At 66.7% G+C, this 53713-nt stretch overlaps 2 protein-coding genes across 4 annotated transcripts; both read right to left on the bottom strand.

Annotated features, from left to right (window-relative positions):
* Positions 1 to 3293: 3293 nt before the first annotated feature.
* MAFA (MAF bZIP transcription factor A) lies at positions 3294 to 6278 on the bottom strand. Its single transcript, XM_036303885.1, has one exon. The coding sequence runs from the start codon at positions 5856 to 5858 to the stop codon at positions 4818 to 4820; it is 1041 nt and encodes a 346-aa protein (XP_036159778.1). The 5' UTR covers positions 5859 to 6278; the 3' UTR covers positions 3294 to 4817.
* A 3565-nt stretch (positions 6279 to 9843) lies between these two features.
* Positions 9844 to 52688, bottom strand: ZC3H3 (zinc finger CCCH-type containing 3). Of its 3 annotated transcripts, none has more exons than XR_004966781.1 (13): positions 51896 to 52688; positions 49129 to 50449; positions 47874 to 48070; positions 36847 to 37000; positions 25045 to 25232; positions 20678 to 20720; positions 20441 to 20602; positions 20278 to 20347; positions 18420 to 18551; positions 12437 to 12621; positions 11621 to 11970; positions 10999 to 11291; positions 9844 to 10271 (listed from the first exon to the last, which is right to left on the bottom strand). XR_004966781.1 is itself a non-coding variant. In XM_036303739.1 (12 exons), the coding sequence occupies exons 1-12, from the start codon at positions 51981 to 51983 to the stop codon at positions 10240 to 10242; spliced, it is 2922 nt and encodes a 973-aa protein (XP_036159632.1). In that variant the 5' UTR covers positions 51984 to 52688; the 3' UTR covers positions 9844 to 10239. The 3 variants fall into 3 exon arrangements, 1 of the variants encoding a protein (XP_036159632.1); XR_004966782.1 differs by having other exon boundaries at positions 10954 to 11291; XM_036303739.1 differs by lacking the exon at positions 10999 to 11291.
* Between the last annotated feature and the right edge of the window lie 1025 nt (positions 52689 to 53713).

Genomic DNA, 53713 nt, shown 5'->3' on the forward strand with positions numbered 1-53713 from the left:
GCCCAGGAGGGCCCCCCCCCCCCCGGGTGCTGGGCGGGCCGGTCCCAGGCCGTGGGCAGAGCGACTTGGGCGGAGAGGGCCCCGGCCTGGCCCCCACCCTCCATGGTGGGCACTGGAGTCAGAGGCAATTACTCAGTCCGCGCGTCCTAATTACTGCAGATCGCCCATTAGAGGGAAATTATCATCAATATGAGATTAGCCGCAGCGGGGATGGAGAAAGGAGAGTGCTTACCGCCCGTTGCCCGTTGTCCCCGTCGTGTCCTGGGGACGAAACGGGAGGCACCCGGCCGTTTACCGACCTAAGGCCCTCCCTCCGCCTGCGGCCCAGGAGCCTGGTCCCCAGGGAAAGCCTGGGAGGGGGTGTGAGACTGTGGGGGGCACAGGCGTCCCCCCTCAGTGCCTCCCCAGAAGCCACCGGGAGAGGACCCCGCGCTCAGTGGTCAGGGGCCTGTCCCGCCCGCAGAACCCGCTCAGCGCTGACCTGTGGGGGGGTCGCCTGCCGTCAGAGTCAGGGCCCCGCACCCACGGGCCTGGCTCAGGGCAGGGCGGGCGGCTCTGGCCCAGGGGTCGCCCCGCAGGCGGCTCTGGGGCAGAGGACTCCCGGTGGGGTGTCCGGCCCCAGGGCCCGGAGCTGGCTGACCGGGGAGAGGCTGCCCAGGGCGGGCCCAGGTCCCCACCCCTCCCCTCCCCCTGATGGGGTCCCCCTGAGCCGGGGGAGGCTCTGCTGGGGTGGCCCCGGGCGGTGGGGGTGGAGCGCGGCTTGAACCCAGCGGGGGGCCTGCGACCCCCAAGGAAACCGCGGGTGGCCTCTGCCCGGCCTGCGCCTCTGACCCGAGGGCCCTGGGAACCCGGATCTTAGCGGAGCTCAGGGAGCCCGGGCGGCGGCCCAGAGCTGCTCCTCCCAGGCGGACCCCACCTGGAGGAGGGGGGAGGAGGGGGAGGGGAGCGCCCCCCCCCCCCCCGTGCACCCGGCTGGCCCTGCCCCTCCCCCCACCTCACCGCCTGTCAGGTCGGATGCCACCGGGCGCCCCCCACTTCTCTGCGCCCCCAGCCCGGCCCCGGGGCGCAGGCGAATGGACTGTGACAGCGGAGCCCCCAGCAGCTGAGGGGGTCGCGGTGAATTAGGCGGCGCTGCAGCAGCCAATTACTGGTCGGGGCTCCGTGGGCACGTGGGGGGCGCAGGCACCTCAACCTGGGAGCCTGACAGGCTGTGCCTGGGGGAGTGGCGGCCCCCCCCCCCGCCCCCTCTCTCTGCCCTGTGCACCCCCAGCCTCACACTCTCCCACCTCCTGCCGCACCTCCACTCTCCCTGCCCCTCCTCCTGCCTCCACCTCATGCAGACCCTCGCCCCACCCCCGCTGAGGGGACCCCCTCCCCCCTTCTCCCGCATCCCAGGCCCAGCCTCCCGCAGGTCCCTCCTCCAGCGAGCCCCCGCCCCCGTCCCCTCTTCTATTTTTTAAAGAATATATTGTATTGATGTCAGAGAGGAAGAGAGAGAAACATCAGTGAAGAGAACCACTGATGGGCTGCCTCCTGCACGCCCCCCGCTGTAGCGGAGCCCGCGACCTGGGCCTGCGCCCTTGACTGGAACTGAACCGGGACCCTTCAGTCCGCAGGCCGACGCTCTATCCGCTGAGCCACGCTGGCCTGGCCACCTGCTCTCCTTCCACGGGTCGCGGGGTCAGGTCGGAGTGAGGGATCGTTGATGGTCCCCACGGAGGCGTGGCTGGGGGACGAGGGGACACTTCCCACCTGGAGGGCATCGCCTTGCTGGGCACTGAGGCCCCGGTCAGAGTCCCCCCAGCTGTGCTGCGTGCCTGGAGGGTAGGGGGACCCTGTGGAAGCAGGGATGAGGCCCACGGAGCCTTGGGCAGGAGCTGCTGGCCTTGGGCCCTGGGTGCTGGGCCTGGGTGCTGGGCCTGGGGGCTGGGCCTGGGGGCTGGGAGTGGACAGCTGGTGTGGGGTGGCCTGGTCCCCATCTTGGGAATCTAGGAACAGAGTACAGCTGGGGGGCGGGGGCGTGGGAGTGACCTCCATCCTGGCTGGCGGCTGTGGTGGGGCTGGGTGCTGGGGACACGTGCGTGGGAGCCTGTCGTGTGCACACCTGTCTGGTGTCAAGTGTGTGCATGTGGCCCTGTCACCTCCCAGGTCATGTGACCCCTCAGCCCGCTTGGCCCACCCAGCTGGGCTGCACGCTGCAGAGGAGCGGCTCCTGGGAACTTGAGGTCCTCAGCTGCCCTCAGGGCGCCCCAATCTACTCTAATGTCTCAGCCCTCCTCACGCCCGACCGCTGGCATCGCTGGCTCCCCGGGTGGGTTACTGCCTACCTCCCTCGGGCACACCTGGCCCCTGCTGGGTCCTCCCTCGCTGGTCAGGAAAAGAGAAGGGACCAGGGACAGAGAGGAATTCCCTCCAGAGGCGGGTGGGGCGAGGGCAGGGGTGGTGCTGGGAGGCCAAGGTGTGGATTCTGTCAGCACAGGTCCCTGGAGCCCCTCACAGGACGGATCTGGGGGTGCACAGGGCCCAGGTGCCAGGGCAGCCCTGCCAGGAGGGATGGGGCAGGGGTGGTGTCGCCACAGCCCCCGGGGCATGAGCATCCAGGCAGGGGCTGGGGCCTTAGTGCAGAGCAGGAGTCCTGCAGCCGCAGGCTGCCGTGCCCCAGGCCCCTCCCCCCACCCTGCCCCAGGCCCCCACCCATCGCTGCCCCAGGTCCCTCTCAGACCCATGGGCCCAGGGGGCTCCTAGCTGGGCATCTTGGTGCCACCTCTGTCCACACTCCTGAGACCCGTCTCCAGTCCCTGGGTCCCTGTCCCGTGGCCCACGAGCTCTCAGGCCTCCAGTTCTCGCGAAGCCCCAGCCCCAGCGGCTGCACTTCCTCCTCGGAGGGGAGGGGCCTGGGCTGCCCGGGAGGCGGCGGAGGAGCAGGACGGGCCTCGCTCCGCACTCGGCTGGGCCAGCGCTCCCCACCATCGGCTGTTCTCCCCCGAGTCCGCGGTTCCCCCAATGCGTTTGGAAAAGCGTCTCCAAACGCCCAGAGCAGGCCCCCTGCGCCCTGCCTCCCGCAGCGAGCGAGTCCACGCTCTGGGGACCCTCTGCCTCCCCAGGTGTCTCCTGGGGGGACTGGTGGGAGGGGAGGGGGGGGCGGCAGGACGTGAGGATGAAGGAGAAGAGGAGGGACGTGAAGTCACAGCCGGGCGCCCGGGAAGCTCCCTCCCCAAACCCACTGGCGCTTCTGCAGGGGGAAGGCTCCGACCCCTCTGGAAACCGGAGGGCCTCCTGCCAGCCGCGTCCGCCGTCCTGAGGTGCTGGGACCGGCTGGGCCCCTCCCGGGTCACCCGCAGCCAATTTCGTCCGTCGGCTCCGGGCACACAGTTCCCCGCTCGGCGGGCTCAGCGCAGACCCTGCGCGCTGGGGGCGCTGCCCCGGGACCTGGGTGCTGCTCAACCTTCGCTCTGAGTTTTATTCCCAAGCGCAGCCTCGCCTTTTGGAGACAATAAACCAAACGTTGGCGACGCTCAGCTCACGGGACCGCAGCCCTCTACCCGGAGCGGCCGGAGCCCTTCTCCCCGAAAGTGCCAGCCGCGGGGTCACCAGCTCCCTCCTCTGTGAAGGGAGGTGACAGTCAGGCTCCGGCCGCTGTCCAGGCCTTGGCCTTGCGGGGATGGAGGCCAGGCCGCTCTTCAGAGGGGAGACCCCAGGCTCAGCGCTGGCCACCAGGACACCAGGCACTGCACGTGGGGCCACCACCAAGGGCGCCCCAGCGGCCCCTCCCCGCCTGGCGGGGCGGGCGGAGGGCGGCGGCTCCCCGTGGCCCAGAGCGGAGGCAGGGCGCAGACCAGGGTCCCCTTCTGATCAGGGAGAAGCGCGACAGAAAGGAAACCAGCGCCCCAGCGACTCGTTTCGGCCTCAGCGGGTTTATTGGCGCTCCCCCTCTCTCCTCCCCTTTCCGCAGTTTCGCAGCAAATGAAAAAGGAGCCAACAGCCCAGCCAAACGGAGCGCCGGCCTCCCCACCCTCCCGCTCGCCCATGAAGGTCGGGCTTTTTTAAAAAAACCCACAAACAAAACGAAACAATTTAAATGAAAATAGAGACACTTTTTTTTCACCCACCCCCATGCCGGGAGGTTCAGGCCAAAACCTCCGCTTAAAATGGTTTTTCTGCTAGAAACGCGGTCACACTTTTTTCTTTCATTCCTCTTGAAGGTTAAATAAGATGCGTCTCCCCGAGTCATAGTACCCTCTGGTGCACAGAGAACGCGCGGCGCGGGTCCGAGCCCCCCTCCCCCCTCCACAGGCAGCAGGACTGGGTGCAGCCCCGGCTCCTGGGCCTGCATCTCCCAGGGACCAGGCGGGACCAGGCGGGGCGGGGCGGGGCGGGGCGGGGCGGGCGGCACATGCTGGGAACGCGGATGTCCAAGGGAGACCCCGGCGGGCAGGAGCGAGCCTCTTCCGGGGCCTTTTCTAATCGCCAAGCGAAATAAATTACAAACACGTCGAAAACAAGACCGCTTCAAACGGAGTCGTAAACAAGGGCGAGGACTGGAGGCGAAGGAGAAACGAGCGAGGGCGTGCACGTGGGGCTCCCGGGGAAGTCGGACCCGGAGCCACTTTCCTGGAAATCACTGCGCTCCCCGCGCGGAGGAGCCGCGGCCCGGCAGGTGCGCGGGGAGAGCCTCGGGTCTGGCGCCCGCGGACCGGGAGCGGGTGCCCAGGGCTGGCCCGCAGCGGCGGCGCTGACTCCGGGCGGCCTCGCGTCCTAGTCCCGGCCCGCGGGGTCTAAGCCTCTCCCGGAGGCGGCGGCGCGGGCTCGGGCCCGAGTCACAGGAAGAAGTCGGGCGCGCCCTTGGCCCCGCCGGGCCCGGCCTGCGGCGGCGAGGACTCCCGCGGGAAGCCGGGCCCGCCCGCGCCCCCGGAGCCGCCGCGGCCCGCCAGCTTCTCGTACTTCTCCTTGTACAGGTCCCGCTCCTTGGCCAGGCGCCCCACCTCCAGCTTCAGCTGCTCCACCTGGCCCTGCAGCTGGCACTTCTCGCTCTCCAGGATGTGCCGCTGCTGCACGCGCTTGAAGCGGCAGGACTGCGCGTAGCCGCGGTTCTTGAGCGTGCGCCGCTTCTGCTTCAGCCGGATCACCTCCTCCTTGCTGACGCCGCGCAGCTGCCGGTTCAGCTCGCGCACCGACATGGACACCAGCTGGTCGTCGGAGAAGCGCTCCTCCAGGCGCACGTGGTGGCCCGCGCCGCCGCCGTGGTGGTGGTGGTGGTGGTGGTGGTGAGCGGCGTGGTGGTGGTGGGCGCCGTGGTGCGCGCCGTGGGGGTGGCCGGCGCCCACGTCCCCCGCGCCGCCGCCCGCGAAGCCCTGGCCCCGGAAGGCCTCGTAGGCCGCCGCCGCTGCCGGGTGGTGCGCGCCGTGGTGCCCGGCGTGCTGGCCGCTGCCGATGAGCGCCTCCACCGCGTCCTCCGGCGTCAGGCTGAGCGCCTCGGGGTTCAGGTGGTGCTGGTAGCCGCTCATCCAGTACAGATCCTCCAGCGCCGGCTTCCCCGAGGCGCCCCCGACGGCGCCGGGACCCCCGCTCGCCGCGCCCGGGGTGCCCCCGGCCTGCGCTGCACCGCCGCCGCCCGCTGCGCCGCCGCCGGCCCCGGCGCCCGGGCTGGGCGCGCAGAAGCTGGGCGAGGAGGGCACGGAGGAGCAGGGCGTGCTGAGAGGCGTCGAGGACAACGAGCCGGGAGGCAGGCGGTGGCAGAAACGCTCGGCCTCGGGGGGTTCCTTCTTCACCTCGAACTTCATCAGGTCGAAGTCGTTGACGTACTCGATGGCCAGCGGGCTACTGGGCAGCTCGGCGCCCATCGCCAGCTCCGCGGCCATCGCCCGGGCCCGGCCCCGCCCGGTTGCGCCCCAAAGGAGGGCGTGGGGCGGGGGGGGGGGGGCCGCGGGCCGCTCCCCCGCTCAGATCCCCAGGGGCGCTGGGTCCCGGCGGGTGGCAGGGGCGGCCAGTTCCTGGCTGCAGCGCCAAGGCGCGTGTGTAAAAGTTTCGCGCGCAGTCAACTCAGTCTCGGCCGCTGGGGACACGGGGACACGCCCGCTGGGTCCTTGGGCGGCTCGGGCCGCGAGCGCGCCCAGGTCACCGCGGGCGCAGGCCAGCCGCGCTCCCCTGTCCCCACGCTGGCGCCCGGGCAAGTGGCCGGGCGGGTGGCGGGGCGGCCGCCGCCTCGGGCTGCTGGGACTCCCCCGTGCTCCCCCCCGCGCTGGGCCGGCCCCGCCTCCAAGGCCGAGCGCCGCAGCGAGCGCTCCCCTTTTATAGAGCCCGGCACCCGGGCCCGCCTCCCTGGGAGGGGCGCGCGCCCTCGGGCCAATAAGAGTCCCAGACCCGCGCCCTCATTTGCCTATCCCCATGGCAACCCGGATCCCAGCTGTCAATCTCCTGCGGGGAACAGCTGTGGGAAGGGGTGGTGACGGCCGCGGGCTGGAGGAGGAGTAGGGCCCTCTGGTGGCCACCGCGGGGGACTGCAGCGGCGGAGGGCGCGGGGGCGCGAGGCAGAGGGTCGCCGGGTGTGGGCACCGGCTCGCGGCCTCTGGGGCCTCGCGTCCGCGACGGGGCGGCCGTGGAGTCTTGGGAGCAGAGGGTGCCCCTTGGTGCCTCGGTCCCCCCACCGCCCCGCTGGCCGGGACCCAGCTGTCCCTTCCCGGCGCTGCCCGGCTGGCGGGAGGCCGCGTCCCGCCGCTGGCGTGGCCGTGCGGGGACCTCCCGGCCTCTCGACGCCGTGACACCCGGCCTGGCGGGCGCTACGCGGGGCGCGCGGTTATTTTTAGCGCGCGGTTCAGGCGGCTTCGGGAATTCAGTCAACAAAGTTTCACCCTGGCGGTGGGATCTAGGGGTGCGGACAGGTTGGGAGGGGACCGCGGAGGGGGTGCTCGGGGACGGGGTGCGGGGCGGGGCCTGGCGGGCACGGGGTGGGGTGGGGGTTTAGGTGCAGTCGGTGGCCCAGGGCTCGGACAGCGGAAAGGGCAGTGAAGCCAGGGGCGCCCTAGCGGGTGGGGTCCCTGCCCCTGCCCCCAGGGTCAGTGAGGGAGGGGCCTGAGCAGCGAGCCCCTCCCAATTCTCTCTCCTGCTGTTACATGACTTTTGTAAAAAGTCAGTGTTAACTGCGGTGTTTGTTCAGAAGAAGGAAAGTGTGGCAGGCCGCGGGCAGGAAGCCGCCAGGGGCCGACCAACCCCCCCCCCCCCGCCCCCCGTGTGCTGGGCACTAGCTACCAGGGCTGTGCCTTGTTCTGTTCGAACGTCTGTCATTCATCATAAAAATGTCCCACCACTGGGGCCGAAACCCACCTAATAGGCCACAGGCGGCCCAGCCCCGTGCTAGCGGGCGCCTCTCTGCCTTCCCTGCGGGCGGGGCGGGGCGGGGCGGGGGCAGGGACTCCTCGGACAGGGCCAGGCAGCGCCGGGCAGGATGGAGCCCCCGGGCCAGGCGTTTGGGCCCCAGGACACAGGTTGACAGAAGCATCACAGGGTTTGGGGCTGCCCCTAAAGCCCCGTGTCCAGGGGGAGGCTCTGGACTCAGGAGTGAAGCGTTTGCCTGTCGGCCGGGGAGAGCGCCGGCACTGGGCTGCCCTTCGGCGCCGGGCTGCTGGGCCAGGCAGGGGTGGGCCCAAGCCCAGGAGGGTGCTGGGGTGGAGAAGCCCAACCCCAGGGCCCACCTGGGCCTCCTCCCAGCTCCTGGTCTCCAGCTGAGGGCGCGGACCCATCACGCTGGGCTCTGTGGCACCCCCCCACCCCCCAGTCTGCCCAAGTGCCTCCCCTTGTCCTGAGAGGTCACGCTGGCGGATGTGGCCAGGGCGGCCTTGCAGACCAGCTGAGCCCCCATCAGAGTCCCCGAGGTCCTTGAGGCCTGTGCTCAGCGACCACCAGGCAGCAGCCCCCACGGTCCGCCCCCAAATGTGACGTGCTCCGCCAGACAGTGCTGCCCAGCGGCCAGGGCGGGTCGGCAGGGCATGTCTGTCCCTGGGAGGCAGCTCCTGAGCTGGGGCCACCTGCGTGGACATGGACAGGAAGCTGCGCGCCTCTCCTCTCGCACTTCCTCCCCAGGCTGTGCCTCCTGGGCAGTGTCTGCAGGCCCGCGCCTGCCCCACCTAGGAGGCTGCTGCCTGCCCGCTGCCATTCTGGGGGTGCCCCTCCCCAGTCCATGCCTCCTCCAGACCCACACCTGGAGTCATCTCTGTCCTCCGGGCCCAGCGCCGCTGCCCTGCCCATGGCCCCACCGGGCACCTTGCCTCTCCAAGACCAAAGGCCCAGATGCCCGAGGACCCACCAAGCAGCTTGGAGCTGAGACAGGCCGCTCCCAGTCTCCTCTGCAGCTGCAGGCCCCCAACCCCCTGGTCCACTCTGCTGGCCGCACAGCTTCAGGCCTCCTGGACGCGGGCCTGCCCTGCCTGGGGGGGCGGGGGCGCCTGCTCCTGGCTGTCCCCTCAGGTGAGGCTGCGCAGGGACAGCTGGAGAGGGGACAGCCCAGCGAGGATGGCAGGAGCCGGGGACGTGGCCCTTCCCGGGCGAAAGCCTGCTCCTGGCCAAGGCCCGCGGCGCCCCTTTAGTCTGGGTTGGGGTGACCTGCACCTTCATCCCCAAGGATCTTCGTCGCCCTGCCTCTTGGCGAGGGGAGCCCAGAGTGACTGGGGCACCCTCGTTGTCCCCCCTCGGCGTCCACGCGCGACTAGGATGTTGCTCAGCTGAGGCTGAGTAGGTCCCCTAATGGGTCACAGGGAGTCGGGGGGGGGGGAGTTGGGGCTCAAGGTGGCCATCGGCCTGGTATCTCCCACTGAGGCCCAGCCCTTCCAGAGCTTTCCATGGTGGCTGCGGGCAGTCTGACTGGTGCTCCGGGCGCTGGGCTACAGCGGGGGCAGTGGGTCCCGGCTTCCCCCCCTTTGCCCCAGGCCTCCCACTGGCAGCCCCAAAGCTTCGCCCTTCGAGGACAGCTCAAGGGCATCCAAGGGCATGTGGAGAAGGCGAGGGGACGCAGGCAGGTCCTGGGCCGTGACCAATGACCAGACGCTGCGCTGCTGGGTCAGCCGCCATCGGCTTGGCTCCCGTCACCTTCGGGGCTGGTGCGGAGACCCCACCTCGCAGGGGGCCTGGGGGAAGCAGGGCTCCAGGGTCCTCCTGAGTCCGCCCCCGCCCCCCGCCCCCCAGAGCATGGCCTGGGCCAAGGGGCCTGCGTCCCCAGCTCTGGACAGGGCTGCCCCTTCTACCTGGGCCGAGGGCAGGCAGAGCAACCCCAACTCCAGGCAGCGGGCGGAGCTGCTGGCTCCCAGACCAGGTGGAGCCCCTCCCTCCTCTGCAGGGAACGGGAAACACCCTAAGGCCCGTGCTCAGACCCTGTCCCAGGCCCCCAAGCTGAGCCCCACCCTCAGCCAGGCTCGGGGTCCCTGTGGAGACGCCTGCAGCGTGGGAGGTGCCAGCTGCCTCCGCCTCAGCCTGCCCAACCTGCCGGGCCCAGCCACTCTCGAGCTGCCCAGGGGCCTCCGGGGGGACTCAGTGTGGGGACCCCACCCCAGCCAGCTGCAGTCATGGCCCCTGGCTCCCCTGGGCCTTTCCCCACAAGTCACGGTGGCGTGGCCATGAGGGACAGGCAGGGGGGCACCTTTACCCTGCCTGGCCATGTTCGGGTCCAGAGCCTGGTGGGCAGGTGGGAGGGCAGAGCAGTGGTCACAGCTCTACCTCCGGGGCCTGCGGCCAGCCCCTCCCCTCCTCCAGGGCGACTCAATCGCAGGCCTCCAGGTCCCACCAGGGGCTCCCAGAGGACCCATGGGCAGCGGCCGTCCGTGAGCTGTGGCATGGCGACAGGCAGGCAGCCGAGCAGACATGGGACAACCTTTATTGCTGAACAGAAATGCCCGCCAGGGAGCCTGGCTGGTGGCCCCGTGCCCAGGCGGGAGTCCTGGGTGAGGCTGGGGGTGCAGTGACCACCACTGCCCCACCCACAGAGGGCGGGGAGCTGGGGGCCTGTGCTGGGTGGGAGACTGAGGACCCAAGGGTGGGAGGTGCGGGGTGCAGAGGGGCCGGCCAGGCAGGGCCCAGCCCGAGGGAGGGGGAGGCCTGGGCTCGCGCTGGTCAGGGAGGCTGGGAGCCAGGGGGCGGAGCGATGGCCCTGCGGCCCCCAGGGCGTTGTGGCAGGTGGCCCTCCTGGGGCGGTGGTGGCGGGGTGGCCTCCTTTCTGTCCAGCGCTGAGGGCTGAGGTAGGCGTGGGCTGGCCCCTCAAAGCCGGGGCTTGATGTGCAGAGTTTTCCCTGTTCCGAGAAGGGCAGAGGTCAGGTGCCAGGAGCCCCCTGGCAGGTGGAAGCCCCCCAAGCTCCCTGAGGGGCATGCACAGCAGGGGCACTGGAAGTGGGGACAGTGGCTTCGGACAGGCCACCGGGATCCAGCGTCCAGCGGGCGCAGGCCTGGCCCGTGGCCCAGGAGGTGGGAGCAGAGCCCTGGGCAGGGCAGGCCCTGGCGGTCGGCAGGAGGAGCTGGGAGCAGGTGCACAGCTGGCACCACGCTGCGCCTTCGCGGGAAAGCAGGTGTGTGCAAGCAGCCAGCTGGGGGGAGAGGGCACCGAGGTCCCCGTGCGGGGGGGGGGGGGGTAGCCTGTGGCCAGGAGCAAGGAGCCAGAGGGCGGAGAGTTGTGTCCAGGGGCCGCTCGGGTCCGTACTCCTGGGGGCCACCGCCTCTCCCTTCCCAGGAAGCCCCCTCACAGGCCGTGTCCACGCAGCTGCCCACAGGCGGCCTCTCCACATGCCCCGCAGGCTGAGCCCCCAGCCACCTGCTCCGCTGAGCGCAAGCCCAGGAGTCAGGCCCAGCAGCTGGGGCCCCAGGCCTCTGGCCCTCACAGCTGTGGGGCAGCCTGGGCGGTGAGGCTCGGCCTCCTGCCCGGGGCCCTCCCCGCCCACCTCCACGGAGCAGGGAGGGCAGGCGGATGGGGCGCCCCACCTGCCTCCTCTGACTCTGGGTTGGCTGCCGGGTTCGGGATCTTACAGAATAGAAGTGGCGGCAGAGCTCCCAGCGGCCCGTCTGCACCCCAGTGAGCCACACCCGATGGCGGGCCGGCCGCTCCTCGCCCGAGTGGGGGGTGAGAGGAGGCGGGCGGGCCGGGCCCCTCCGCGTCCGCGTTTGAGCGTGCTCAGCGGAGCTGCTAGAGGAGGCTGCGGCAAGCATCTTCCATTAACGTTACGACCGTGAAATATGACAATAAAATGATGGCCGTATGGTCGCAAATTTGCAGCCCGCCGAGCTGCGTGGGGTTTATCGTCACTCAAACGCGCGGAGAGCTGTAAAATGTTTACAGAAAGGGTCGTTTGCAGCCATAAAATCCTCTTTTCTCTCCTCAACAAGGCTGAGTGGAGCCATTTACCAAGCCCCAAATGCTCATCGGGGAGAGGGAGCATCTGTTCTCTCCAGGAGCCTGAGCCAAGCTTCCAGAACAAATTAACAGAAATGGGTGCTTTCTAATTAAATCAGCCCTTGGCCGCTGTGCGCTCACACCTCAGCCCCGCCCCTTGGCGGCAGGTGCTCAGCCATGGGCCACCTGGAGACTCTGATTGGTGGGTCAGAGCTGGGCACGGAAAGGCTCCTGGCCGTGCTGGGGCCGGCTGCCTACCTGAGTCCTTGGCGGGGGCGCTCCTGGTGGTCGGGGCCCTGGGCTGGATGCCTGGGCTGGGCGAGGACTGCAGGGAGATGAAGGAAGGCAGCTTGGAGAGGCCTCCGGAGCCCTTCCCCGCAGAGGCAGCCTCCTCCTGGAGCACCGGCTTCGGCTCCTCCTGGTCTGAGGAGGGGGAGTGGGAGGAGCGGGAGGAGGGGGAGGGGGAGGGGGAGAAGGGAGCCTTCGAGGGCAGGGCACAGGCTGCAGCTGACCCCTGTGCGGAGCAGAGAGGGGAGGCCAGGCCAGCAGCCTCCGAGGCGGGGGAGCTGGGCGTCTGCCTCACAGGGCGCGGGGCGGCCGAGGGCTTCCTGGGGGAGAGAAGGGAGAGCACCCATTGAAGGGCGGCCGCCCGCAAGGCAGGTCTGGAAGCCCCAGCCAACCACCTGGAGATCCCCTCCCAGCGGCCAGGCTCCCAGCGCCCCCTCCTGGCCCCCCAGCCACTAGGCATCACCATCCAGGTGCCAGGCCAGCCTGAGCCTGCCCTCCTCTTCCGCAAGGCTCCTTCCCACCCTCGGGCAGGTGGCCACAGGCCCCACCTCAGCAGGCCCTCCCCTGGGAGTGGGAGTCATGGCTGAGGACCCCCACCTCCTCCCTGGGGTAGGGGCAGGGCAGGGGCAGGGGCTGGCAGCACCACACTAGCTGGTTGGGGCCAGGGTTGCCCTTGGCTCTGTCCAGCTTGGAGGCCACTTAGGGCTGAGGTTTCTTTTAGGATCTGAAGCCAAAAGAGCTGGGTGGGCTGTGGGGCTGCCCAGGGCCCTGAATGTCCCCCCTCACCTGGGCCCATGGCCAGTGGAGGCCCTGCTCCTGGGAGGTGCGTGGCTGGGCTCCGGGGCGGGGGGTGCGGATGCCTGGCGGCCGGGGCGCTTCTGGTTGCGGTGCAGCAGCTGGCACTGGGCGCCCCGGGGGCAGGAGCCCCGGCGGGAGAAGTCGGGGCACAGCAGGGTGTGCTTCTTCTTGCACTGGGGAGAGGGCACAGCTGGTGAGGCCTCGTGGGCGGCAGCGTCCTGCTCGGCTGGAGCCCAGGCTCCCTGTGGGCTGGCCGGGCTCCAGCTGCCATCTCTCCAGCATGTGCCCTGAGCAACCCGTATGGCGAGGGCAGCGCCCTGCTGAACTGAGGGCCTGGGGGTCCTGCCAGGCTGGGTGGGGGTGTCCAGGGTGTGAACCCCTCCTCCTGACCACCGCCGCCTGTCCTAAGGAAGAGAGGGCAGGGTGAGGAATGGGGTGAGTGGGACTTGGGCCTTGAGGCCTGGGAGAACCTCACTGGGAGGGGTGCAGGCTTCAAGCCCAGGGGTGCGGCCGGTCATCCCAGGCCACTGCCACCGGATCCACCACACCTGTCAGGGAGGCTAATTATACCCTCGAGGGGCAGGCGCTTCGGGCACAGCTTCAGCCCCTGCCGTGGGCCCCCCTCCAGCCGAGGGGGTCCTTTCTCCCCCTCTCCCTGCAGCTGGCTCCATGGGCAGGGCAGGGGAGAGGGCAGATGCTGCGAGCCTGGGCACCCCAACTGCCCCTCACGTGGTGGCAGCAGGCAGCCGGGGACCCCCAGAGACGAACCTGGAGGAGAGCCACTGCCGAGACCACTGAGCCCACCCAGAACTGAGTTCAGACCCGCCAGCGCCGGAGCAGCCACGTGCTCGGGGGCAGCCACACACCGAGAATGCGTGGCCGTGGCCAGGGACACCGCCCTCCAGTGGAACCTCCCTCCTGCACTCGTCCAGAGCCCGGCCTCGGCCTGGGCCCAGCACCCACGCTCTGAGGAGATCTGTGCACTGGCCCACTCTTGTCCCCACCTGGCCCCATGGCCACAGGGACCAGAAGCCGCCATACTAGGGTGCGAGCCAGCAGGCCCTGCATGGACAAACCTCTAGCAAAACAGACAAAGAAGAGAAAAGTCATACGTTTCCAATAAGGAGTGGACATGGGTAGTTGTCCCTGCAGACACGGGGTAACTAGGGGACACTTCCACTCTCCTACACACGGCCCTGACAAGTTCGTGAAGTGGACCAACTGCGCGCACAGCCACCAGGCCTGACGCAAGAAGAAACAGGGCCGACTAGACCTGTGGGCGGCAAGGAGGCTGGGTCAGCATCAACCTCTGAGCAAGAAAGGCCCCACCAGATGGCTTCCCGGGGGAATCTCCTGAACATGGAAAGGTCAGACACCCACCCCCCAATTCTTCCAAAACTCTGGAGAGTCCGAGGAGTGCCTGCCAACCTGAATGGCCCAAGCAATCTGCGAAGCTCGACTTGTTACCTCGATACCAATACCAGACAAAGATGCTGCAGGAGAAGGAACTACGGCCCATACTCCTTGTGCACAGATGCGGAGCCTCCACGAACTGCCAGAGGACGGCGCAGCACACGTTAAAAGGGTTATGTGTCATGGCCACGTCGGAGTCATTCCCAGAATGCAAGGGTGGCTCAACACCCAGACAGCCATCCATGTGACCGACCGCCCTGACAAAGGGAAGGGGGAAGCACAAGGCTCGTCTCAACTAAGCAAAACAACGGACAGGATACAACGCCTTTTTATGATAAAAACACCACACAAACTAGCATCCAGAAAGGGAGCCCCCTGCACATGACACAGGCCTTCGAACAGCCCGCAGCTCGCCCAGCTCAGGGTGCAGGCTGGCCGCGGTCCCTCGAGGGCGCCCCCTTCTGCCCCTTTTATTCAACGTAGTACTGGAAGTTCTGGCAGAGCAATGAGGCAAAAATAGATTGAAAAACAGCAGGCATCCAAATAAAAAGGAAAGAAAACGATCTGTTAGCAGAGAAGCAGCCACAGAATAGCTGCTAGGTCAGTAAATACACTCAGCCACGTTCCAGGATATAAAACCAACAATCACATCATCACACCCTCGCGATGAACAATGTACAAAGGAAGTTTCAAAACTCTCTCACAACGCTTAGAAATAAGCCCAAGCAAGGCGGCAGAGGCTGGCACACTGAAAGCTCCGGAACACGGCCGAGAGGACTGAGAGACATCGCCTCGTGTGGACGGGCAGCCCGACCACTGCAGATGCTCCCAGAGGGAGCCTAGACTCAGGACAGTCCCGGCAAAATCCCAAAGGCCTAGGCCAGCGACGGCGAACCTACGACACGCGTGTCAGAGGTGACATGCGAACTCAGTTTTTTGGTTGATTTTTCTTTATTAAATGGCATTTAAATCTATAAAATAAATATCAAAAATATAAGTCTTTGTTTTACTGTGGTTGCAAATATCAAAAAATTTCTCTATGTGACACGGCACCAGAGCTAAGTTAGGGTTTTTCAAGATGCTGACTCGCCAGCTCAGAAGGTTCCCATAACTGTCGTAGGAAAACTCACCCAAACGGCCACAGGGAACCTGGAGGCCCCGAGGAGGCAACGCAATCCCGGGAACGACCAGTGTCTGGGGGGTTGCTGCTCCTGATTTCTAAACTTACGCTGAACCTGCTGTGAGAGGGACAGACCGACCAACGGGACAGACAGGCCAACGGGACAGACAGGCCAACGGGACAGACAGACCAACGGGACAGACAGGGACCAACGGGACAGACAGGCCAACGGGACAGACAGGCCAACGGGACAGACAGGGACCAACGGGACAGACAGGCCAACAGGACAGACAGGGACCAACGGGACAGACAGGCCAACGGGACAGACAGACCAACGGGACAGACAGACACCAACGGGACAGACAGACACCAACGGGACAGACAGACACCAACGGGACAGACAGGCCCGGAACAAGCCCCCCCACGGACGTCAACGGACCCGAGAAGGGCGCCACCGTCGGTGGAAAGAACCGTCTTTTCGCGAATGGTGCTGGGACAACGGGACCCCCACAGGCAGAGAAATGAGGTGGCCCCTCTACCACCACAGACAAAAATTAACTCGAAATGGGCCAAAGACCTACACTTGAGGCTGAAACTACAGCACCCCATACGGCAGGACGGGGGAGCCGCATGGCGCTGAATTTACAAAACGGCATCTCCGGACACGGGGGCGAGGGGGCGGGGAGGCAGGAGCCACAGGAGAGTGACAGGACAGCTCACTGAGCAGCTCACTCTCTGGTAAGGGCTTGGGTTCTAGAATATGTTCATTTCCATTCAAAAATGGCCAAGGACTTGAGTAGACGTTCTCCCACGAGGACACCCCAGTGACCAGTGAGCACCTGCAGGAATGTCAGCACCGCCGGTCGCCGGGGAAATGCAACCGCCCCCACGCGAGCCTCCTCAGATGTGACTGTAAAAGGGGGGCAGCAGCCGGGAGGGAGGGGGGGCCGCCGCACACGCTGCCGGACGTCGCAGCAGTCGCGCAGGAAAGCCGCGCGGGTCCTCAAGCGCTAAGAGCAGAATCACCCGCCGGCCCCTCGGTTTCACTGTGGGGCGTCTGCCCCGAGAACGGCACCCACGTCCACCCAGAGACTCGGCACCAGCGTGCACAGCAGGATGGTGAGACGGCCGGGCCAGGAGGCAAGGAGCACCGCTCAGCCGCAGAAGGAATGCAGTCCTGAGACCACAACACGATGACCCCCAAACACGCTAAACCAGAGAAGCCATGACCTGCCCCCAACAGACAATTCGGAGAGGAGGCGGGCGGGCTGCGCGATGCTGCACAGCCTTGCACGTGGACTAGACTAGACCTTGGGGCGTGCGCCTGCCCTGGGTGAGCAGGAAGGTACGCACACCGCCCTCTTTACACAGAGCAGCGGCTTTGTGACCCTGGGCGCCAGGATCGGAGGGAAGGATGGGCAGTTTGCACGCGGTGCGGGGAAGGGCCCATGTGTGAGAACACCTGGCCCCAGCGGGTGGGCCGCGAGCAGCGGACAACGGCCTTCCCTTCCCCCGGCGCCTGCACAGAGGCGGCCGCCCCCCATGTGGGGGGCTCTGCACATCCCCGTTTTACAGAAAAGAAAAGGGGCTGGAGTGGCAGGCGTGGGGCTGGCGGCAGAAGATGAGGGCGGGGCCTTGGGTGGGACAGATCCTAGGACAGACCCACAGGGTGAGAAACGGAAGAACGGTGCCCCAAACCAGGAAGAGTTCAACTGAAAGGCAAAGCTACCAGGCGGTGGTCAATGGGGGCGCTGCTGCGATCAGAAGGCAGGGAATGAGCGCCAGCCAGAGGGCACAGCGTCTGTGAGGCAGGAGAGGGACGCCTCACTGCTGGGAGCCCCCAGGCAGCATGAGCAATAGGAAGTCCAGGGAGGGCCGGAGTGCGGGTGTGGGGCGTGGTTACGGTGTTTTGTCCACGTTCAAGCCTCGGACTAATGAAGGGACAGGGTCCTCTCACTGCCACGTGCAAGTCCCAGCTGGAGGGCAGGGCCCCCCCAGCACAATCATAGCCAACGGCTGTGGTCGTGAGCTTGACCCTATGGTCCGAACACGTGGCCCCACGCGCCTCGTGCTAGAGTTCGGGTGCATGTAGTTGAGTGGGGTTGGAACTCATGAGAATGCTGTAAACAACGTGATCGCACCCCTGCTTTGCCCCGTGGCATCTGCTACAAAATAAAGACACGGCCTGTGGGCGCTGGCTCCTCATCAGGGAGCAGCGTCCCACCAAAACCCAGCCTTCATTCTCTTGTCTGTCTTTCCTTAATCCTTTCACCCCCCCACTCGGGGTCACCCTTGGCTGTGCTGGCGTGGCACATGCGGGCAGGCTGGCGGCAGTGGCAGTGGCAGTGTGACCTCGAGGTTCTGTGCAGAGGGGGCTGGAGGGTGCAGGGCTGCAGCGGGAGAGCCAGGTGAGCCTGCAGCACCTGCAGTGCCTCAAACGCAAGGCCAGGCCATATGCCCCTAAGTGGACAGGGACGGGAGGGATGTCACCTGCAGAGTCCACACTGATGCAAACCCGATTGAGCTCTCCCTGAGCCAGCGCCACCAGAACCCACGGACGGGACGATGGCTTCGCACGCAGAGGACAAACACGGCAGCTGTGGAACTAGCGGGTGGAGCAGCTTCCGGAGTCTCCCCCGCCACAAGCACACACACACACACACACACACACGCACGCACACGCACACACATGCACACACACACGCACACGCACACGCACGAAGCAGAAGGCCGACACCACACTGAGTGACGCGGGTCAGCAGGCCCCGTGGCCGGTGAGCCCCAGCCCAGGGGCCAGAGCAGCCCGAGTGACTCACACGAAAAGGGACGCCCCCCTTTAACAAGCCGTGGCTCCAGGAAGCAGGGTTAACAATTCCACTCGATCCAGTGGAATATCACCAACTCTCTGGGGCCATTCGGCTGGCACTCCAGGCGGGAGGTGCCCACTCAGCACTTCTCATATTATTTAGAGAATCGAGTTAACCCTCCCGGGCCCGGCTCGCGCCCGCGCGGCCTGCTCAGCGCTTTCCCATCTATAATTACGAGCCGCTATCCATCATGTGGGCCGCGCAGCGCCCGCCCCGAAAGGGGCGCAGTAAGCACTTCCTCCAGGAGCAACACTGAAACACAGCTCTGACCTTCCTTTTAAACCGGAGGATTTTACAATAACCATCCACCGCCCGACCCCGCACCGGGCGTCCCTCAGGTGACCCGTCCACCCCGTCAGGCCCATCTCGGCCTGGTGGCAGGAAGGGGTCAGCCCTGCCCGGTGCCCCCGCTTCCCTCAGAGCCCGGCCAGGCTGCAGGCCCCCGAGGCGGGCGCCATGCACCAGCGGTGGGGCAGGTGAGCAGCTGCCTGTTGGGGCGCCAGGGACTGAGGAGACCCGTCCAGCCCCCACCCTCAGGCCCACGTGGGGACAGGAAGGGGGAGGGGCTCACCTTGGCGCCCAGCGGGCAGTAGCCTTTGAGGAAGTCGGTGCAGACCTCCGCCTTCCGAGACACGTAGACGTGGCTGTAGGGGCAGTCGCTGTTGCTGCAGATCCCCTTCAGGAAGTAGGAGCACACAGGCATCTGTGGGGAGGGAGGGGCAGCAGTGAGGGCGAGGCCTACAGCTCCTGCACCGGTCAGGCGTCTGCACCCCACTTCCCAGATAAACACCCCGACTCTAGGGTCCTGCCACATGCTCCACAGCCAGGAATGCGCCGCACAGACTGTGGCTGGAGGCCTCACAAGGTCCTGCCCCAGGAGGAGGGGACACAGCACCGGCCACAGCAGGGCCAGCAGGAGCCAGGGCACCTCCTTGGACGGGAGCCGGGCAGCCCTACCAGGGGCTCAGGACTGAGATGGGGCCTCCGAGCCCGTCCCAGGCTGTGGGCCGCACGGGGGCAGGCTTTCCAGTGACCTGAGCAGTGGACGCCTCAGTGTCCTGGGCTGGAGACCTGGCCCCTCCTGGGCAAGGGTGGGCGGTGGGCGGTGGGCTCAGCGGGCAGGGAGCCGCCGGGAGCAGCCCCAGTCTGTGGAGGCCTGGCAGGGGCCCGGCCAGTACCCTGGCCTGTGGCAGGTGGCCCAGCTGGGACAGGAAGATGCACAGCCCCCCTCCTTCCCACTGGGAAACAGCCCCGAGAGCCAGCGGGAGTCTCTGACCCCCCCCCCTGACCTTTGCAGCTGCCACTTTTCCAGCGACTCCTCTCTGGGACCTCAGCCGCCCACTGTCCTGCAGGAGCCACGCAGGGCCCTGTGGGTCTCCCCCTCCCGCTACTCTGCGGGGGCGGGGCAGCACCCCCAGTCGGTCCCCCTGGCTCCCCACTGGCACTTTTCTGGGGGAGGGGGGAGGGGGCTGAGGAGGGAGAGCAGAGAAACAAAGGCGGTTTCCCTGCGTGCGAGTTTGTTTCTAATTGTCTTTTAACGGCAGCGCAGAGCGGAGAGGGGCCGGTGGAGGGGGGGCTGCAGACAACCCCCTTAATGTGGCTTTTGATCTAGAGCCCAAATTAGCTCTAATAAAAAGGATAATGAAGCCAGCTCCACGCCAGGCGGAGCTCCGCCTCGCTGTCAGCACGGCCGTTATCCAGAGGAGACGGCCTTCTCGTTTCAATTAACCTTGTTTGCACCCACAGCGTCCACACAAATAACAGCAACGTTAACGCAGAAGCCGCGGCCACGCAGACGGCCCGGGCGCGGCTTTGGAGCCAAGAGCTAATGAGCCCGAAACTCGACGTGAGTCTCCAAATCGCTAGCCAGAGCTTGGAGCTCCATTAGGGAAAAACGCTGATTCTCCCCAAGCTCCTCAAGGGGAAAAGCTGTTGCCACAGCAGCACTGCCCGCCGCCCGCCCCCCTCCCCCGTCGGCCCCTCCCTGGGCTCCCCGGCCAGCACTGGCCCAGCCTGAACTCCCGTACCCACTGGGACCACACGCCACCCTGGCTCTGCCCCTTGGGAGCCTGCAGATGGGGTCCACTCACCTCAACCCACGGGGTAGGGGCCTGGGACCAGAGGCCCTCTGCGCCCCCCGCCCGGTTCCCTGTGATTGGGAAGCCTCTGGCCTCTCAGCACCCTTTGCCCACGGCTGCCCCTTGCCCATCGCAGACCTGTCCTCACAGCGAGGGGCCCTGTGGGCACTGGCAGGAGGCATGGCACAGGACCCCGCCAGGAGGGCTGGGTGAGAGCCGGCTGAGCAGAGTGGGGGCCCCCCCGGGGGATGGAGAGCAGAGCCTTCGGGTCACAGCCCAGCTCCTGGCCGACGCCAGGGGACCTGTCAGGAACACACCAGGTGCCCCCGCTCCCGCCGGAGCTGCGCTCACCTTCTCCTTGGAGACCTGGTGGGAGAAGGGGCAGGTCCCGTCCGTCTTCTTGCACGTGCCCCGGAGAAACCTATGCGAACGGACGGGGAAGAGGGTTAAGGGCGGGTGAGACGGACGGCCCTCGCAGACCCACGCCAGCCAGCCACCTGGAGGCCGGGCTCACCTGGTGCACACGGCCACCTTCTCAGGGTCGTGGATGTAGGGGCAGCGCTCGCCGCGGTTGCACCTGCCGAAGCGGTTGTAGTACATGCAGTACTCCTGCTCTGCCCGGCGCCGCCTCTGCCTGGCCTGCCGCACGATGGCCAGGCTGCGCTGCACGGCCCGGCTGCGGACAGGGGGTGGGGTGAGGCCGACAGAGGTGCACAGACCGCCCCCCCCCCCCACCACCCCAGGAACATACCTGGCCAGGGAGCGGCTGCAGCTGCCAGGAGTGTCCAGCCGGCCTGTGGGGAGAGGCAGGTCAGGCCCACCCCCAGCCTGGGCTCTGCCCGCTCCCCAGCTTGGCACAGGCCCCTTGGTCTCCACCATGAGCTCAGACCCAGCAATCCCCTCCGGGGGACCACCCCCTTCCCGAGGCTGGGTTCCTGCCAGGCCCTGCCTCTCGCCCACACACATGGCCGCAGACGTGGCACAGGGACCGGCTCCCCAGGGCCATACTGCCCCCTCTGCCTGGGGCAGAGCCCAGGGCATGTGGCCGAGTGGCTCTGGAGACGGCCCTGGCTTCCCATGAGCCAGTGGTCTTGTGCATTTAAAGGGAGTGAAATCAGACAGACAGACAGAGGTACGTGGCCACGAGCCGGACACCCTCAGCCCGGCTCTGGGGCCCTGACAAGCAGGTCCAGCTCCCAGGCCTCAGCAGCCCAAAGGGCAGCTGCTCACCAAGTGGATGTGGGGGGGGGGGCTTGGGCTTGCCCTGCGGGGGGTCCTGTGGACACTGAACCCCGCCTGTGACACGTCCCCTCCCAGGCGCAGGGCAGGGCGGGAGCCTCCGCGGACACCAGGTCCCATTTCCTGGCAGCTGCTGAGATGGCTCGGCTGGGCGACCCCACGGGAAGCTGGGGGCCGGGCGATGACAAAGCACCGCGGCAAAGGCTGTCCCTGCACTTCCTGGCCCGGCGGGCACCCTCCTGGCGACCTTCCCAGGGCCACTGCCTCTGCAGCCTGTGCCGCCCAAGTCCCTGCCCAACCTGGGCACTCGGGAGCCCTCTACAGGCCCGGCCCTCACTGCCTGCTGGAGCGACACCCTGCCACTGCCCCCCCCCCGACCCCCATCCCCCCCACCCCCGCACCTCAGTCTCCTCCAGTTAAAAGGGGGCCTGCGCCCTGGCTGCTGGGGCTCAACCTGGAGGTTGCTGGTTTGAGTCCCGATCCCAGTGGGGGCGTGTGGGAGGCAGCAGTGGATCCTTGTCTCTCTCACACCCATGTCTCTCTCTCCCTCTCTGAAATCAATAAAAAAAGTTTACTAATAAAAAAAATAAAGGGGTGTCTCCAAGGCTGAACAGCAGGACCCCAACAGGAGGACGTGCTCTGCGTGGAAGCCAGGCTGGCGGCGGTGCAGGAGGCGGGGCCGGCGGGGGACAGAGGGGCTCTGGGGGGCGTAGGGCAGCCCAGACCCAGTGGAGCCGGTTCCCAGGCTGGGACACCCCCGGGGCTGTGGGTCCGGCCCCGTGGCACGTGGTGCGTGCACCTGCCCGCTGGCGGGGACGGTGCGATGGGATGGCCGGTGCTGGCGGTCCCGGCTGCCACCCAGGCCGCGCTGAGGCCGTGGCGCCGCCCGCTCCTGCCAGGGGTGCTGTCACCACGTGGCTCCTGAGGGGGCCGGCTCACTCCCCTCCCACTTTCTGCTCTTAGAGATGCCAGTGTGGGGCTCGGGCGCTTTGCCAGGCACAGGAGGCAGCTTTCAGACGCTCCGGGCGTTAAAAATGCACATCAAGTGGCGGTGAGGGGCCGAGGTGCTGAAACATTCAGCTGAAACCGCCCTGGAGCAGGAGGTGTGAGCCTTCGAGAGAACGCGCTTCCCAGGATCTTCCCAAAATAGGCAGTCCCCCCCCCCCACCGTGCCCTCCCTGCGGGTGCCCGGCCCTGACCGGCTCTGGTCAGAGGGCGCCCCTGGGCACAGTGCCCCCGCGGAGAGACGGACACCCTGGCCTGGCTCTGGTAACGGGAGCCTAGGAGGCGGCGTGTGGGAGGGAGGGAGGGGGGCAGGGGTGGGGTGCGGGCCACAGTCAGGCACTCTGTGACCTCGAAGCAGCCATCTTGGGGCCGACAGGTCACAGGCGAGAGGCATGCAGTCACACCTGCCCAGGAGGAGCCTGCCACAGCGGCCGTGCTCTGGGGCTAGGGCCAGCCTGCAGTCCCGGCCGAGACGGTGGCCCTGGCAGGGGACGAGGCGCGCAGGGACCCACAGCTCTGGGACCCACAGGCCCACGAAGTGCCCATCAGAGCCACACCCAGTGCACCAGGTCTCAGCAGGGCCTGTGGGAGGGTCCTGGGGCTGGGCCTGTGGAGGGCAGGCCTTGGACCCAGGAAGGAAGTGCCTGGCCCCAGGGTCAGGAGCGTGTCTGCCCCAGGAAGACAGGCTCTGAGCTCTGCGTCCCCCAGAAAGCAACGCCCCCCAGAAAGCCACGGAGGCAGGAGAGGCCGAGGGAGGGTCAGGAGGCTGCTCCTTCCTGCTGAGGCCACAGCTCCTCTCACATGAGGAGAAGCTATTCGGCCAAGTGGGCGCGGGTCAGGGCACAGCGCCAGCTGGAGCCATCGGCCCCTCCCAGTGAGGAGCCCCGAGGGCTCGCTCCCCTCTGTCCTGTCCTGTCCCCGCCTTCCCCGCCCTGAGCTGGGAGGGCTGAGCCCTAGGCCTGCCCCTCAGAGGCCACCGAGGCTGGTCAGCAGGTGGCAGCGCGGCCTGCAGGGCAGGTCTTTGGGGAGGGGCCTCCTGGATCGGTGGCCCCAGGCCCCTGAGGCTGGGGGTGGGGAGAAGGGTGGGGGCCGATTCTGGGGACCGTGCAATGTGGCCACCACCCTGTGCGAAGAGAGACAGCTCTACCCCAGCAGGTGGGCAGGTGGGGCCTGACTGGGGGGAAGGGTGCACCCCCATAGTGCCCCCAGCGCCGGCCCCTCCCACAGGCTCTGCCTGCCTCCCCAGGTGGCACCTGGGTTTCTCCCTAGGGTTGGACGCAGGGCCCAGCAGCAGCTCTGTGAGGAGGTGCAGACCGCCTCTTCCTCTCTGGCCGCCAGGCACTTCTGCCACAGAGACCAGGGGATACGGAAGGGGAGGGGCGGGGCCTGCCCGGCGTGGCTCCCGGGTTAGTGTCGGCCCACGCACCCAAGGGTCTCAAGTCTGATTCCCGGACAAGGCTGTGTATGTCAGGCCAGGGAGGAGTCCCTGAGGCCTGGTTTCAGTAAGTGGCACCAGACCCCTGGGGCTGACGGGGTGGGCATGTGGCCCCATGAGATGCCCACTGAAGGGCATTCTGTCTGCAGGCCAGTAAGCTCGTCCAGCCCGTGAGGTGAGGGCGCAAGAGCAGAGCCAGGTCCTGCCAGCCAGGCCAGCGTGGGGGTCAGGGGACAAGGGCCAGTGCCAAGGAGGCCCCAGGGGAGATGGGCCAGCGAGTTCAACCACAGGGGCCAACCAGACATCCCTCTGCAGCGCGGCCCTGGGCCCGCCCTCTGTGGCTCCGTCACCCAGGAGGAGCTGCCCTCTGTGGCTCTGTCACCCAGGAGGAGCTGCCCTCTGTGGCTCTGTCACCCAGGAGGAGCTGCCCTCTGTGGCTCTGTCACCCAGGAGGAGCCCGCCTCAGGGGAGAGGCAGGTGGGGAGGGCTCTGCTTCTGGGGAAGGCAGTGGATGAGACCCTGCCCTCCACCATGCCACTGCTGTGTGTGGAGCCTGAGGGCCATGACTACGGATGCCACCAGCCTTTCAGCTCTGACGTTAGAGGCAACCGACCTGCTAGTGGGAGGGGCTGTCCTGACCCAGCACTGCGCCCTTGGGGCTGAGCCTAGGAGGCCCCGTAGGGAAGCCTGGCCAGCGCCCTGCACCTGCTTTTCGCCAGCAAAGGGATGGTGACGCTGAGGCCCACGGGCAGAATGGAGCCAGGCCTCCCAGGCCCTGAGTGTCTCCGTGGGTAGCCCAGCGGACCTGCCTGGAAGAGGGCTGTGGGCGCCCTGAGCCCCACAGACAGAGGCCCTGGGAGCCTGGCCGGCAGGGGTGGGGCCGGGGCCCTGGTGCTGCAACCCCACCTGCCTGCAATCCTGCCCTTTTTTCTGACAGAACGGGAAGAGGGTAAAAGAGGACTGAAACCACAACATTCCCCGAGTTAATCTGTACCATAAGCGAACCCAAAGCATCCCCTCCTGCTCGGACTGTTTCCGGGGAGGCGGTGCCAATGTGATTCCAGGGCCACGGCCCCAGGTGCTCCCTCGCCAGCCCTGCTCACCATACCTGGCTCGTTGCCTTTGTTCAGGAGCAAACACGGGAAATCAGGGACCGCTCAGCCCAGTGAGAGCCCTCGCCTGCCTGAGGGGCCTTCCCTGGGAACAGAGGCTGCAGGGCCTCCCGTCAGTGCCCGGCCTGCTCCCCGCCTTGCCCAACATCAGGGCGAGTTGAAGTGATGAATGCTGCTGGGATTTGAGGAGCAGCCCCTCGGAAGGGGGAGCAGCCACTTGGAAGGGGGAGCAACCAATCAGAAGGGGGAGCACCCATTCGGAAGGGGGCCCAGGAGCATCTTGGGAGTGAAGCCGGGAGAGGCGGGCCGGGCCTCAGGGAGCCTCACCTGTACGCAGGAGGGGCCTGCAGGCCCCCTCAGCACTGGGCCGGCCGGGAGTCTTGGCGAGCTTGTTGGCTGTCACCCGGTAGAGCACCCCTCCGATACAGCGGTAGCCTCTGTCCCGCCAGCGGGGGGAGCCGAGCTGGACCCTCCCACCGCCGCGGGCAGGGCGCAGGCGATTCAGCACCAGGGACCTGCAGACACAGGAGATGCCAGTCAGCTGAGCTCCAAGACCCCAGGCGGGAGGCCTCTGCTGCCCTGCCCCCCACAGCACAGGAGGGGTGTCCCAACCCCACCAGCCAGGCTCTGTGAGCCCCTGAAGGGTCACGGGGAAGAGACAAGCCTCCCCTCCAACAGGCACACCCCGGAGCCAGGACGGCCTGGGCCCTGGAGGAGGCCTGACATCCTCACTTAGAGACGCCCTGCAGGCACCGGGGCCCCCACAGTGGGATCGGCCACAGGCTCCCGGGCTGGGCTCGGTGGCCCTGCAGCATCCTGGCTGACCTGCCCCCAGCTGTCCCCTGAGCTGCTGCCACCAGGAGGAGGGGTGGGGCGTCCAGGGTGGGACCAGCCAGCCTCCTGACTCCAGAGGGCGTGGGGCTCACCCCTCAGGACAAATCCCAACAGTAATTTATTTCTGCGAATGGAGCTTCATTCCATGCCAGCTATGACCACTGTGCAGCCTGCCTCCTGGCAAAGCAGCCTGCCCGTCTTTGTGGACACACTGCCTCTCCCCCGAGGCCCCCCTCGGGCACAGCAGGGAGCAGTGAGGTGGAGGCCACAACGCGCACACGGAACCCAACCCCACGTGGGCAGCAGGAGGGCGCCCCTAAACGAGGATGTGATGAGTGCGGTGGGGCAGCACCCAGGCACCCACATAGGCGCACCCAGAACTGAGGTGCTGGGTCAGTAGCCCTGCTCTTGGGCGTGGCCGCCCCCCCCCCCCACGCAGCCTGCACCCCTCTCCCCAGGACCTCGGGACGAATCTGCGGATAAGGACAAGCTCCGGGAGGCACAGGAGGCAGCCGCCTGGAGCACTTCACCCCATTTCCCTTCATTAAAGTCCAGTCCCGAGCACCGACCATGGGCCCCACCCAGGGACCCCAGAGATGGCCCAGGCCGCCCCTGCCCGTGCGCTCCAGCTGCCCCACAAAAGGCGAGTCTGGGCGGGAGGGTGGGGTGTGTGGGCACCCCCTGGGGGAGGCAGCCAGCCCTCCAGGCTCTCCTGAGACCTCGGGCCAGGGTGAGGAGAGAGGGCAGGGCTGGTAGGGGAGGGTCTTTTCCTGCGCCAGCCCCTCCCTGCAGGCCCGCCAACGCTGGGGCCCCGAGGGGCTCTGCACCCTCCGCAGGCGCTGTGGCCCCTGTTCTCAGGGCAGCTGTGCCTGAGCCCCCATCCCACAGCCCAGAGCGGAGCCCCGGCCAGCGGAGTCAGGGAAACCGCGTCCCTGCAGGGTCACGAGGCCGCCCCAAGGAGGGGCGCACCCACAGAACTGCGGGGAGCGGGCCAGGGCCCGGGGAAAGCCCACCTGCCCTGGAAGACAGGCCCAACCTGCAGTGCCCTGACCACCTGTGTCCTTCCTCACCCGCTGTCCCTGATTGAGGACTGGGACGGGGGAGGGGGCACCCGCCCGCACACAGGAGCCTCTCGCTGCCTGGGTGTCAGAGCCTCAGCCAATGGCTACCTAATGGCGAGGACAGCCTGTGGGAAGGAGCTGGGCTGAGGAGAGGGGGTGAGATTAATGAGGTAATAGCGGGGCCAAGGGCCTGGGGACGCTCCTGCCCTCGCCCAGGGCCTGGTAATTCCTTTTCTCCAGCAGCAGCCTCAGGTCTAAAGGCTTCTCCCTGCGTCCGGTGGGCCCACGCCGCCAGGAAATTTCATTAACGCTGGGAAATAGGAAAGGTATTAAGCGTGGATAATGAAGGCCAGGGAGGGAGCTGTGCCTTCAGACGGTCTTCTTTCTCGCCTCTGTAATAGGAGGCATGAACTTCCCCTTCAAATCCATTTCTAATCCATTTGAAATACTACAGCAAATTATCTTTCCTTCAGCCTGAAAGAGGCCAGCCAATTTACTCCGAATAGAAGTGACGATGCCCCAGGATTTATCACCATAACCTTGACTACACCCCCCCGGGGGGGGGGCACGAAGGACGGGGGATGGGGGGAGACAACACTTTAAGTGAAAATGGGCAGCAATGGGGGCGACACACCAGAGGCAGGTGAAAGAGGAGCTGCCCACGTGTCCTCCGCGTGGGGAGCAGCGGGCAGTTCCCGGCCGCCCGCCCGCCGTGAGCACATGGGTGGGGCCAGGCCATGCGGGAGCGGAGGGGGAGGTACCAGGGCAGAGACCCAGAGGAAGGCACCAGGGTCTGGGCAAGACAGGAGGCTGCGCCGAGAAGCCAGGGACCAGGGAAGGGTGTGCAGGGCTCACCTCGGGCAGACCCGAGAGGGCCACTCTGCCAGGCCCCCCTGGACACCAGGCTCTGCTCCTTCAACCCTGAGGTCCCTCGTGGCTCAGCACACCAGCTCCACCAGCAGCCTGGCACCCTCCTCAGGGACTAGAGAGGGCGGGGCCTCCCCTGGGACAGGGTCACCCGGGGCCAGAGACCCCGCATGAGAGTGTGGTGGCGGGCGGGCCGTGGGCCGAGGCCGGGGCCACATGCAGGGAGACCCGGCCGCAGGGCGGTGGCTGGCAGGGGCTCAGCCTGGCTCCCAGGTGGAGTCTGACCGCCGACCCCCCTTGGCTGGGGCAGGGGCAGTGAGTGGCCAGGCCGCCCAGGCGGTGCTGACCCGCCAGGGGCGGGGGGCTGGCTGGGGAGCAGAGAAAGCAAGTGGGGAAGCAGTTTCAGGAAATGGAGCGCGGTTCTGCGAGGCTGCGAGGTGCAGGGAGTGCGCCGTCAGCAGAAGCGGAGGCGGCTCCGCACAGCAAATCCCAAGTAGGTCAGGCAGCACCACCGTGACGGCTGCAGGCTTAGCACGCTCTCCACAGAACGCTGACGCCCCCCGCCTCCCACTGCTCCCAGGCCCCGGCGCAGGGCTGCAGGCTTAGCACGCTCTCCACAGCACGCTGACGCCCCCCGCCTCCCCCTGCTCCCAGGCCCCGGCGCAGGGCCAGTGCAGTGTGTGCCACCTGCCTGGCAGAGACGTGGCTCGAGCTCAGAGAGAGCCCACACCCTTCCTACGCACCCCTCAAGGCCGGCGCAGCTCAGGCCTCCCCTCACGAGGCCCCCCACATGCCGGGTGGTCTGCAGGGCGGTGCTGACAGAAGGTTCTGGGGGAGACAGAGTCCCCCAGTGAGCAGGGGTGCAGCATGGGAGGTGAGGGGGCAGCCCCCCTGCAGCCGCTCCCCTGCAGCCACCTGGCTCTCGGGGCCGCCCCCTCCCTTTCTCGCCACCTTGGGACAGAGGCAGGACCACTGCTGGGCACTGAGGCCTGGGTACACGGGGCTGTGTGGCCTTGGGGGGCTGGCCCGCAGGTCGCCTGGAGGCTCCCCCAGGTGCCGCTCCTTCCTGAGGGAGACCCCCACCTCTCCCAGGTAACCAGCAGCAGTGACTCCGGGCGCCCTCCAGCCACGCGCTGTGGCCACACTAACTGCGCTGCGTCCATCACACCGCGGCCCCGTCACAGGGCTGGGCTACGTGATGTGCTCACATCTGTTCAATTGGTATTTCGATCGATGGATGCATTACAAGCTTTCCCTATAAGAGCCTAATAAACAACAAGATGGAAAGTAAAATTCTCCATAAAATGACACTTTAAACATCCATTCCAGCCAAAGCTATTGGTGTTTTGTACGTTAGCTGCAAAAAAACAGGTATTATTGGGCCTTAATGGCCCCACAAGGGGGTGCAGAGTTCAGCTTGAGGGGCAGAGGGGCTGGGGCCCAGGGCTGGGGCGGGTCCTCGACCGAGTGTCCGAGTGTCCCCTCAGCCTTTGGCCCCTCCTCTGCTCCCCCACCCCCAACTCTCTCCATCACCCCTCCTCTCCCTCTCTACCCTCTGTCTCTCTGTCCCCACCCCACCTGGCCCCGCAGTGGCCATCCCCTGCCCTGATGTGAGCTCCTGAGGCAGCCCGCCACCTGGGCCCGAGCCCGCAGGACCCCTGGCAGGGCTCCGCGTGGGGACAAGCCATGGATGGAAGGCACAGGCAGAGCCTGGCTGGGTTCCCTGGGAGACAGTCCCCATGGGGGTCCGTGCCAGAGGCCCACCCGACCCGGCACCTGCCCTCCCACAGCAGCGCAGCCTGAGGCCCGCAAGGCCTCGCCCCAGTGCCTCCCTCCACGCCCCAGCCCGGAACCTGGAGACACCTGCCACCCGCGGCCTGCACCCCGTCCACCATCAGCCCCTGCACCCTCCACCCCGATGCCTCCTGCGGGCCCTGAGCCGCACCACCAGGATGCGGAGACGGCCCATAGACCGGAGCCCTGGCGGCCAAGGCCCCTGAGAAGCCGGCACCGTGGTGTCTGCAGCGGGCGCCTCGAGCTGCTCCAATAGGCTCCTCTCGCCTGCTGGGGCAGTCGCTGGGCCTCGCCCTCACCTCTGGTCAGCTGAGGTGCCACCCGGCCTGACCCACCGGGATAAGCCCCACCCTTGATGGGTTCCAGGTAAAGGGCCCCGCTGCCTGCACCCCATTTCTCCAGCTCCCTCTGGGTCGTGCCCCTCACCCTCTGCCCCCTGGCTGGGTTCCAGCCCCCACCATGGCCACCATCTGCTCTGCCCCTACCCCCCGCCTCCCTGGTGACCCCTAGGACAGTCACCCCGTGAGGTCACGACGCAGCCCAGCTGAGGGACACGAGGGCAGTCCGGGCCAGGGGTGCGCGAGCTTCCATCTTACACACGTCCCCAAATACATGCCCAGTAGATCAACGTTTTAAACGTAAAACTTGGAAGAAAATGTCACTGGACTCACATAATCTTGAGGAGGGGCCTCTGTCCTAAGCAGACCAATATACTGCCTTAAGAGGATGACAGACTGAAGTCCACAGAAAAGTAAAAATCCTGTTAAAAATTCCCAAACAAAACTGAAAGGCAAAACTGAAGTTGAAGAAAAAGAAGAGTCTGATGAAAGGGTGACACGCAGGCCACCCGACGAGCCTGGCAGACGCGCCAGGAACACGTGGAGGCAAACGAACAGGACGCACCTGACACGGCCTGGAGGGAACAGACGGGCCTGGCGAGCGCGGCCGAGCTGCCCAGAGGCTCTTGGCTGGTGGCCACACTGAGGGGCCAGAGAGATGCAAATGGCCAGCAGGAGGCACTGCCCGGCTAGGCTCCCGGCAGCAGAGCAGCGGCCTGTCCTGGAGGGGCGGTCTCCCCAGAGGAAACCCCAAAAGTGATGACGAGCGACTTCAACAGCCTGATCAGGACCTGCATGGTGGTCCAGTTGTGTCTGCCTAACAGGCGGCCAGCGCTCCTCCAACAAGTCTCCCGGCTGAGACAAGAGGGCCCAGGCCACCTGGGGGCAGGCTGAGGGGGTGCACGCTAGCGGAGCAAGGTGCTGAATTCTTCAGGGAGCCCTCCAGGGCCAAGCAGGCCTGCGCGGCCCCACCCGCCCACACCCCCCCCTCCGGCGGGGCAGGTTAGGGACGGGGTGGGCGGGGCCTCTGGCCGGAGGGTAGGAGGGGCTGGAAGCGCGCCCCCAAAGGAGCAGCGGGCAGAGGGGACGAGGCCGGCCATCCTTTAGGCCCCGGCCGGTGCTTTATGGCCTTTTTAATTCGGCTCCGGCTACTATTAATGCGGGTAACGCTGAGATTATATCTATTTTCTGGCGTCTGGCTGTGATTTACTCGCGCCGTCTTTCCGGTGGAGGCCCCCGCGCTGCTAAATCAAGCGCCTGCCAATTAAGTGCTGACTGGGGAGTGGACGCGGCCCACAGACATCGCCGCAAATTACTCCGCTCGGCGGGTGGGCGCGCGGGCGCGGGCCTTGCTGACTTCAGGAAAGTCAGGAGCATAAACCCTGCCCCTGCCGCCGGCTCTGCTGCCCCGCCAGGAGCAGCAGGAGCTGGGCCGGACCGAGGGCTGCCCGCCGGCTGAGGGTGGCCGGAGGAAGGGCAGGCAGGGGTCACCTGGCCTGGCCCACAGGGGCTATCTGCAGCTGCAGTGGCCCCCACCCTCAGACACCCCTGGATTCCTGAACCACCCCCACCACCTGCACATGAAGCGGCTGCACAGCCCCTCAGCCCTGATCCTGGGGGACCCACATGGAGAGGGAGGGCCCCGAAGGACACAGCCACACGGCAGGGTAAGGGGGCAGGTACAGAAGGAAGGGGGATGGGGCGGGAGGGGGAGGGGAGGCACCAGAGCCATGCAGGGGACGGACACCGCCCAGGCCCAGTGCCTCCTAGGGCCTCCCAGCCAGAGAACCTTGAGTGACACTGGGACATGGGCCTTGGGATGAGGCGGTGGCCAAGCCGCCTGAGGCTGCCTGGGTCGGAGAGAGCCTTTGCTGTTGGAGCCCCTTGGCCGTGGTCCCCAGGCCCCTGGGCAACGCCCCCCCGCACTCCCTCCCCCGGCCACCTGCAGAGGCCCTGGCCATCCTGAGCAAGGGCGGGGGAGGAGTTTGGGGCAGATGAGGCTGGAGCTGACATGGACGCCCAGCAGGACACAGACGCAGGGACGCTGCTCTACCGCCTCAGGACCCGGAGAGGAGCATTAGGACGGTGCTGGGCTGCGTGAGGCGACTGGACAGCTGGGTGGCGAGGACATTGTATCTCTGCCTGTCGGGCAGTATTCTCAGTGTCATCTGCTCGTCGTTTCCAGGGGCACCAGGGGCACCTCGGGGCCACACGAGGCCCTTAGTGCTGGCACGGGGCGGCCAGGGGCCGGGTGCAGCCGAGGGCAACCCTCGCGTGTCCCGTGGGGAAAACCACAGGGACCACCTTCTTGTCCGTCAGGAAACACCCGCCGGCCCACCTGCCGGCCCCAGCTGGTTCCCCTCCCTCCCCTCGCAGACCGCGGGTGGGGGGGGGGTGCAGGGTCGAGGCCCCCATCCCCCCATCACCCTCATCCCCCTGCGAGGAGCATGGGCAGGTGACAGCAGAGAGGCTGCCGCCTCCGACAGAGAAATAAGTAAACACCCGGCGCTTTGAACTGGCTTCCAAATGAAGAGTTGCACCGGGCTGTCAGGCCCGCAGGCAGCCCGCACCTCCCGTGCAGGATGGCGGCGTGGCCGTCCATTAGGATGATGGAGGCAGAGGCTGCCGCGCGCCTTCCCTAATGAGCAGCGAAGGGATCGGTAAGCATAATCTCACAGGCAGTCATATTTTATATAATCGCCAAGCAGTTTAAATTGAAAACCCCCAACTGAATCAATATTTACTGCATTGAAACGAAATGAATAGTAATAAGTCACTAAGTTCCCTGTCCTGTTTCATAAAGTAAAAAATTATAAAAACGAGGAGCACGGCACACGCGGCCATCACATTAGCTTTTACGGCACCTGGGGAGCCGTACCCGCCGGCCCCATAAAACAGGGTCTCCAAACCCCGCCCGGACCTGCCTCAGCACCACGGGGGTCACCCCACCCCCACCCCCTGCCTCCCACCCTGTCTCCTCAGGGCGACTCCTGCTCCAAGTTCCCCTCCTATTTCCTCACATTCTGTCCGGCAAGGGGACAGGCGGGGACCCGGACAGGTGCTCTTGGCGGACGCCCCGTGGATGGAGGAAAGCTATGCTCTGACCAGGGTGGGCGCGGGGCTGATGAGGGACAAATGTGCCCTGGGCTGGGGCAGGCTCCCCTCTGGGCTCCAGGTCCCCAGGACACGGCCTGCAGCGGGCAGAGACCAGGCAAGTGAGAGCCTGGGGGAGGGTCCCTGATGGTGCTCTGAGCCCGGGCGCACCCACCCTCAGACTCCTGGCCAGGAAACAAGGCCTCGTCCAAGCAGCGGAGGCCGACGCGGCACAGATGGGAAGGGCACTGGCCTCACCACGTTCAGCTCGCTCCTGCCAAAAACAAAACCAACTGCCAATCTGAAGCTGGGCAGAGGCCTGAGGTTGTCCCAGGAGAAGAGGAGTGGCGCCGTGCCACAGCACGGTCATCGGGGGACGCAAATGAAACCACGGCGAGCCCCACGGCATGTGGAGGAGGCGACACTGAAGAGCCAGCAGCACCCGGCTGTCACGGGACAGAAGGCACCGAGGCCGTGGGAGGCGGCAGCTCCACGTGAAGTCGCTCTCGCGGCCGCAGGCCTGCACTCGTCCCAGGCAACCGCAGAGAAGCCGTGTGCCCACAGCTGCGGCCCGTCCATCCTCACTCAACGCGGAAACAGCTCCAGTCCACGGGGGGGACTGACGCGTCTTGGGACAGACCCTGGAGCGCCCGGCTGGGGACCACGCTCTGTGGAGGTGGCTGGTGGCGGGGAGGGCAGGGGCTGGGGCCCACGCACCGCCCACAGCACCCGGCAGAGGCCCTGCGGCCAGGGGGCCACGCGGTCAGCCTCACACGGCTCCCACAGCCCAGAGACGCTGCACCGAGCACTGGGCCTCTGCTCCCCACAGCGGCAGGTCACGGAAGACAGAGCTGAGGCTGAAGAGGCGTGATCGTGACCGTGACCCCGACCTGTGGGCAGCACTCCCTGACTGGCCACACTCGGTGCCTGGTCAAGGGGCACCACGTCTCCACTCTCCCCGGAAATCGTGCCTGAACAGAGGGGTGTGAGGAGCAGCGGGGACCAGGTGGACCCGGGTCAGTGACCCCGGCGAAGTGCAAACAGGGATCCAAAGTCACCCCAAAAAGTTAAATGTACAATCAGGAGAGGGACAGGGCCTGAGCTGGAGTCCCAGGGCGACCGTCCTCCTTCCTCCCCGCCCCCTGGCCAGCGGCCCTGACTCCTCGTTTCCTCCCGCAGGGCAGCCCTCGCTGTCTGGGAAGCTCTTCCTGGGCCAAGGGGGGACCCGCGGCAGCAGGCACTGCCCCACAATGCACTACACAGCGGGAGGGGCAGCCTTGGGTCCCCTCAGGCCACAAGCCACCGAGCAGGTCTACCTCGGGCAGGGCCCTGGGCAGCCGGGTGCCCCAGAGCAGGCACTGGGCCAGGGTCACCCGTGAGGTGGCCGGCACTGCCACGTGTGGCTCCCAGCAGGCTCCAGGGCTGGGCCGGCCCCTGCACTTGACCCTGCTCTGCCTCCTGCCCCGCTCCTGGTCTCCCCCAGCCACCTGCTTCCTCCACTGGGGGCGCCCTCTGTGCCTGGTCCTCCCAGGGACCCGGCGAGCCTGCTGGCCTCCGGCGCACCGCCAGGGCAGGCAGCGGGCGGTGGGAGCCCAGCTTGGAGGTGACGAGGGTTGGATGAGGGGGTGAGAGTGGGCCCATGAAGGATTAGGGTCCTCACAGGAGGGGCTCAGCGAGGAGGTAGCCGTGTGCAGCCGGGAGAGGATGGGTCGGGGCGCCCTGACCCGAGCCTTCCAGCCTCCAGAGCTGAGAGACGATGTACAGGGAAGTCACTGGCCTGGCTCTGTGATGGCGCCCCAGCAGCCCACACGCTGCAAACCACACGAACCACACGTGGCGGGAGCAGCGCAGGCCTCGCTGGCCGCGGAAGGGCATGCCTGGGAGGGGCTGGCGGGCGGGAACCTGGCTCTGGGGGGACCTACCCCTCCCTGGGCTGAGTTCCTCCTTAATGAGACGTCACTTTCAGAGCCTTCAAATCACAGCCCAAACCCGTCAAGCCGCCCAGAGAGCCCCGAGATTCACGGCACAGACACAAAAGTGAAACAAGATAAAGCGAGGCGCCCGGCGACGGCAGTGCCGTGACAGCGCATTTGTAGCCCGAGGAGCAGCTCAGACGCAGCGGCTTCTGCGGCTTGTTTATTCCGCACTTTCACATCAAATGAATTTGGAGAGAAAAAAGCGACAGGCGGTTTAGGGATATAAGTCACACTTCAGCCTCCGTGCAGATTAATGAACCTGCTGGAAGCCAGCGAGGACGCAGGCAAATCCACAAATCTTACAGCAAAAGCATTCAACCCTCCTCATGAGCCCCAGCCCTGGGGTGCCCTCTGCTAGCCCCCCAAGACCCCAGGCCTGGCAGACCCCGAGCACTAGGGCCAGTTCTGGGCAGCAGTGGTCTGGAGTCCTCAGGGCCCGGCCAGCTCCTGTGGCCCCGGATCCAGGACGTAGGCTGCCTGGGGAGCTTGAAGCTGCAGCGGCACAGGGCAGCGGTCAGCGTTGGGGCCAAGGGCTCGGCCACTGCCAGCGGCTGCAGAGCCTTCCCCTGGTGAAGCTGACGGCAGCGGGTGGGTGGCATCAGACTGGCCACTGGCCCCGGAGAAGCCCTTTCCGCTGCCCCGACGAGCCGAGCCCGGCGCGCTCCTGACAGGCTGGGCAGCTGGCGAGCAGCCACCGTGCTGAGCAGGCAGCTCCGGTGAGGACACAGGCGGCCTTGGCGAAGGAAGCCCAGCCACTGGCAGCACTCAGCCCGTGGCACCCGCACCCCCCCACCCTGCAGGCCCAAGCCCGGGGCTCCGCTGAGGAGCAGGGCAGCACTGCCTGAGGGCGCCCAAGGCCACCGCCCTCCCTGGGGAACCTTCACCCACTGGGCCTGGCCCCCATTTACTCATGGACACCCCTACCAGGCCCCAGCTGGACCAAAGCCTAACCCACCCGTGGACAAACTACAGCCCGCGGGGCCCGTTTCAAATGAGTAAAACTTAAAAAAAAAGACCGTACCCTTTTATGTAATGATGTTTACTTTGAATTTATATTAGTTCACACAAACACTCCATCCATGCTTTTGTTCCGGCCTCCGGTCCAGTTTAAGAACCCATTGTGGCCCTCGAGTCAAAAAGTTTGCCCACCCCTGGTAACCCTCGCTGGTGCTCAGAGGCTGGAAGGAGAGGCCCACAGACCACCCCGGAGGCGGGGCCTGGCCAGCAGGTGGGCAGAATACCTATGGCGGGAGGGAAGGCGGGAGTAGAACCAATAAATCTGAACCTCATTCACGACGATCTCTTATTAAGTAAATTAATTTAAGTTAATTCAGCGCGATCCTGGCTCCTGATCACAGTGATTTAGTGAGGGGGAAATTGCATTAGGAAAAGGCCACGCTCACCAGACAGAAGAACGGAAGGAAATTAGACCCACTTAGCACTGTGAATTAATATGGAAATAGCAGGTGTAAATTCAACCTTATCGAGAGAGTGAAAATTATCTTCATAAATTTGTAGAAATAGCCCCCAAGATGCTTATAAATCTATTTAAAACAAAAATATTACAAAAAGTGCAGTAAAATTAACTTAAAATATACTCCCAGCTCTTGCCTCCAGAGAAGCAGGCGCAGGCCAAGTTCCCTGCGCCTGGCGGTGCAGGAGGAGGGCAGTGGGCGCCACCTGGGCAGGCTGCGTGCCCACATCTGCAGAGGCCGCAGGCGCACCCTCTGCCCACAGCCCAAGCCAGGCGGTCTCAGAGGGCGGCCGGCACCACACTCTCAGCCAAGGCAGGTGGCGTGGGGCGGGCTGCGGCCTCCCTCCCGCCCTCAGCAGTCAGTGTACCGACGACAAGATGCCACAGGTCCCAAAGGGCTGCTCAGGGCCCAGCCTCTCACCACCACCACAAGGGCCTCCTGAGGGACACCACAGCCTCCAGCGCCAGCTGATGGCTCGCTGATGCAGGAGGCATGAGCACGTGCGTGAGCGTGTCTGCGTGGTGTGCCACGCATCTGGGGCAGAAGCTGCTGAACAGAAAGATGAGCTCAATCCCAGCCGGCAAACTGGAGACCAGTGGTAAGCTCGGTGCCCTTGGCCTCAGGCCCGCCTGCAGCCCTGAGCGCCACCAGCCCGGCCCCAGGCCACAGGAGCCTGGGCAGGGCCTCCTACCTGGACAGGGAGAGCCGCCGAGCCCGCCAGGAAGGCAGGGACAGGGGGAAGGGGGATGCGCTGAAAGGCGACACCGGGGTCTTCTTGACGATGCGGTACCGGGTCTTGATCACTTTGCTGGTGGCAGGGGCCGGCAGGGCGTTCAGGTTGGAGGCTGCAGAGAAAACCCAGACGGGCGGTCAGCGGAGGCTGTAGGGACCTTCCAGCCTGACCCCCGAGGCCGTGCACGTCCGCACCAGCCCAGCAGCCTGGGCTCCAGGAGAGCCGGGCACAGGCCTAAGCCTGACCAGCCACCAGGATGCGTGTGCGGGAGGTGGGGAGGAGGCTAGTGCCTCAGCAGCACCCCCCATGTCCCCAAGCCTGGGGCTGCACCATGGCAGCAAGAGGTCCCTCAGGCAGGCCTGGGAGGCTGGGGGTGCCTACAGGTTTGTGTACTCGGCCACATCTGTGTTCACTGCAGGGTGACGACACCCGCTTCCTGCCTGCTGAGCGCTCACGCAATTGCAGGACCTACTGTGCCCGAGTCCCTTCCACTTGATGCTGACGAGGTCCCCACAGCTCGAGGAGCATGTCTGCGTGCCCGACTGTCATCATCTGCAGCTGCTCTGCCCAGGTCACTAAGCTAATGCCCCGCCTCCCCCGCAGCGAGGCTGCCTGGGCTCCCCCTGCGCCCCAGCTGCCTGCACAGCGCCTCGGGCTCTGCTCCCAGGGGCTGCCGGCAAGGCCCCAGCACAGGGCTCCTCAGGATTCCACTCAGAGACCCCCACACCGGCAGCTCGGCCAGGCAGCCCATCAGTGGGGAGAGGTGGGCGGGCGGAGGCTGGGGGCGTCTGTGCCAGGCGAGGCCTCCCAGAAGGCACACAGGGATCTGCCCGGTGGCTCCCCTCCTGCCCCGCAGCCACAGGCAGCGCTCTCTCCCGCCCGCGGCCGGCTGAGGGTCTGTGTAGATAATCATGTTATTTAGATAGGATGTTGGTTTAATTCCCTTCATTACAGACTCCCAGGGCTGTAATTTTTTTCTCCGCATGATGTATCCCCGTGGCACGTTTCACTCAAATCAAACCCTTCGTGCCTTTATTGCCGACGAGGCCGGGCGCGCGTTATCAGGCCCGCACACACAGCCTCCGCCCCGCCGTGCAGAGGTCACTTCTAATGACTAATCGATCTCATTAGCTTTCCTAATTAAAAACTTTACTACCGCAATGGAAGACAAACCACAAAAACTGCTGGCATCATATCTGAATGCAGTGTGCGCCCATCCATCAGCAGGGCCTCCCTCCTGCACAGCAGCCGGCCGCCGGGCCTCTCCGGTTCCCACGCTCGGCGGTGGGCGCAGTGGGGAGCCTGCAGGGCCCCCAGGAGCCCTCTGAGCACGGTGCAGCCACTGGGACCAGCAGGCAGGCAGGCGGCAGAGCCCAGGCCGCCTGGCTTGGCCCCCAGCGTGCACTGCCCTCTCACCAGCCCTGGGGTGGCAAAGCAGGGTGTGCGAAGTGGGGTGGCAGGGTCCCCGGGCCCTCAGCACACTGGGCAGAAGGCAGAGAAGCAGGGGACGTGACTGCCCAGAGCAGTTATGGAACTTCAAGGGCACTAACTGGGGAGAAAATGAATGGCTAATCGCACGATTCTTCAAGAAGGTGAACCCAGAGCTGCCGTCTGTGCAAAGAGTTGCCTGTGCCACTGCCCGGGAGAGAGAAGGCTGCTCCCAAAACAAGCTGGAGGGGGGGGGGGGGGGCACAGTGAGTCTCCCCGCACCCGGCTGTCTGTCGTTCTCCACGTGCCAATGGGAGCCGGGCACGGAGAGCCTGTCGGATGCCCTAGAAGACAAGCCGCACGCCTAGAGGGTGCCAGGCCAGTCCCCAGGGGGAGGGGACCATGCGGTGTGGCCTCCATCCAGTGCGATTCCACTTTCTCCAGTGACTGCCAATCCGCTTTTTCTCAACAGTCACCCTGACCCGGGTTCCGTGTCTGCCCACTGCCCCACCTCACCCGCCACCAGCAGCTCTAAAGGCCGCGTCCTGGCTCAGCCTTGTCTGAAGCCACATGGACTTCCGCCCCATCAACCACGCTCCCTCCCCAGTCACTCGGGTCCCGGTGGACACAGGGCAGCCCAGGGAGCAGGGGCCCACCTGGCCCTGGGTCAGAGCCTCGCCCCAGCAGCGGAGCTGCGCTCTTGGGAAATGGTGCAGAAACAGGACAGCAGCAGGCACGTCCGGGACGCGTGCAGAGCCCGGCCTGCGGGCCTCAGGGCCCACGGCTAGAGCCGGAGCAAAAGCCACGCCAGCAGGACCCTGTCTCCGGGGATGGCCGTGCAGGCAAAGTGCTGCTCCTGGGCCAGAGCCCAGGGCCCAGGGGTCGGGGCCTCAGTGCCTCCTGGAAGGCCTGACCCAGGCAAAGGGCTGGGATTTGGCCCCCAAACCCTGCTCGGCTCCAGCCGCGCTCTCGAGGCTGCCCGTCCATCAGGGCATGGCTGAGGGTTAGTCCCGTCTAAGCTCCCTCCTCAGGGATCCCTATGGTCCTGGAGACGGTGAAACCAGGGCTGCATTTGGGGGTAACAAGGATCCTGGGACCCCAAGGGCCGCCATTGGCAGGAAGCATCAGGAGGAAGGCAGAGGGGTCCCCAGAGCACCCCCGTGTCCGCCCCACCGAGGGGAAGCGGGCCCAGTCCCCAGTGCGTGCACACACATGTGGTCGTTCCCCTCGGGCCTGGCTGTCAGCCCCCGGGCCTCACACCTGCACCCCACCACCTGCACCCAGGCCCTCCAGTTCTGGGCTCAGCCAGGCTGGACGGGTCCAGATGCAGGGCTGGGACCCTGATGGCACCCCACCCGTACTGCTGGGAGTAAACATCTGGAAGGGGATCCGGTCTGGGACCTGGCGGAGGGCACCAATGGCCCAGCTTCTACTGAGCTGGTGAGACGCTGTGTGCCCTGCACCTGCCCTCTCAGTGTAAGGTGGGCAGCAGGGTTCCCCAGGAGGCTGAGGGGCAACCTGACCCCCTCTCTCCCCTGGGCTGGACTGTCCCTCTGCTGCCCTCCAGCCCCACCGGTGGGAGAGCTTCAGCAGAGGGTCCGGGTGGGTGGGCAGGGTGCTCACAGGGCGGCTCTCTCCCTGCCAGCCACTGCCAGTGCCAGGCAGGGAGCCAGGGTGTGGGAGCCAGGCTGGCACGAACGCTCATGGGGCAGGCTGGCTCTGGCCGGTGGGAAAGGGAGGACACAGGAGGCTGGCTCTGGTGGAGCATCCTTGCTGGGAGCAGGGGAAGCCTCTACCCCATCTCCTCCGCAGACTAGCTCCCATCGCAGGGCACGGCGGGCAGGGCACGGCGCTCCCAGGGGCACGGCGCTCCCAGGGGCACGGCTGGGAGACGGAGCCCAGGGAAGGAGAGGGACTGCCCGCCAGGCCCAGGAGACCTGCTCCGGTCGCAGGAAGGGCGGCGGCTCCACGGCCACGGACCGGCCTGGAGAGCAAGGAGGCCCCGCCACGCCTGTGGACGGCCGGGCACACAACGCAGACCGCGCCCGCCCCTGCAGGGAGGGGTCCTGCTGCCCAGCCCAGCTGCAGGGGTGGGGCACGCGGGCCACAGGCCTGGCCCTCCGCTCGCTCCTGCGAGGGCAGAGCCAGGCTGACAGCAAAGCCCTGCCCACCCAGACGTTCCCTCCTGTGCTTGCAGCATCCGTTCCTCAGAGGAGCCTCGAAGGCAGCCCAGGCAGGAGACGGGCAGGCCCCACCCCCGCGCTAACACGGCGGGAGCTGCCAGGGACGCGCTCTAACAAGCTTCAGACGGGATGACTGGAATCGCAAGCATGAATTTTTATGAGTCTAATAAATCACTCCACTTTCCCTGAGCTTGCCCATGGCTCCTGGCACTTCAAACGCAGAAAAGCGCTGCTGCCATCAGAGGCCTCGGGCCTGTGTCGGAGGGCCGCCCCGGCGAGGCGGGCACACGGCTCCCACAGGCGAGGGGGGCACACGGCTCCCACAGGCGAGGGGGGCACACGGCTCCCACAGGCGAGGGGGGCACACGGCTCCCACAGGCGAGGGGGGCACACGGCTCCCACAGGTGAGGCGGGCACACGGCTCCCACAGGAAGGAGGCACACAGCTCTGCCGGATGGGGGGCGGACCCAGGCCCTGCAGAAGCCCTCAGCGCCTCTCGCCTGCGCGGGGAGGACAGGTCGGGCTCCACCTGCAGCCCAGAAGCGGGAAGGCACTCGGCACCACCTTCCTGCAGCCGAGGTGTCCAATCGGCCAGGATCAGCCTGACAAACACTTACCGATGATCAAGTCACAGTGGCAGCCGGCAGCCGACAGGCACACGTCACCTGAGCCCGCACTGCAGGCTGCGGGCAGGCAGCTCGCGATGACAAACAACGTGTCAGCCGCCTGTCCCGGGGCGGCCGTCCCACACTACCTGGTGTTTAATGACAACGCTGTCAGCCCGAGACGCAGCCGCCGCCCGGCCTGTCAGGCCTGTTGGAGGGAGATTGAGGCCCTGCTCTTACACCCACTCAGGTGGCACCAGCCTCGTCCTGCACTCGCCAAGCAGGAGCCGTGGACGGCGCACATCTCCCCCGACCCCCAAATCTCGCGTCTGGACGGACCAGGTGGTCTGCTCCCTGACAGTCGCTGTAGGTTGTGGGGGTGGGTTCCTCTCCCCTCCCCATCGCTCTGTGGGGGCAGGGAGCCCCAGCACACCCCCAGGCTCAGGAGGCGTACCCCAAAGACAGAGGTGACAGCCTGGCGGGAAGCGAGGGGATCCAGGCAGAGCACGCTGTAGCAAGAGACGGCGCTCCCGCTCCCACGGGCAGGGCCCGTGCCAGGCAGGCAGCTCGCGCCCCGGAGCCTCCGTCTCAGGCAGGGAGCAGGGTCTGCACGGAGCAGTGTGCCCACATGGCCGCTGCCCCCCGCAGACCCGGGCAGCCTGGCCGTGCTATTGGCCCCGGGCCCCCGGAGCAGCTAAGACCGTCTCCTGGCGCTGGGGTCCTTCAGCTGGGCCCCCAGGCCTCAGTCACATCACGTTCGCCTCTGACGCTTCTCTGGAGGCGCCCCTAGCAGCCCCCTGCCTCAGGCAGCGCCCCGTCCATCCGTCTGTCCATCCGTCGGGGTCAGGCCTGCTGGCTGCTCTCACAGGGGCTGTGGGAGGGCACCATGAGTCCACGGCCCTGCCCCAGCCTCCATGTAACCCGTCGGATTCAGAAAGGAAGCCCAGCGCAGCGCGGGGTGCACTGAGAGAGGGGAGGCTGCAGCTCGCGAGTTCATCGAGGAGCCACGGAGCCTGCATCATGGCCCAGGGGACCTGCCGGGACCGCGGCTCTCCGGGCACAGGGCTGGCCCCGGAGCGGTCCACCCCAGGCTGACACACGGAGGCACATCCCTGACAGGCCCCGAACACACAGCCAACACAGAGCAGGCCGGCCGCTCCCTCAGGGAGCCCAGGACCCGCTCGTGGCCAGTGGGACACAGCAGCTCTGCCACAGCCCAGGAGGCCCGGCTCCCGCCCCGAGGCTGAGGAGGCGCAGGCGGGAGGACGCAGGCCCAGGCCGGGGCTCCTCCTGGGGTTTCCCAGGTGCTGGCCAGCCCTGCCCCTTCCCCACCGGCTGCAGCTGTGCTGGGGGCGGCAGGAGGGCAGTGTGGCCGGCAGCCCTCTCTTCATCCCCCTCCCTCACAGGGACAGGGGTGCGCCCAGGGCCCTGCCCACAGCCGCCCAGGACACAGCACAATGTGGGGACAGCAGCCTGAGCCCAACACAGACAATGACCCCCACCTCCCCTTAACGACAAGCGGCAAGGAGAGCAGGCTGGAGATCAGAATTCCCCCCGCCCCTCCAGGCCGCCTCCGGGCAGAGGGCCAGGACCGCACCGCTCGCCCCACAGCCAGTGCGGCCCAGTCCCCACGCCAGAGGCCTGCCCGGCCCCAGGTGCAGAAGAGGCGCAGCGGGTGCCCAGCCCCTCGCGCTGCACCTGGCGCTCGGCCTCAGCGCCTGGCCATTGGCATCCCTGAGGAGCACGTCCACTGGGACCCCCGGCCCGGACAGCAGCCAGGCCGGCCACCGCGGCACCAGGTCCCAGCTGAGGGCGGCCGGCCGCGCCCCTCCTGGCTGCTGCCTCTCCAGGGCTTTGCGGGCACAAAGCAGCGCCCACCCGTCCCTTTAGTGCTGTGCCCGTGCTCAGCCGCACTGGCAGGGAGGGGCCTGGCACAGCCCAGAGGAGCGCCCAGCGGGCCACACAGGTGCACAGGCCCACGCTGAGGTGCCGACTGCTGCCCACACAGGGGGGCCCAGGGCCCACAGCTTCATCTCCGCCTCAGGAAGAGGGTGGCTGGGCACAGCAGTCACTCAACCAGCAGCGTGCCTCCCTGCCCATGCCCCGCCCCCCGTCCGCCACCCGAGAGCCCAGAGCCCAGCAGCAGCACTCACGGCGCCGACAGTGCTGGGGTCCACGCGGGCACCTCCCAGGGCGGCACCACAGAGAGCGCAGCAGGCAGGGGTGGGGTCCTGGGAGGCCTGGCCGCCTGTGGGAGGTGGGGCAGGAAGTTAGCGTCAGATGATCGGGGGCCTCCGGCCTGGCTCAGGCACGCTCAGTGTCCCTCCCTACGTTCAGGCACCAGCAGGTGGAGGACAGCCGCGCCTGCTCCAACCGCCCCACCTCGTCCTCGCTGTGCACCTGCTCAGGAGCCCCCTCCCCGCACCCAGGTTCCTCCGCTCTCTGGCCTCAGGAAGCCCTGCCCGGCCTGGCACCTCCTCCCTGCCTCCCGGCCAGCTGGCCAGTCCCTCTGTCTTCTCTCTGCCACCCAGAGTCACGTCTGTGCTGCCGTCACCCTTTCTGTCCCCAGGCTGACGGGGCCTCACCAGGCGGGCCCATTGGCCACATGCCCAGCACAGTGCCCGGAGCAGGTGACATTCCGTGACCGCCAGCTTACCAGGGCAGGGATGGCACAGAGGAGCGCGTAGCAGAGAGAGAAGGTGTCCTGCGGGCGCGAGCTGCCTCCTCCCACAGCCCTGCTGGCCAGCCCTGCGCTGGGCAGGAGACGCCAAGGGGCACGGTGCTTCCTGCTCACCAGGATCTGGCCCCCCCGCCCCCCCAAGACCCACATCCACGTGGAGGTCTGGCCACGCCCTGCCCTGGGGGTGGGAGGGCTGGGCCCAGGAGAGCCGGTGGGACAGACCACAGGGTGGGGGGCTGCAGGGAGAGCCCTGAGGGAGAGGGCAGAGCTGGGCGGCCAGGAGGCCCTGACTCGGGCCAGAACACCAGGTGTGACACCTGGGCAACCACCTCCGTCGTCAGACACAAGGAACAGCCCACACCATCCCTACCTGGGACCCAGCCCCCTAGGAGGGTGCTCCCCAGACCCCTGGGTGCAAGCTCCAGGCACCCTGAGAACACAGCCCTGCTTCCCGGCTCAGCTCCGAGAGGTCGCGGCCACCCTGAGGCTCCGAGCCTGCCGGGCATCGCTCGCTCTGGGCACACACGCACTCGGGACTCGGATGCACACGCGACTCCTGCCCGGCTCCAGGAAAATAATTAGCACAGCCCCGGAAACGTAGACCCGGAGCCTCCGACAGGCCCGGTGATTCACACAAAGCTCAGACTGTGGTGCTGCCTCCCGAGCCCCTAACTCAGCATTTTCTTTTCCCCGACGAAAGCAGGACTCCAGGCTTAACTGCTCTCACGCCCTCACGGTGAGGCCGTAGGAAACTGCACCCACTGCACACACAGGGGCAGGCGAGCATGGGGGGGCAGGCGAGCATGAGGGGGGACAGGGGAGCAGGGGGGGGCAGGCGAGCATGAGGGGGGGCAAGCGAGCATGGGGGGGCAGGGGAGCATGAGGGGGGCAGGGGAGCATGAGGGGGGCAGGCGAGCATGAGGGGGGCAGGGGAGCATGAGGGGGGCAGGCGAGCATGAGGGGGGCAGGGGAGCATGAGGGGGGCAGGGGAGCATGAGGGGGGCAGGCGAGCATGAGGGGGGCAGGGGAGCATGAGGGGGGGCAGGCTAGCACGAGGGGGGGCAGGCGAGCATGGGGGTCGCAGACCCCCCCCCAGGCCACACAGCAGCTCCGGGCAGTCACAGCCAGGGAAGGGGCAGGGCGGTGCCAGCACCAGCCTGCAGGCTCCTGCCCAGCTGGCCAGCACCTGGGAAGCCCCAGGAGGAGCGCAGGACGGGCTGCTTCCCAGCACCCGTGGGAGCTGACAGGACACCCGGGAGCCTGGCCCTGGCTCTGCTGAGCTCGAGGTGCCTCTGCTCCCACCGTGCAGAGCCAGTCAGCCCCGGCTCCTGACCGCCCACAGCACCCTGGGAAAGCACGTCGGTGAGGCAATGCCTCCTTCCTGTGGGAACCCAGGGCAAGGCTCCCTCCACGCACTGACCCTCCTAAAGCCCTGAGGCCAGTGCAGGCCACACACAAGACTGCCCAGTGCCCAGCGCAGGTCCTGGGCTGCCTCCCCAGTGAGTGCAGCTGCTGCCTTGGCCAGGATCGCTGTGCGGCCTGTGAGAGGGAGGGGCTGTGAGAGGGACGGGCCGGTCAGAGATGAGCACGAGGCCTCCTGTCCAGCACAGCCCTGCCCCACAGTGGTGAGCAGCTGGCCAGGCCCTCACCCGCCCCCATCACTGTGCAGTCTGGGGTTTCGCAGGCAGGCCCGGCTCGGGACAGGCGGGGAAGGAGAGGTGGGGCTATGGCCAGGCGTCCACTGTCTGGGGCAGGTGGGCATGGGACCTCCCGCCCCAGCGACTTCTGGGAGCTGATGACCCACCGCCCACCATGGCTTCTCCTTGGCCGCCACAGCACACGCTGCCCACTGTGGAGGAATCGCGTGACCTGCTGTCACCACAAAGCCCCAGCCTGGGGCCCAGAGGTCGGTGGGCTGCCAGCCCCACGGAGCAGGCGGGGACACAGCCCTCCGACTGGCCTGGGTGCAGGAGCTGGGCAGCACCCTCTCTGCCTTCGGGAGCCAGGCTCAGGGGCACAGGTGCAGCCTCTGCCATCAGGGTGCCCCAGGGACAGCGCTGGGCCCAGCGAGGCCAGAGAAGGAGGCATCTGGGAGCTGGCCCTGAACCCCCTGGGCGCTGCACTGAGAGAGTCGGCTCCCACGTGGGGGCCGAGGCCGTGAGCACCCCTGGCTGGGTTGCTAATTGCCGCAATTACACGGGCGGTAAATTGGAAACCACTGCTGAGGTCTAGGAAAGGCTCTCTCCTCTCCTGCCTCCTCCAGCGCCTGCCCACCCGAGACAGGCCCCACGGGGTCCCTGTGCAGCCATCAGCAAGTGCTCCCGGCCGTTCCTCAGGCACCCTCTCCCGTCCCCCAGCTGCCCACGGACAGCTGACGGCAGAGTGAAACCGAGGCCCTCAGCTCCCTTAGCACATGGTGGCCCAGGGCCCCCACCCAGTCAAAGTCTGACCGAGCCTCTGAGCCCACAGAGCCAGGCCGCGGGAGGGCAGGGAGCGAGGAGGGGAGCGAGGAGGCGGAGGGAACCCTCACCGCTCCGTCCCCAGGCGCCTGCGGCCCCAGCCTGCTGAACAATGCAGTTTTGAATTCAATTAAAGCGATTATCTGTTGTGCCAAATAAATTGTGTACAGCATACATCCTGCAGCACGCTACACCTCCGGGCTCATTACTCCCTAACTGTTTCCTCCTGTTTATGCGCTCTCAAATTAAACTGCTGATAATATGCGCCAAAATAAAAAATGAGCACACCTTGTCCCAGGAAAATTGATTCTCCCTTTCCCTGAACCGGCGATTGCCAGGTTTTATACACTCTGTTCCTGGTGATCATTAGTAATTCAATTTTCTTTTTATTAGCCCCTTATCTGCTGAGCAATATAGTGGCAGAGCTGACCTCTTTCGCACGGGTAAATGTTTAAAATCTTTTCCCTGATTAATTTTGCCAGTTAAGAAAAAGAGGAGAAATGGTCCGGCTCTTAGCCATCACAATGAATAAAGCTTAATGCTGATTGTGATGGAATCTCTAATGCCAGGGAAATTGATTGAACGCGGCAATTACACCGCAACAGCCACTCCAGGGAGATGGGCTGGCCTGCTCCTGGCCGCAGCCTTTTGGTTATTTAAAACAATCCAATTTGCAAGGATAATTATGTATTAGTGTTTTATCTGCCACTTGAAATGAACAGGGGAGTTTCGATACTGGCCCCGCATTAGCAGGTTATTGCTGCAAATTACTTGATATCTGCTTTCTTTCACATAAACAGGAAATTAGGCAATCAATCACCAGAAAAAAGAGGGACCGAGGGATAGGAGGGGCAAGAGCGCCCTCTGCTGGGCACCCGGCCGCACGGCAGGGCGTGGGGCTGGGCTTCCCCACCTGCACCACAGGGGGCGCCCTCTCTCTCCTCACCTTGCCACGAAGTCCACACTCGCAGGCACACGGGCGGCCAAAGGGCAGGGGGACAACAGCCCTGCAGCCTGGCCTCACGCCTCGGGGCCCACGCCCGCCCTCTAGCGGCAGCTCCCCACAGGCCCTCCCTGAGGCGCTGGGCCCTGGCACAACAGTCCTGAGAGGAGAGCGTAGCCTCCACCCGCTCAGTGGGCGCAAGTCCCAAGTCAAACTGCCTGGGGCCACGCCTGCTCGGCCCCAAACCCTGCTGCCTCCGTATTTCACAGGCGTGGGCCCGGCAGTCCTACCCCACGCTCCCCGCTGGGAAAGGGGACCCACAGGACCAGTGCGCGGGGGCGGGGGCGCCTGGCTCTCCAGGGCGGCATCCAGTGACCCCCGCCTCCCCCTTGCCCACTCTCCACGGCCCCAGACCTCCACCACCAGCCCCGCCCGTGCCAGCAGCCCCCCATGTGCTGCCAGCACCTCACAGCGGGCCACGCCCACCACACGCCCCTCACGCTGGCCACTAACCAGTGACTCAGCGGGCAAAGCCGGCCCTCCCAGGCCTCCTCCTTCGGGACGGCTGGGCAGCCACCCTCTCATCCACTTCCCACTCCTTCCACCAACAGGAATGCAGCTGGGCCAGCGTGGGGCCAGCTCAGGCTTCCCAGAGCTCCCCTCCCAGGGCCCCTCCTGTCCTCATACCTTCCTTGATGGGGAGGTGGGTGCGGCCAGGAGGCAGGCAGCACAGCCGGTGCCGGGGGACCTGCATCAGGCCCTTGGGGGGGGCCTTCTTCTGGGCAGGGCCGCTCCTCCCCCGCAGGGCCTGCCTCCTGCGCAGGCTGAACTGGCTCTTGGCGGTGGCAGTTGGTGGGGGGCTGCTCTTCTTGTCCCCAGGAAGGCTGCGGAGACAAAGCGGCAGCTCTCAACAGGCCCTCCCCACGGAGGGGGACCCCCCAGCCCACTCGGATAGAGCCCCATGGAAGCCCCATGGAATCGGCCCCAGGAGTTCCCGCCTCGGCAGCACCAGCCTGCAGGCTCCCAGCCACAGTGGAGGATCCCAGGGTCCGAGCCCAGGCAGGCGGGGAGCAGAGCAGTGACCCAGCCCTGGCCCCACCCAGTCTGTCTCCTCCCCTCCGCAGGCCAAGAGCCTCCAGTGGAGCTGGGGAGGGGGCAGAGGAGACGGGGTGTGCACAGGAGCTGCCACCGCATCCCCAGCCTTCTCCGCAGGAGGGACTGTTCCCACAGCTCCTCCTGTCCCTGACACAGAGGCTGCCACCATCCAGAAAAAGATGGGGTCATCCAGAAGGGACAGCAGGGCAAAGACCAGGGTCAGATGGTGGGAAGGACCTGCAGAGGGGCACGCACATGAGGATGGGCATGCGCCACGTCCGATGGCAGAGGCAGGCCCTCTGCATGGCCAGAAGTAGCCACCTGACCCCAGGCCTCACGCCAGGCCATGTGCCATCTTTGAGCCTCCTCAATCCACAGGGTGGAGGCTGGGAGGGGACACGTGGTCACCGTGGCAGCTCTCCTCCCAGGGGGGACAGCTCCTCCCACAGACACACTACAACCCCGCGTATGTCTAGCCAGCACCGGGCCAGGCAGAGCCTCCTGCCCACAGATCCCGGGCCCAGAGGGAAGCTGCCCAGCAACCTCTCCGAGCAGAAGGGGGGATTGCTGGCACCAGCCTCCACCCCCCCTGCCTGGCCGGGGACTGAGGCAAGCCCCTGCCCCTGCCGAGCCCCCGCAATCAGCAGCAGCCCAGCCTCATCCCTACTAACAAAGCTCCCCTCACTCAGGCTCAACCAGCAGAAACCAGGAGGTGGCAAGCGATGCTTCACCTCCCCTCCCCTCCCCCCATGACAGCAGGCGGGCCCTCCCACCAGCTGAGTCACCGGGAGGGGGTGCCAGGCCCAGCCCCGCTGCCCACTCAAGACCGCGCGGCGGGGACACGTACTTGGCACTCCCCCGTCTCTTGATGATCTTGGTGCGGCTCTTCACTTTGTAAGCCGAGAGCCCTGGGGTCTCACTGAAGAGGGGCTTCAAGCCACTGGGTCCCACTGCTGGCTTGTCCCCCGGGGGGGACCTCGAAGGGACTGGAGAGAGCTGGAAGGCATGGTCCTTGCTGCCAGCCTCCGACTGCCAGCGGAAGGAGGAGCAGGAGGCCGAGGGGCTGGAGGCCTTCCACTGGTACTTGCTGCGGGGAGCGCCCGCGGGGCACCCGGCCGGCTTCTTGGGTTTGGTCTCTGGCTGGGCCCTGGGCTGCAGCTTCTCGGCTCGCTCCGCTGTCCACACGTTCTCCGCAGCTGCTCTGGGGCTGAGGGCCCTGCGAGGCGCCCGGGGGCTCTTCGTCGAAGCAGCCACCCATTTGTAGTTGTTTTTCCGGAACTTGTTGTTTTGACAGGACACAAGCAGGGAGGCCTCCGGGGCCTGCCTGGGTCCAGAAGCTGGTCGGGCTGGACCTGCCACGGAGCCAGCGTGAGCGGGCTGATCGGGGTGGCCGGCATCGGCTCTCCTGTCCCCAAGGAGCTGTGCAGCACAGCCGGCCACCGGGTGCGAGCTCACCTTCACAGTCAGGGCCACGCCACTGCGCTGGGGCCCGGGGGGAGGCAGGAGGCGGGCCTTGACGGAGATGGCGCTCTCGCTGACCGTCCGCCGGGACTCTGAGGGGCTGTCGCTCAAGCTGCTTACAGACTTCACCACCCGGGGCTTGCCGGCCTCCTTCTGGCAGACCAGCTGGCAGTCCTCTGTGCTGTAGGCCCCCTTGGCCCTTCCTGGCTTTGAGGGCGGGCGCTGCCCACCAGGGGGCTCGCCCTCCCCTCCCCGAGGCCTGCGGTCGCTCCAAGGAGGGTCCCGGGGAGCCCCTGCAGCACCAGCCACGCTGGGCTGGGACGGGGGTTTGATCTTGATGACCATGCTCTGGTCAGCACTGAGCTGGACCTGCCTCTCCAGGACATACTGCTGGGGGGTGGGGTCCTGGCTGCCTCCAGCCCCGAGGGTGGGGTGCACAGCACAGTCCCCGGGTGGGTCCAAGGAGTCACTGGGTGGGTCCAAGGAGTTGCCAGGTGGGTCCAAGGGTCCTGGGGGTCGATTCACAAGGGAGTATTTCTTGCGCCACGCAGGCCCGTGGCTCGTGGAGAAGCCCCTGCGGCCGGGACGAGGGTAGCGAGCCCCGAAAGCCCTGCTGCTGTTGTAGACGGGCGGCTGCCAGCGGCCGGAGGCTGAGGGACCTGGGGTAGGGGTGTTGCCATGGAGGTTCTTGTAGTCGTCAATCAGACCTAGGAGACAGAATCGCAGGCTGACCGGAGGCTCAGAGCAAAATTAGCAACAGTCGGGGGTGAGGGGGTATCAGCTGACAAGACACCCCACAGACCCCCATCTCTCTCCTGAGCCCCTCTGTGGCGGAGACCCACTGACAGTTCAGCCTGATCCTCTTGGGCCTGTCTTTCCCCTGAGCCTTTTCCCATCAGATCTACTCCAGTTCTGTTTCTGGTTGCCCATCCTGATCATGCACCCCTGTGGCATCATGTTCCCTATTTTCTGGGAATATTATTCTGGGTCCACAATCCTTTGAAGCCATAGGTGGTGTGGCTCACTGGATAGAGCGTCGGCCTGTGGAATGAAGGGTCCCGGGTTCGATTCCGGACAAGGGCACAAGCCTGGGTTGCAGGCTCCATCCCCAGTAGGGAGTGTGCAGGAGGCAGCCAATCCATGATTCTCTCATCATGGCTGTTTCTATCTCTCTCTCCCTCTCCCTTCCTCTCCGAACTCAATAAAAACATATTAAAAAAAAAAAAAAAGATCAGTGTCTCTCAGCATGAAAAGACCAGCAAGGCCTACACTGCATACCTCGGCCCTCTGGCTGCCCGCGGATGGGGAGGGGTTGGGGCGACACAGGACAACGGGTGCACCATGACCGACAGCGCTGGGCACGCAGCACTTGACAAGAATGTCACAGCGTCCTCCTCGGGAGGCGAGGCCGGGCCCGGCCCGCGGGGAGAACCCGGGGCAGGGGCTGACGACCACCACGGCCTTTCCAAGGAGCCCCCCGACAACTGTCCTCGCAGGAGGCCGCCAGGGCTGCGGGCATTTCAGCCCAACGAGCAGCGAGCAGCCAGCCCCCAGCCCCGGGCACCACACCCTCCCAGCCCCAAAGCCGCGTCCACACCTGGGGACACCTCGGGGCAGTGGCCCCACGGGCCAGTCCACCGAGACTCTCCCATACGCGCGTCCCAGGTCCTCAGTCTTCTTTGTGGAAATAACCGGGGGGGGGGGCCAGTTTAAGTATAAAAAGCCCGATTGGGTCTAGAATTTGAAAAGTTTGGAAGCTGAGGCCTGGCGTCTGGGTCTGGCGTATGTGATGTGCGGAGCGAAGGACGGTGGAAACGGGGCGCCCGGGAAGCAACACCGCCCTCGCCCGAGCGAGCTGGGCCGCCCGCACCTCCGCCCGCTGCCGGGGCGCGGGGGCGGGGGCAGCCTCCGCCGGTTACTAAGCGACCGCCCCGCCGCCCCCGCACGGCGCCGGAAAGGCCCGCGGTATCGGTCCGACGAACCCGGGCAGGGCCGACCCCGCAGGCCGTGGAGCCCCTCGGGCTCCACCGCCCGCCCGGCCCACCTCCCCGCCCCGCCCGGCCCGGCCCCGCTGTGGAGACCGCGGGCGGGCGGAGGGCGTCCCCTCAGCGAGGGGAAGAGCGGGACGCGCGACCCCAACCCGGCCGACTCACCCTGCAGGAGGCGGATCTGCTGCCGTAACAGCTCCTTTTCCTCCATCTCCCGAGTCTGCGACGCCCGGCCAGGCCCCCGCGACGTCATCGCCGCGCGACCGTCTCCCTGTGGGCGGGGCGGGCGGAGCGCGAGAGGCTCCGAGACTGCGCACTGCAGCCGGGCCCCGGCCTCCGCGGTCGCCCTGGCAACGCCTCAGCTACGCATGCGCAGAGCAGAGGACAGGGCGCGGTCACCGCGGGGCGGGGAAGACGGCCGTGAGGGTCACCGGTGACGGCGCTCTCGATCCCCGCGGGACGGGACGAGTCGCCGCGCAGCTTCGCAGCCTCCGCCTGCCCCCTCTCTGTCCCGCCGCCTTGACCAGCCCAGCCGGCACCCCTTTGAGAATTCCTCCCGCCAAGCTCCCAGGGGGCCGCGGGTTGGCCGGCGGGGACCACTCCTCGCGGGTGCCCCCCTCGCCTGTACCCCGCGCGGAGGGGGAGCAGTAAGTGGTTGGGAGAGAACTGCCCCGGAGGCCATCGTGGGTCCTTCACCCCAGCATCTCGCCCCGCGGCGACCCGCACTGCCCAGTGCAACTCGGCAGAGGCAGATGCTCCCGGAAGGAAATGCTGTTGCCAGGCCGGGGCTGAGAGCGTCGCCCGGGAACCCGGAGGCCGGGATGCGAGCGGGGGCTGCGGCTGGGTCCCCCGGGGCGCGCAGGAGGCAGCCGATCCCTGATTCTCTCTCTCCCTCGCCCATTCATTCTGAAATCCATAAAAATGTGTGTGTTTTTAATAAGAAAATGGCCCTGACCGGTTTGGCTCAGTGGATGGAGGGTCGGCCTGCGGACTCAAGGGTCCCAGGTCGGATTCTGGTCCAGAGCATGTACCTTGGCTGCGGGCACATCCCCAGTAGGGGGCGTGCAGGGGGCAGCTGATCGATGTTTCTAGCTCTCTATCCCTCTCCCTTCCTCTCTGTAAAAAATCAATAAAATATTTTTTTAAAAAAAAGAAAGAAAATGTCATTGGTCAGCTGTTCCTGCAGCCCGGCATTCCCATGAGGCTCCCAGGACCACGACGAGGGTGGCGTGAGCTACACGGGACCGTCCTCCCCTGCGCTCCTCCGGGCGAGGCGCGGGAGAGGCTGCCTGGATGCCGCAGCGCTTCCTCCCGCCGGGCGGACCCGGAGCTCCCGCACCTGAAGCCGGACGAGGGCCCCTCCCGCCCGGGCCCAGCGGTTGGGCTGGGTTCCGCGTGCCCCACCCCCGGGGAGCCGGGCAGGACGCGTAATCCCGCGGCTACGCGCCGGGCCCTCTGCGTGCGGGCGGGGGTTTCCGTGGCCAGCGGCCCAGCAGAGACGAGGGCGCAAGCGGGGGGGGGGGGGGGGGCGGGCGGCGGGCACCGGGAAATTCCGGAGGGAGGGAGGGAGGGAGGGAGGGAGGGAGCGGCTGCCCGGGCGCGGACTTCCCGGCACGGGGGCGGGGCGGGGCTGCTCCACAGGCTCCGGAGGCCGCGCTGGAATCCGCGGAGCCCGCAGCTGCGCCCGCCCCGGGTCGCTGCGGCCCGGACCTCCCGGCCTCATAGCCTCGGAGTCCAGGTCTCGGGCGGCCCGCCGCGCGCTCCTTTGAAGCGCAGGGGGTGCCTGGAGCCCGCTGCCCCCGCCAGGTCTCAGCCGTCTGGGCTCGGACCCACTCCTCTCCCGGAGCCCGCTGACCCGCCCCCGAGCACGCCCCGCGCTCGCTCCAGCGCACTCTCGGGTTATCTCCGCGGTCTGAATGCCCTGCTCTTCCCTCCCAGGTCAACGCCCGCCAGGCCCCATTCCCTGCGTGTCCGGCCGGTCAG

Source organism: Myotis myotis, unplaced genomic scaffold (assembly GCF_014108235.1).
Source record: "Myotis myotis isolate mMyoMyo1 unplaced genomic scaffold, mMyoMyo1.p scaffold_m19_p_38, whole genome shotgun sequence".
Classification (NCBI taxonomy): Eukaryota; Metazoa; Chordata; class Mammalia; order Chiroptera; family Vespertilionidae; genus Myotis; species Myotis myotis.

Excerpts from the sequence above, each read along its gene's own strand:
- MAFA (XM_036303885.1), bottom strand. The coding sequence starts at position 5,858 with ATGGCCGCGGAGCTGGCGATGGGCGCCGAGCTGCCCAGTAGCCCGCTG.
- ZC3H3 (XM_036303739.1), bottom strand. The coding sequence starts at position 51,983 with ATGACGTCGCGGGGGCCTGGCCGGGCGTCGCAGACTCGGGAGATGGAG. Across the intron at positions 50,450-51,895 it reads GCAGATCCGCCTCCTGCAGG|GTCTGATTGACGACTACAAG; the intron begins GTGAGTCGGCCG and ends TCTGTCTCCTAG. Across the intron at positions 37,001-47,873 it reads CCACCTCCCCATCAAGGAAG|CCTCCAACCTGAACGCCCTG; the intron begins GTATGAGGACAG and ends TTTTCTCTGCAG.